Source organism: Acanthaster planci, linkage group LG09 (genome assembly GCF_054643075.1).
Source record: "Acanthaster planci isolate LZ-2023a linkage group LG09, COTS_SCS, whole genome shotgun sequence".
Classification (NCBI taxonomy): Eukaryota; Metazoa; Echinodermata; class Asteroidea; order Valvatida; family Acanthasteridae; genus Acanthaster; species Acanthaster planci.
Window position 1 is genome coordinate 14467863 of NC_141785.1, and position 72089 is coordinate 14539951.

Sequence of the window (72089 nt, forward strand, 5' to 3'; positions counted from 1 at the left end):
TTTTTTGTTTTTCATTTTTTTCTTGTTTGTCTCGTGTGTGTGTGTTTTTTTGTTTTTTTTGTTTTTTTTTTAGAGTCTGGCTATTGGCTCGGGCTGGTCTGGTTTGAATGTACTTTTTCAGGCTTGTCTTCTTTCTTTTCTGTCTATCCTTTCTTTCTGGTCTCCTTTTCCTCCTCTCTCCCTATCTCAACTAACCCACTAAAGGCACCTTTCCCTATGCACGTCAACACTTGCCCCAAGCATTGCATATCCGTCAGAATTGCTCCCGGGGCAATTTTTGCGGCCATATGCAATGCACAAGTGTGTTTTGTTAATTGAGTAGATTTTTGAGTCTTTGAATTTGAAATGCAAGAATACACTGTGTAAGCAATGCGCCCAAAAATGTACATAGGGAAAGGTGCCTTTACCCTGTTCTAACCCTACTAATCCTAACCCCACTAACCTTATTCTTTATCTTGGCTTCCTCTTCTATCTGCAGCTTTTTCTCTCTGGTTCTTAAGTCGGTCGGTCGTCTTGGCTAGATTTGTATTGGTTTGGTCTTTTGGTAAGGTCGTTTTGTAGCTTTTTAGGCTTTGTGTTTGTCATGCATCTGTGTTGTTCGTTTCAGTCTTGTCTTGGTTCATATGTCATGTTAGTCTTTGTTTTTCTGTCTGTTCTTTTTTGTGTTTTATTTCTTTGTTTTTTGTCTTGCGTTTGTGTTGTCTTGTTTTTATAATGTTTATTCATTTTTCTGTGTCTTTTTTGTATTTGTTTGTGTTTTGTTACTGTTTGTCTAATGTTTATTGACAGGGCCCATGTATTTGTTTTGTATGTCCTGTCTCATGTTTCTTTTGTATCTTTTTGTGTTTAATGTCTTTTTTGTGTGTGTATTTTCTTTGTTTGTCTTAGTTGTTTGTTACCTGTCACCTGTGCTATTGTTTGTTTCGTCTGAATTGTTTCGTGTATGTCTGCTTTTTGTTTGTATTTTTCTGTCCGGTATTTTGGAGCGTTTCTTTTTGTTTTCCTTCATGTTGGTCTTTGTTCCTTGTTGTTTGCCTTGTTGCTTCATGTTTGTGTTTGTATTTGTTTTTTTGTTTAATGTCTTGATCCTTTGTATTTTCATTGTCTCAGTTGTTTGTTACCTGCACCTGTTTTATCCTTCCTTCCTTCCTTTCGTCCTTTCTTTTGTCCTTTTGTCTTATCTTTCTTTCGTGCTTTCTTTTTTTCGTCCTTTTTTTCTTTCTTTCTCTTGTCCTTTCTTTCTTTCTTTCGTGCTTTTTTTCTTTCTTTCTCTTGTCCTTTCTTTCTTTCGTCCTTTCTTTCTTTATCTTGTCCTTTCTTCCTTCCTTTCTTCCTTTCTTCCTTTGTTCCTTTCTTTCTTTCTTCCTTTCTTCCTTTCTTCCTATCTTCCTTTCTTCCTTTCTTTCTTTCTTTCTTCCTTTCTTCCTTTCTTCCTTTCTTCCTTTCGTCCTTTTGTCCTTTCGTCCTTTCTTCCTTTCTTCCTTTCTTCCTTTCTTCCTTTCTTTCTTTCTTTCTTTCTTCCTTTCTTTCTTTCTTGCTTTCTTTCTTTCTTCCTATCTTCCTTTCTTCGTTTTTTTCTTCCTTTCTGTCTTCCTTTTGTCCTTTCTTCCTTTCTTTCTTTCCTCCTTTCTTCCTTTCTCCCTTTCTTCCTTTCTTCCTTTCTTCCTTTCTTCCTTTCTTCCTTTCTTCCTTTCTTTCTTTCTTCCTTTCTTCCTTTCTTCCTTTCTTCCTTTCTTCCTTTCTTCCTTTCTTCCTTTCTTCCTTTCTTCCTTTCTTCCTTTCTTCCTTTCTCCCTTTCTCCCTTTCTCCCTTTCTCCCTTTCTCCCTTTCTTCCTTTCTCCCTTTCTTCCTTTCTTCCTTTCTTCCTTTCTTCCTTTCTCCCTTTCTCCCTTTCTCCCTTTCTTCCTTTCTTCCTTTCTTCCTTTCTTCCTTTCTTCCTTTCTTCCTTTCTTCCTTTCTTCCTTTCTTCCTTTCTGCCTTTCTGCCTTTCTGCCTTTCTGCCTTTCTGCCTTTCTGCCTTTCGTCCTTTCTTTCTTCCTTTCTTCCTTTCTTTCTTTCTTCCTTTTTCCTTTCTTCCTTTCTTCCTTTCTTTCTTTCTTCCTTTCTTCCTTTCTTCCTTTCTTCCTTCCTTTCTTCCTTTCTTCCTTTCTTCCTTTCTTTCTTTCTTCCTTTTTCCTTTCTTCCTTTCTTCCTTTCTTCCTTTCTTTCTTTCGTCCTTTCGTCCTTTCGTCCTTTCGTCCTTTCTTCTTTTCGTCCTTTCGTCCTTTCGTCCTTTCGTCCTTTCGTCCTTTCGTCCTTTCGTCCTTTCGTCCCTTCGTCGTTCATCCTTTTTTCTTTCTTCGTCCTTTCTTTCTATCTTCGTCCTTTCTTTCGTCCTCTCTTTCTTTATTACTTTCTTTCTTTCTTCCTTTCCTTTCTTTCCTTCTTTCAACCTTTCTTTCTTTCTTTCTTTCATTCTTTCTTTCTTTAGTCCTTTCTTTCGTCCTTTCTTTCTTTTGTCCGTCTGTTTTTTGTTTGTATTTTTTCTGTCTGGTGTTTTCCAGTGTTTGTTTTTGTTTTCCTTCATGTTGGTCTTTGTTTCTTGTTGTTTGCCTTGTTGTTTCATGTTTGTTTTTGTATCTGTTTGTGTTTTTTTGTGTTTAATGTCTTTTTCCTTTGTAGTTTCTTTGTCTTAGTTGTTTGTTACCTGTCACCTGTGTTATTGTTTGTTTCTTTTGTCTGAATTGTTTCATGTATGTCTGTTTTTTGTTTGTATTTTTTCTGGAGTTGGAGTTTTTGTTTTTGGTTTCCTTCATGTTGGTCTTTGTTGCTTGTTGTTTGCCTTGTTGTTTCATGTTGTATCTGTTTGTGTTTTTGTGTTTAATGTCTCATTGCTTTTTTCTTTTTTTGTTCTTAGTTGTTTAGTCTTGTAGGGTGGGTAGCAGGGTAGTGCTTTCTTTAATACCCCAGGGGAGTGGTTGTCCCTGCCCGTGCGAGACCCAAGTCCTGTTTTTATGGGCTTGTTATAGGTAGGATTTACCTTTCTTGTCTGTCTTGTTCTCTCTGTATCACCCAGTTGTCTTGTAGGAATGGGTAGCAGGGTAGCAAGTTCTTTAGTACCCCAGGGGAGTGGTCATCCCTGCCCATGTGAGACCAATGTCTTGTCCTATGTTGTTTGTCTTTGTCCTGTTTTGTCGTAAGTCTTTTGTTTGTACTGTTATTGTCTTGTCTCCTTGTCCCCTTCGTCCTCGTCTTGTATTCGTGTGTTTTTGTCTTGTTCTGTATGTAGTCTCTTGTTTTGGACTGTTTCTTTGTCTTATCCTGTTTGTCCTGTCTTGTTCCCTTTATTCCCCTCTTGTCTCATGTTGTCTTGTGTCGTCTCTTGTCATTGTCTCTTTTGTTTATTTTGTCCTGCCTTTGTCCTTTTTGTCTCTTAGGTGTTTGTCTGGTCTTTTGTTTATCTTGTCCTGTCCTGTCATACTTTTGTCTTGTGTGAGTCTTGTCATGTCCTAGTTGCTAGCTTTTGGCTTTTTTTGTTTTTCATTTTTTTCTTGTTTGTCTCGTGTGTGTGTATTTTTTTTTTTTTTTTTTTAGAGTCTGGCTATTGGCTCGGGCTGGTCTGGTTTGAATGTACTTTTTCAGGCTTGTCTTCTTTCTTTTCTGTCTATCCTTTCTTTCTGGTCTCCTTTTCCTCCTCTCTCCCTGTCTCAACTAACCCACTAAAGGCACCTTTCCCTATGCACGTCAACACTTGCCCCAAGCATTGCATATCCGTCAGAATTGCTCCCGGGGCAATTTTTGCGGCCATATGCAATGCACAAGTGTGTTTTGTTAATTGAGTAGATTTTTGAGTCTTTGAATTTGAAATGCAAGAATACACTGTGTAAGCAATGCGCCCAAAAATGTACATAGGGAAAGGTGCCTTTACCCTGTTCTAACCCTACTAATCCTAACCCCACTAACCTTATTCTTTATCTTGGCTTCCTCTTCTATCTGCAGCTTTTTCTCTCTGGTTCTTAAGTCGGTCGGTCGTCTTGGCTAGATTTGTATTGGTTTGGTCTTTTGGTAAGGTCGTTTTGTAGCTTTTTAGGCTTTGTAATTGTCATGCGTCTGTGTTGTTTGTTTGAGTCTTGTCTTGGTTCATATGTCATGTTAGTCTTTGTTTTTCTGTCTGTTCTTTTTTGTGTGTTTATTTCTTTGTTTTTTGTCTTGCGTTTGTGTTGTCTTGTTTTTATAATGTTTATTCATTTTTCTGTGTCTTTTTTGTATTTGTTTGTGTTTTGTTACTGTTTGTCTAATGTTTATTGACAGGGCCCATGTATTTTTTTTTGGATGTCCTGTCTCATGGTTCTTTTGTTTCTTTTTGTGTTTTTTTTTTTTTTTGTGTGTGTTTTTTCTTTGTTTGTCTTAGTTGTTTGTTACCTGTCACCTGTGCTATTGTTTGTTTCGTCTGAATTGTTTCGTGTATGTCTGCTTTTTGTTTGTATTTTTCTGTCCGGTATTTTGGAGTGTTTCTTTTTGTTTTCCTTCATGTTGGTCTTTGTTCCTTGTTGTTTGCCTTGTTGCTTCATGTTTGTGTTTGTATTTGTTTTTTTGTTTAATGTCTTGATCCTTTGTATTTTCATTGTCTCAGTTGTTTGTTACCTGCACCTGTTTTATCCTTCCTTTCGTCCTTTCTTTTGTCCTTTTGTCTTATCTTTCTTTCGTGCTTTCTTTTTTCGTCCTTTTTTTCTTTCTTTCTCTTGTCCTTTCTTTCTTTCTTTCGTGCTTTTTTTCTTTCTTTCTCTTTTCCTTTCTTTCTTCCTTTCTTCCTTTCTTCCTTTCTTCCTTTCTTTCTTTCTTCCTTTCTTCCTTTCTTCCTTTCTTCCTTTCTTCCTTTCTTCCTTCCTTCCTTTTTTCCTTTCGTCCTTTCGTCCTTTCGTCCTTTCGTCCTTTCGTCCTTTCGTCCTTTCGTCCTTTCGTCCTTTCGTCCTTTCGTCCTTTCGTCCTTTCGTCCTTTCGTCCTTTCGTCCTTTCGTCCTTTCGTCCCTTCGTCGTTCATCCTTTTTTTCTTTCTTCGTCCTTTCTTTCCTCCTTTCTTTCTTTCTTTCTTTCTTTCTTTCCTTTCTTTCCTTTCTTTCATCCTTTCTTTCTTTCTTTCATATTTTCTTTCTCTCTTTCTTTCTTCCTTTCATTCTTTCTTTTTTTAGTCCTTTCTTTCGTCCTTTCTTTGTTTTGTCCGTCTGTTTTTTGTTTGTATTTTTTCTGTCTGGTGTTTTCCAGTGTTTGTTTTTGTTTTCCTTCATGTTGGTCTTTGTTTCTTGTTGTTTGCCTTGTTGTTTCATGTTTGTTTTTGTATCTGTTTGTGTTTTTTGTGTTTGATGTCTTTTTCCTTTGTAGTTTCTTTGTCTTAGTTGTTTGTTACCTGTCACCTGTGTTATTGTTTGTTTCTTTTGTCTGAATTGTTTCATGTATGTCTGTTTTTTGTTTGTATTTTTTCTGGAGTTGGAGTGTTTGTTTTTGGTTTCCTTCATGTTGGTCTTTGTTGCTTGTTGTTTGCCTTGTTGTTTCATGTTGTATCTGTTTGTGTTTTTGTGTTTAATGTCTCATTGCTTTTTTTTTTTTTTTGTTCTTAGTTGTTTAGTCTTGTAGGGTGGGTAGCAGGGTAGTGCTTTCTTTAATACCCCAGGGGAGTGGTTGTCCCTGCCCGTGCGAGACCCAAGTCCTGTTTTTATGGGCTTGTTATAGGTAGGATTTACCTTTCTTGTCTGTCTTGTTCTCTCTGTATCACCCAGTTGTCTTGTAGGGATGGGTAGCAGGGTAGCAAGTTCTTTAGTACCCCAGGGGAGTGGTCATCCCTGCCCATGTGAGACCAATGTCTTGTCCTATGTTGTTTGTCTTTGTCCTGTTTTGTCGTAAGTCTTTTGTTTGTACTGTTATTGTCTTGTCTCCTTGTCCCCTTCGTCCTCATCTTGTATTCGTGTGTTTTTGTCTTGTTCTGTATGTAGTCTCTTGTTTTGGACTGTTTCTTTGTCTTATCCTGTTTGTCCTGTCTTGTTCCCTTTATTCCCCTCTTGTCTCATGTTGTCTTGTGTCGTCTCTTGTCATTGTCTCTTTTGTTTATCTTGTCCTGTCTTTGTCCTTTTTGTCTCTTAGGTGTTTGTCTGGTCTTTTGTTTATCTTGTCCTGTCCTGTCATACTTTTGTCTTGTGTGAGTCTTGTCATGTCCTAGTTGCTAGCTTTTGGCTTTTTTTATTTTTCATTTTTTTCTTGTTTGTCTCGTGTGTGTGTATTTTTTTTTTTTTTTTTTTTTTAGAGTCTGGCTATTGGCTCGGGCTGGTCTGGTTTGAATGTACTTTTTCAGGCTTGTCTTCTTTCTTTTCTGTCTATCCTTTCTTTCTGGTCTCCTTTTCCTCCTCTCTCCCTGTCTCAACTAACCCACTAAAGGCACCTTTCCCTATGCACGTCAACACTTGCCCCAAGCATTGCATATCCGTCAGAATTGCTCCCGGGGCAATTTTTGCGGCCATATGCAATGCACAAGTGTGTTTTGTTAATTGAGTAGATTTTTGAGTCTTTGAATTTGAAATGCAAGAATACACTGTGTAAGCAATGCGCCCAAAAATGTACATAGGGAAAGGTGCCTTTACCCTGTTCTAACCCTACTAATCCTAACCCCACTAACCTTATTCTTTATCTTGGCTTCCTCTTCTATCTGCAGCTTTTTCTCTCTGGTTCTTAAGTCGGTCGGTCGTCTTGGCTAGATTTGTATTGGTTTGGTCTTTTGGTAAGGTCGTTTTGTAGCTTTTTAGGCTTTGTGTTTGTCATGCATCTGTGTTGTTCGTTTCAGTCTTGTCTTGGTTCATATGTCATGTTAGTCTTTGTTTTTCTGTCTGTTCTTTTTTGTGTTTTATTTCTTTGTTTTTTGTCTTGCGTTTGTGTTGTTTTGTTTTTATAATGTTTATTCATTTTTCTGTGTCTTTTTTGTATTTGTTTGTGTTTTGTTACTGTTTGTCTAATGTTTATTGCCAGGGCCCATGTATTTGTTTTGTATGTGCTGTCTCATGTTTCTTTTTGTATCTTTTTGTGTTTAATGTCTTGTTTCTTTGTGTGGTTTTCTTTCTGTTTGTCTTAGTTGTTTGTTTCCTCTCACCTGTGTTATTGTTTGTTTGTTTGTTTCCTCTGAATTGTTTTGTGTATGTCTGTTTTGTGTATGTCTACTTTTTTGTTTGTATTTTTTCTGTCCGGTGTTTTGGAGTGTTTGTTTTTTCCTTCATGTTGGTCTTTGTTGCTAGTTGTTTGCCATGTTGTGTCATGTTTGTTTTTTTATCTGTTTGTGTTTTTTGTGTTACTGTTTGTTTGTTTGTTTCATCTGATTTCTTTTGTGTATGTCCGTTTTTTTGTTTGTTTCGTCTGAATTGTTTTCTGTATGTCTGTTTTTTTGTTTGTATTTCTTTCTGTCCGGTGTTTTGGGGTGTTTGTTAGACCAATGTCCGTGTGCTGGGTGATGTTGGGTGATGCAGAATGAGTTAGGTCTTTTACTTTCTGCAGTCTAGTTTCTCTCCTACTTGCTCATGGTTGTCTTGTTAGTTTTTCTGTTGATTTTATCCCTCTAGTCTGTCAGGCTCTTGGTCTCTTCTCTTTATCTAGCCCCTGCTTTGCCATTTCCTTTTCCATTTCCTTTCACATCCCTTTCCCCACCTTGCTAACCCTAACATCGCTAAACTAATCCTCCCAAAGGGGTCATTCATTTATCTTACCATTTTCAAGAGTCTCGTATAGCTCTGTCCCCTTCCTAGCATGTGTACAAATAATGAAATTGAAAGCAATGGTTATTTTTCTGCTTGATATTGCCCAAATTTGCAATCCCTCCCAGCGCAAAAGTTTGATGCTCTTGATAATGGTAAAAAAATTGATGACTCTTTTACCCAGCCCCACTTACGACTTCAGTAGGCACAGGACATGTTTTCAGTGTTGATTCCATGGTGAAATGATGCTGAAATGACATCACAGTGTCATTTTGTCATTTAAACAATATTGGGACAATGTCCTGTGCCCGCTGGGCCAACCCCTCTTACTTGAAACCCTCCTAATCCTAACATACCTAACCTAATCCTCCCTAAGGGCCCTTCTATTTTTCTCACCATTTCCCTGAGTGTATATGGCTTCCATTCCCTCCTGCAGCGCATACAGTGTGAACAGATAAAAATTTACTTTGCACCAAATACTTTCCAAATTTTTGAAACTTCAAAGGATCGATATGGACATACATGTAGGTGCAGTGCGCAACCCTTTTAAAAAAAGATATTTTTGTTCCACAAATTGGTGAGATACTGTATATGAACGACTGCTTACCCAGTGGGCACAGGACATTTTTCCAATGTTGATTCAAAACTGAAATGGTTCTGGAATGACGTCACAGTGTCATTTCAGTACTGAAACAATGTTGGAACAACGTCGTGTACCTTCTTCTCTAGTCTGTCTCTTACGTCTTTTTTTCCCTTCTTTTCTTCTTTTCTTTCCCTCAACTCCTTACCCTGCTTATCCCAACACACTTATCAGAAGGGGCCATTCATTTTCCTTCCTTGGTTTAATTTCTTTATGTGTAAAGCGTCCCTCTCCTATCACTGCACGTACAGCTTGAAAAAGACAAGAAGTTACTCAGATACTTTCAAATCTTTGGAATGTGTGCCTGTACCTAGCCCCCAATCAAAGTAAAAGGTGTTTGCAATTTTGATTATGGAGAGGAAAAGGATGACTCCTCACCCATACCCCACTACCTCACCTGTGGGCACAGGACATTTTTTCAAAGTTGGACCAATGCTGAAATGATCCTGAAATGACGTCACAGTGTCATTTTGGCATTGAAACAATGTTGGAACAGTGTTGCATGCCTTCTTAACCAAAGCCCTTCTAACATGTTCTCCTCTTTGCCTCCTCGTAGGGCAACTCTTGCTTATGTCATGTCCTCTTGTCCATCTTTCATGTCTGGCTTTTTCTTGGTCATATTTCCTGTTTCATGGAGTATTTTGTGTCTGGATTTGGTCTGGTTTGATAGCATAATGTACGTTGCTGTGTGACACGATTACGCAAAATGAGTCATTTGTCATGATTGTTTTTTAGATATGCCCAAAATGAATAATCTAACACTAAGTGTCCATCTTTCCAAATGCTCAACCTTGATTTACATACTTGTAAATCACCAATTTCAATAGGATTTAAATCAAATGTAGTTTGATTGATTTCAGCGACATAGAATTTGAAAATGGTAAAGTTACTGGTATGTATTGCTGTTTCAACTGATTTATAATTTTGTTCTCTTTGTCAAGGGACAGAAATACACAACTCTTTATTATTAATGCACAAGACAGACAATACATATACATGTAAGATATACACAAGGCCAGCAGCAAATGCCGGGAGATGAAAAGTTGACTTAATAACTGACCTAAGAGCCTCGATTTCCTATGCTACTGACCATACAAAAACACATTTAAAATAAATATATCTAAATGTACATGTTAAAAAAGGTTTAATCATTCCAGTACATAAAGAAATAAAACAAATAATAAAATGAAGTAGCAGAAATAAAATGAATAAAGTAAAACCATCAAGACTAATGAAATTAGATAAAAATGAAACAGGATGAAATAATTATTTATAGGCTAAGATCAGAATAGAAAAAAGTGGAGAATTCTGAAGGAAGAATTAAGAAAAGAATTAGGTGGGTTATAAAAGGCATTAAGGCTGCAATAAAGCTTTTTGGAATCAATCGATATTATGATATAGGACTCTGCCGAGTCCTTAAATTTAAATATGAGTGCAAGTGTGTATGTAACAAGCAATTTAGGTTGACAGCTTTTTTGTTAAATTTCTGACACTTGCATTGCCTTGATTTTGTCTTTGGATTAAGTGTAGGAATTAAATGATTTTCACTCGTGATTTCATGTCACTTCGAAGTGTTTAATTCGGAAAGTAAAAAGCCTTGGTTAAATCAACTTTTTTCTCCATTTTATGTTCCTGAGAAATGTCAGTCGTTATATGCAGTGAACCAAAACCAGTATGAAATATTCTTTGAATTAATAATCTATTTATCACTAGGAGCTTGATCTTCAGCAAACCCAATACATGTTGCAGATTTTAAAACTTGGGTCTGGTTAAATATATGTACATGTATAGACCCGTTGAGGGTAAATAACCATAAGCATGCTTTATTAGTTGTTTATCTCGGGTTAACTTCTCTAGACCAAATTTTACTGATGAGACAGCTTCGTATAAAGAGAGCCTTGTTAAATACCAAATCCTGTGTTAGTAGAAAATCATTTTCTATTAATTAAAGCAGCGCCAAGAAAACGTACCTCATTGACAGAATTTAGACCATAACTATGAACGTGGTATTTTACCCTGGGCTGTAACTAGGCTACAGGTACTAAAAGCTATTAAAGTACTAGCTTAAATGGTAAATGTATGTGGGCTTAGTCATCGTGAAAAGCTTAAGATCATGGCTATTAATACGAGCATTTGGAAAGGGTCAACAGATTTTGTGCATTGTGGTGGCCAATGCGTTGCAAACTGGGCGGCACACTATTGTGAATCACCCCTATTGCTTGTGTGTGATTCCAATTACATAACTGAATTTAATCTTCTCAATTGAAATCAAATGTATTGAATTTGGTAACAAATGAAAGAAAAGCTTAAGGTCATGCACACATACAGCTAAATTGGCTTACTTTGTAATCGATAATCAGGCCAACTTACTTGTAAATGGAAAAAAAATCACCAAAAGTATATCCTGATCTTCACCAGGTCATAGTAACTACAGCTTTTAAATTGAAGTTGACGCTGCATAGTTTTCAAATGTATAAAAAAGTCAATAAATTGAGCAGTGTCAACAAGGAACTCATTTTGATTGATCGTGTCACACGTTTCTTATTTTTTTGTTTTTGTCAGATTCATATTAGATCGGCATGGAGAGAATCCTAATTTTAACAGCTTTGCTGCATTTACTGTGTGAAAATCGGCCTTGTCTGAATCCCCTTCACCATGGAGCAAGAGAGCAACATAGCATCAATTGATGTCAGTGTCTCCAGAAAGCAGAATGACACATTGTGGCTGGTGTACCATTCACCTGGGGGACATTATACGCTGCCCCTACAGCATCTGTGATGAAGAGCATCCCAAGAACTCCATAACCTGATCCTCACATCGAGGGACAAAGGATACAAGATTAGCCAAGTTGACTAAACATCCTAGACCCACAACCAGACCAGAGGGTCTCCTATACCCAAGGTCAGATTAGGGCCACTAGTTCTATCACCCTGCCCTATGGGTGCACTGAACCAATTCAAGCTCCATCGAAAATAGTGTAAAATCAACCAAAATTGGAGCCCCATGGCAGGCAACTGAAGTCCCTGAGGCCTCTCAAACAAAAAACAATGTGTTGCTTGGTCCTTCAGATTTCATTTGATTTTCAATTTTTAGTAGATTAACCAATGAATTTTTTAATTATTAGCCCAAAACAAACTCCCCCCCCAAAACGTGAATGTTGCCAAGCCCTCCCAACGGCCATTTTTCAAATGACATCCCTCACCTTCCTGGGGCTCTTCTGACTAATTTTCAATCCCATTTTTGTCTGCTTTGCCCCCAGATGGGTGCCCCTGAATCTACAGAGATGATCCTGGACCATACTGACACAATTTCACCACTTCTTGGCCCAAACAGACCCCTCTTTTCGAAACAATCTCTGGGGGTACTTTTTGTGCGGCTCGGCCTGGCGGAGAATTTTCCTTGAATTGGGACACTGCACCCCTATATAGCCTATGGGTCACCTTTACCCTTGGCAACCTACCTACCTCACCAGCATTGCCACCCAATCTGCACTTTGCCTGCAGAGTGACATCCTTCAAGCCTCCACACTGCATCACAGTCAGGATCAAGCAAAAGTCCTCCAGAGCTACGACAGGCTGTGCTGCCCAAAACATAATCAGGTTCTCTCCAGAACCTCACAAATTCACAAAAGAGATATGTATCTGCAGTGCTGTTACTGCAAACATTAGATATTGCCTGGCCCTGACCGTAATTAACAATTCAAATCCCCTAAGAGTGGGCCTGAAGCTTAAATTTCTCATATGTGGTCAGCAGATTGTTTATGTGGAAATCATTCCCATAAATCTTTTTTTTTTGCATTTGATATCTTATACTCCTTTCTTTATATATATATATTGATTGTGTGGGAAACATGTCATTTGTTGCAGTGTGCAAACTACAGAACGCACTCAACTCATTGCTTTTGCCCGAGTGTTGGTCACTTTGTAAAACAAAGATACAGGTTGACTTGAAGAGTTAATTAATGACATTTCACAGAAGTATTCTATCCTAAATTTTCCGCGATGAATTTACACAGAAATATGAAAAGTTAAAGTTCCAGCAAATTTGATGTGTAAGCATTGGGAACAACATACCTTGAGGGCCACTTTCACTTTTAATAAGATCACACAAATTACATCCCCCAAATATCCTTAATTTCAAGATAATTGGAGCATGGAAGGAAAGCAAAACAGCACAACTCGACCTGTATTGATGTTCCATTTTCCTCAATGGTTTGAGCAAATCTAGACAAACAATGGACAGTCGGTGTCTGACAATGAACTCCATGAAAATTATTTTTATCAGTGATGTTATGGGTATTGCTAAATCTAACAGGGAATTTCTCCAAATCAAAGAAAGTGGTAGGAATCATCACAGAATCATCTATGAAGGTGAAGAAACCATTTCCTGCTCCTGGGAGACATGATCTCAAAGTAACGATGGGTACAAAGTAGTTGCAGTGATCGTTCAGTGAAATTTAAGGTGGCAGTTTCAAGTTCGCAAGCATAACAGTTTGGTTTAATGTGAAAGTTAGTAGTTGGTGTAAGTTCTTCAATTCTTTATTTTTCTGTAGAAACGATGCAGTTGACATCAGCCGACATCATCAGATGAACGTACTGCATCACCTGAGTTGTGATGTAGATGAAGGAAATGAAGACTCAAGATTCCTAATGTAAGCCTATTCCTGGCAGTCTCTAGTGTTTGGTCAAGCACTTAAAAGGTACGTGTACGTTTACCTACATTCTGAAAACAGATTGAATATGCACATGTCTTTCGTCGTATATGGATTGCTAGGATTTGGGAATCATGACTCCCTCCCTACGGTAAGAATAAATGATAGAGATCTGAGATCTTTTAATGACAACAGCACTCATAATTATACATGGGGCCTACTTTACAATTTACCTGGTCAAGAACTTACTTAATGCTGGCGATAGAGAAGTATCCACATTGATCAATTCAGTGACTAGAATGAGAAGCCATTACCAGGAGCATCAAAAGCAAATAATCATCGACATCCATAGATCTGCAGCCCCACATCAGGTTGTAGAATATTAAATTACAAACAGTCAGTAAAACTTAGTTTTGTATTTACAATAAATGGTTTAAGACATTAAAAATACGTGAAATTTTGAGCAGCTTATGCATGCAAAATGATATACACGTTAAAAAAATGGAAATTATTTTTAAAAAATGCAGGGAAAAGGGCATATTATATGATTTATTTAGTAAATAAAAAAATATATATTAGAATGAAAATAAGAGTGGAAACAAAAAAAAAAGAATATATTAATGTCTAAATGAATCTGTTCATGGATGTGAGTGGTTGCATTTAATAACTCTTCAACCAACAGAGTGTTGGGACTTGCCTAAGTTTTAAAACCTTGCCCGAGTGTGGAACAAGTCAAATTTACTTTGCCTTGCCTCAAAAACCCAATAATTTCAATTCAATTGTTGCAAATGGGAATTGAACCATTTCATCCGTAGGGGTTTTTAGGTTTAGATGCACTGACAAAAGTAAAAGGGAATTTGGGAATGATCATTCCTTTAAGTCCCACTGAGCCTAGCAGACAGGGAAAACATTCCACTTGGGCATGTTACGGTCACAAAACAATTTACACATGTACCTAAATGTACTTTTCCATTTATGAGACCTCAAAGGCCACAAGGTAAAAATGAAATGGAATGGAGAGTTCACTGGTGGGTCACATTCAAATTGGAGTTTCCACATTTGTACATGATCAGTTGTCCGTCTGACGCAGCATGTTTATCCTGTTAATATTCATTTTGAAATAGTTTTCATGGAAAGTAAGCAATGAGCTGTAAAATGTAATAATGTGTGTGATCTCTGTTCACTTTGAATCTTTTCTGTTCCCTACAAATTACCCCAAAGACAGGGTTTTCCATGTGAACACGTCAACTGCCATATAGTGTGGCGGGACCACTGACACCTTTTTGAGGCGGACCAGCAGACTGGCCTGATCGGAGATAGGATTGACTTGGCCTAACCCCACAAATATATTTATTTAACCTTACGCAAGAATGAGCGGCTATCCAAACGCAAGAAGAAATAATATCCTGACATCGATCAAGTGACGTTTATATGAAATACCATTTTTTGTTACATAAATGAATTAACAAAATAAACTTTTGTTAGGGTAGATTGTTTTTCTCGATAACTTAGTTACTCTAGACTTAGCTTTACTCATTAACGGCCTGACTTTAGGTCTATAGCCTATGTAATATTTCTGTCTGTCCATGCACGATATCCCACAGAACGGAATGTAGATAACAAATTAATTACAATGTTTGATTCCTTAATAGTTTTCATAAGAGACGAACTGACTCAATATTTTTTTGAGGGCGGGTATACCTATGATGAAATCTGCTGTATACCCGAAATTAGACATGACTTGAGTTGCAGGTAGACTCACAGAAGTCTTTTAAACAGTAACGTTACTTGTTAGCCCCATAAATACTGCTGATATGCTGGACAACCTGTTCTCATCAGTCTGTCCACCGTGGCAACCACACCCACAAAAACCAACACGTCACACTTTCTGAAACTTAAACCAAGTGGTAATTTCCCCCTAACAATACATGTAATAAACAGTTTGTTATCCACAGCACTGTCTAGTATTTCTGTATTTCAAAGTGAAATTGAGAGGACAAAATGGAACATCTGTATCGCTTGGCAGATTTCTTTCTAGGATTTGATGAAAACAAGTTGGCACATTTGTAAAGTATGCAAATTAGAATTAGACTGTGGATAAGTTGGCCTGAACATTTTTGCTATGCTGAAAATGCTTTTCCCCAAAAAAACACTTGGTTGAATTCTCAGACAGGTGACATTTTCTTGTCAAGGGGCAGGGGTAGTCTAGCATTATTAGCATTAATTATGGGACTAGTATTGCAGGTGGGATTTGTACTTGCCTTATTGGGAAAAGATCCTTAGAAGCGAATGGAATCATCACATTGTCGTTTGTTAAACCCCGGCTTTTGCAGGTCCTGTTTGCGATGCACGACTAGCCCCATAAGGATTGGATCGGGAGTGAGAGTCCTTGCCACACTAGTGGGGCTAATGCACGACAGGCAACGCACGGCGGGTGACAGAAAATAGCATGTTTGGAACTGGTAAATGGCAGAATTGGGACACAACAAAAAGCAAAAGGCAGACGACAGGCGACGGCAGATATGGAACTCCATAGAGACATGTGCTTGAGTATGCAACGGCTGCGTGGGATTCTGGTTTTAGTAGAGCTAAAACCAGTATACCATCATTGGAAAGAATCCAACAGCAGGCTGCCAGATTTTGTACCAACAACAACAGTAGGGTCGAGAGCTCCGTAACCAGTACCCTAAATAAGCTGGGTTGGGAAACTTTCCGGTCAAGAAGGAGAAACCAGAGACTTTGTGTGCTCGACTAGATGAAATACGGATTGGTTGATGTTAACCTAGTTTATCCAGCCTAACACCAGGAGAACTAGGGGGAATGATCAAAAATTTCTACAAATTCGTCATAAGTCTAAAGCATTCCAGGACTCATTTTTTGTTTCCCCTATAAAAGACTGGAACAATCTACCTGTTGTAAATAGTTCTTCACAGGATGTATTCAAATCCAAGCTAAAGCAGCACCGTTAAAATGATTTGGTCTAGTCATTCTACACGCTGTGCACTTCTCAGAAGTTAGCGAGGATGTGGACAGCATGCAGCCAATCACAACGCTGCACGCGCTGTCCACATGACTCACTGGGGGACTCCCCTAAATTGACTAATCTTTTAAACTAAACTTCATCGTACTTTCACTACAGTATTTCACCTATATTTATGCATTAAAAATACCAGTGAAAATATGTGTATTAATATTATGCCAAATATATCAAATCTCTGAGAACAATTTGATTGCTTTTCCTTCGTTTTACTCATTGTTTTTTTACGTTGTTTAGGTTTTGTAGAAACATTTTCAATTAATCTCCCTCCTTATAAGTTTAATAGCTTATTGATTATTCTTCCATATTAGATCCATTCCATAGTCTGTCACAGCTCGTACTTCTGCTCTTTTGAAAGCCTTTAATGTCCGCGCCTGGGAGGCGTTAAAACTTATCCGAGTGGGGTATGACAACAAGTTTAACAACCTGTGGATGGAGTCCCTTCTCATAAACATATCCCAAGTAATTACATCAACTTATTTTCTTGGTAAGTTGCTTTACTCACAAGTACTGCCACTGGCTATTCAACTACGGCCCATGCGGGCGTGGCACCACTCGCTGGCAACAGGTCTACCAGGAACTTGCCCCGCACGGTGCACTTGCACTTTTATACCCAGACATCGATGACAATTCATTAAAGGTACTCTATCATATGTGCATTATGCTCAAATTGTGAAGACAGGTACCTAAGGCAAACTGCCAATGAGAATTTTTAAAAAATGCATCTTTAGAGGTGTCATTAGAAATGGCCTTCTTTCACTGCTATCTTCAAAACGATCACTTGCCAGAAAAAAAAAATTCAAAAGGAGTATTAATCAATCAGTCACTTTTTATGATGGACTGTATTTCTAAATATAATTGTGTTTGTCTGTTGAACTTGGGACAAGTCCATAAGTTATTCATTCATGATTTATTATTAAAATCTCAATAGCAGCCAAAGGCTGAATTGCAGAGATCTTTACATGCATACATTTGAAACGAAAGATTAAGTAAGAAATAAAATACAAAGAGGATGCAATAAAAAAACAAACCATAACAAAAGTATGGAATCGAGTTAAAAAAACAGGCAAAACATTGCCAATGACTTGTCGTCCAGCAACTGGATAAGATAGGACGTCACACTTTTCTTAAAAAGTTCTGTTCCACAGGACGGTACAGAAAATTGTACTGCTTTAGTAGTTGATATGTAGTCAAGACAGCAGAGATGAGACATTTATTCACTTCAGAAGTAGGTATAGACTTTGCAAGTGACTCGCACAGCTTTTGCCTTTATATCTGTAACATGTCTTACCCAAGTGTTTGGAGGGCATTATCACAGGAATCATATTCCAAGCCAAGGATAATCTTGCATGTTCTAGATTAACACACAGTGTATTAGTTATCTGTAATGATCTTGCTAGAAGTGAAATCATTGACAACAGCCAAAAGAAACTATAGGTATCAATAACAAAACAAGAAGACAAAGATGATCTTCTATTTTTACTCATTTATGTATGTAGGGCACTACATATGCAATGAATTCTGTGGGGAGATCTAAAGGCTGAGCTCTACACAAATGCAGATTTATTATTACTTAAATGGAGGTTTAATCTGAATACATCAGGGCATATTTGCAGATCTGGTGGCATTTAACAATCAATGCACACTCAGCTAGATGACTTGTTGTTGCCGTAAAATATATCATTGAGAAATGTTGATCTGAGTCATTATGCCTCCCTCTCAAAAAACGTGTCTACATGTAGGTGTAGTCACACCATCTTCAGTAGACCATACTTATAAATGGAAACAACTAGACAAACAATGGCTTGCCAACTCCTGACAAGTTGGTAAATGTGTCCTTGCTGTTGAGTACACTGCTTTAAGTTTGTATTTGCAAAGGTTTGACTCAAGAATCTCCATGGCACGTTTCGAAGGACAACTATATGTTGTGTGACCCTTTCCGGGTCCCTAAATCCAACTATAGTAGCTTAAGGCTGACAAATCAAACTGTTGGTGTGCTAGAATAGCTTTTGAATGATTTATGCAAGAGACCTATCAGAGGTAGTTACATCTAAAAATACTCCTTGGGCAGGGAAAAAATCCAAAATTCATTTACATCTCCCCGGTGCAATCTCATCTTTGAAATTAAATATTCCTGTTCATTAAAGTACAGGACAAGGGTAAACTTAAAATATATAGTTTAATATTGTTGTGAGTAAAGCGGTTCTTTCATTTCAAGGCTAGATTGAGTGTTCAGACTGAATGTCCATACTACCAAGGCAATAGTAAAACCCATCTGGCCGGGGAGGGTCCATCACGGAGCACAGGTGGATGGTATCTATGGGTTGTACACCAATAAATGCTTGTGAGAATTGTTGGTAATGATCAAGGCGTATGGGTGTGTTGTCAAACGCATCAGTTGCCCTCCAATCCACCTTTAGGAGAGTTATATGGGGGCTGAATTTGGGACGATTGCCCGCTAAATTGATTCCTGCCTCAGCCAACCCCACCTGTAGCATCTGGGAGAGTTTAGCCAGAGCCGGGGAATCCTCTGGAGCAGAGTACAGGATGCGGCCGTGAAATTGGTCCAACCCTTGAAACCTGAGCATGGTGACAAGGGAGAGGAGGCTGGAGATGTCTCCCTGGAGCACCTTGAGGACTTGGATGGCCTTGGACATATCCTCCTGGCCGTCCAGGCCCGTTGTGCACAGTGTGAGGTGGAGACGGGCAGTGTCAGTGCGCCAGTTCTCCAGACGTGGCTCCTCATCACAGACTGCATTCTGGATGCGTTAGACACACCTACGGATGACGGGATCGGTGATGCGGATAGCAAAGAAGTAATTGGGGCTGCGTGAAGGTCGCTGCTTCCTCTCTGTTTGTAGTGTAGCATGTTCTTGCTGTGATTCTTCTGTTACTTCCATTCGCTCCTCATTCTCCACTGCATCACATGCCTCCTTCTCCTCAGTGTTCTGGTTCTCTTTTTTGAACATCTCCACAGTGTCCAGAATTGATTTCTGGGCAGTGCTGTAGTTGAGCCAGACCTTCTGGTTGCACTTGCACCACACAGCAATAGTCTCCATCTTTTGGTAACTCCTCAACTTTAAATTCTCCCTCACCCACAAATATTGCACGGAGGGCCTCCAGTTCACTAGACAGATCCTCTGAGAAATGAGAATAAGGGTCCAGAGCCATGATCTGGGATTAATTGCAAGGAATGAAGACATATGCTGTAAAAATGACACTGTATTAATACTTGAATTTGTTAATAAATACTAGAAATCATGGGTGTATGCTGGAATGTCATCCAAGAGTGTTCCACATGTACCATCTGTGAGCTGCCTTGCCTTGTTTCTTGACAATTTTAATGTCATTACTTGCCAGCACTAGTCAGAAGCTGCATATTGTATTTTCATAATAAAAGAAAATTAATATTTATTAACATGTCATCACACAGATGTTCAGGAATTAATAGCTGAAAATTCAAACCAAAGTTTTCAATTAATTCAGCATTTCATTTCTCTGTAAAATAGCTCACATACATGTACTGCATCTGTTGGAAAGCTAGCTTTAGAAATCTTAGCTTGTGAATATAGTTCAATACATGTACATACATGTGCAATGCTCAGACTCAGTGCATTAAACTGACTGGACCAAAATTCCCACTCTCAAAAAAAAAAAATTATTATCATGTTTGCTGCTATCGCTGCCCATGTCCAAATGTTAAGAAGTGATGTCAAAGATGATGTTAAGAGAGTGTCAAAAGAATCCCATCGAAGTATCACAGACAGAGCATGTACTTTAACTTACATGTAGAATGAGTTCAAAGCGAAATCAAGTGTCAAAAGACACCACATGTACATTTAAAAACTTGATTTCATGCGTTTCATTTATTCTTTCATGTCCTTTGATCTAAAAGACTTGACAAGAGGGTGAAACTACCTGAAATTATACAAAGTTAAACGCGCCCTGCCCCCTCATCACTCCTAAGAGTAATAATGCCATGCTCAGCCGACAGTGGTCGGTACCCATTGCTCTGAACCCACCCTTTCCTGTTCACGTCACCGTACCACTGAATCTGATCACACTCCTGCACAGAAAACCTGACGACTTGGGCAAGCAACCCGTGTTTTGTGTTCTGATGAGTGACAACATGATTTCTGATCTTCTTTTATCATGTTTATACAGCCTCTAGCTTCGGAAGACAAAATTGCACCAAACATCGACAAACTTATTGCACAACATAATGAAAAGATGTTTACCGTTGGATACTGTATGTACATGAGTTGTGGTGGAAAGAAGTCCAGGATTCAACTGTTAAATTGATAGCTTTATGTGTAATAATAGTCTGGCGCCTCTACCTTCGCTACGTAACCGATCATTCAAGATGGCAGCCTCCATGACTGACAGTTCCGGTTCTGTTTCGCTTCCAATTCAAAAACACAAAAAAGACATTCTTCAGGCTGTTAAGGATTCACAGTCCCTTGTTATTGTTGGCGAAACCGGGAGTGAAAAGTCAACACAACTTCCGCAGTTCCTTTATGAAGCAGGTTTGTTGTTCTTGTTCTCATTTTTGATGTTTTTTCCTAGTAGTACGGTACTAGTACTAGCAGTATTAGGCCTACTACTAGTACTAGGCTTAACCTATCAGTATCAGTAAGCATGGTAAGGCCTGTGCCGCCGGCAAGGTAAGCCTGTAGGCTGGCAGTACAGTTCCAGCGAGGGAGTGATAGCATAAGTAAGGCAAGAGTTCCATACACGGACATCACTCCTTTTCCCTTGCGGTAGTTTATAACATTAGCATGATTAGCCATCTCAAGGTGATAACATACATCCTAAAAAGTCAATTTTAGCAGTGAAAATGTTGAAGCATTTCAAGATTTATTTCATTACAGCATAATAATCACACATAATAATAAAACTTTTAATAAATACATAAATATGATTGAATGATACTACAATACACTTTAGAAAGGATGCTGTAGAGGGGTACCCAATGAAAGCAATGCTTGTAGATTTGGGCCCCGTTTGTAACATTACTTATTAAATTACAAACACACACACACAAAACCACACAAAGACAGACAAAACAAGTAAACATGTAGTTGCAAGTTTGTGTAGCCTGAAACCAGTATGGTATGTTAAATTAAGATATCAGTATTAATTGCAAAAACGCAGAAATGTGTGTATGTGCGAATTACGAATATATATTTAACGAAGAGATCTTGTATATTCTTTTTAAAAGCTGACAGAGTATTTAAATTTCTAAGTGAATCTGATAATGAATTCCATAACTTAGGTCCCTCATATTTAACAGTTCTTTGGGCAAGGATAGTACAGGTTTGTAGGGGGTGAAAATGAAAGGCTAGATGAGTGAAATAAGTGTGTAGGTCAAGATTACGAATGAACATTGCCTGAACAAGAGAAGGTAAGGTATTTGTAGTAAACTGGTACATGAGAGACCAAAGTTAGTGGTAATATATATCCTTAATGTTAAGAGTCCTACACTGAGCAAATAGAGGGTCTGCATGAGCAAATTATGCGAAGAGCCCTTTTCTGTAGAAGTAATAGTCTGTTAAGACTATTTGATGAGGATTGTCCCCAGATAAGTGTACTATAATTCAGGTATGATAAAATCAATGTATACAAATGACCCCAATGTTTGTGGGTATTATGTTACACAAGTAATTAATATGATCCTTCCAAGTTAAACCAGCATCTATATAAACTCCAAGAAATTTAAGACAGCTTTCTAAAATTGAAGTATCATTAATTATAATATCCCCAGCAAATTCATGGGCAGAGTTGTTAAACAGCATATAATAAGTCTAAGTGATATTTAGTGATAATTTGTTAGCCTTAAACCAATTAGCAATAGATTTCAGCTCTAAATTAACATTTTCAGTAAGTGTATTTAAGTCATTTTGTGAGAGAAACAGGTTTGAGTCATCCGCAAATAAAATAAATGAAAAGACATCTGACGATTTAACAAAATCATTAATATAAATTAAAAACAGCAAGGGACCAAGGATTGAGCCTTGTGGAACTCCACAGCTTAATCTTTGTATACATGTATCTGAATTTGACTGTCCAATAGTTAAAAATACTGTCTTCGGTCCAAGAGATAACTTCTAAACCACTACTCCTTGCACGCCATAATAATTCAATTTATACAATAGAATGTCATGATCAATTGTATCAAGAAATATCCCCAGAGTGTGTTTGGAATCATCAATAGCACAAGAAACCTTGTCCAGAAAGTCAAAGATTGCATGAGTAGTAGTATGATTGGTACGGAAACCAAATGGACAGTCAGTTACCAGACTAAATTTATTTAAAAACTTAAGAATACGAATATATACGCATTTTTTGAATATTTTAGAAAAATAGGATAATATTGAAATGGGTCGGTATTGTTGATGCTATTAGGATCACTATTTTTATATACAGGAATTAATTTTGCAATCTTTAATTGTTTAGGAACGATACTACATGAAGTTGTGAAAGAAAGATTAATGATACTGGCCAAGGGTTTACCAATTGCTGAGGAGGAATATTTGATTAACGATGCACTAACTAGGTCATGCCCAACACTTTTTTGTCGTTTAGTTTTCTTATTATGTTAAGAACCTCCAGCTCATCAAGTGGTTTAAAGAAAAAGCTCCTTGTGGAACCTATGGAGATTATCAGGAGTAACATTCCGAGTTGCAGTACAAGTATGTTGAACATGAGAAAAAGCGTTGGATATACCACATTGCGTTAGTGTAAATACAGGTAGGTGATCAGATATATCACTTATTATTATACCTGATTTTGCTGAGGGTAAAACATTTGTTAAAACTTATCAAAAAGTGTGGCAGAAGTATCTGTTGATATAAGCAAGGGCTTGTAGAGAACAGCCTGTAGACAGACAATTGGACTAAGGACAAAAACACTGAAAACAGACAAGAAAAAATGCGACAGTCACTGAACATTCAAAACAGAAGTAAAGAGTTGAAGACAGTGTAAATGAGCAGTAACATGAATAGATACATTTGATGCTAAACTGCATGACCCTGTACCTGTGTACAGTATGTCATTTGGCTACATGGGCTAGCTAATTGCCTTATTTCTGAATACAAATATTAAATCAGCATTAGCCATGATTAGATGTAACTTGATCCCCTGTTCAGCTTTTTTTTAGCAAAGTGTCTTTCGCTGTGAACCAGCCTCACCCATTTTTATACAGCTGGCATTGCATCGGTACCATTCAAAGCATATGCCAATAATGCATCCCTCTTTTTTTCCTAAGTTAGGAAGAGGATAATGATTTGTCACAATTAAGTCCCCCAAACACAATACATGCTATGCACATACATGTACATGGTTGTTAAGCGCAATCTTTACTCTCGCACAAATTTATATTAAGTTGTATTGTTTTGCTTGAAACCTTTCCGTCTTAAAATGTACAGTCTACATTATGTCTCTGGCCTTTTAAGTCAAAATGTGTGAAAAATTTGTTAGTGTTACTGCTATTTCGGTGGAATTTTTTTTTTTCAGGTGTCAGTGATTTCTGATTGAACAGGAAATAGAAGAAAAAAACCTACTCCCAATACCACCATGACTCATGTCTGACAGTTGGAAGGTTTTTAAATCCCCTTACCACTGGAAGCAAGTGTTGTTGCTTCACTGCTTTCTTCATTTTAAAGTCAACTTTAATCAAGCATGATCATACAGAATCTTGTCACCTTGGACACGTTTGTCATATTTCTATTGGAACAGTTAACACTTGTGTATTTGCCGAGTAGACATATTGTGATATCAGTTTGATCTGACGGATTTTTTACGGTGATCATATTAATTTCCAGACACGGCTATCAAGTACATGACCGATGGCTGCCTGCTCAGGGAATTTCTTGAAGACAAGGAGCTAAGTCGATACAGTGTCATCGTTCTGGACGAGGCTCGTGAACGCAGCTTGGACACGGTATGAAACCAAGTTTTTCTACACCTTGCTTTTGTATCATTCAAGTTTTATAATCTGTCTAAACTCATGAAGATCATATCAAAGAAGGTTGCTGATTCTATTTTGTGTATTCAAAAGATAAAGAGTTAGAAACCTACAAACATTCAAACAAAAAAGAACAATGAAAGTATTTCCAAGGATGGATTGCGCCGGGAGGATGTTAACTAAGACATCTGCATTAGTTAGCAGGAAGTCATGGGTTCAAGTCCCATTCGAGTACGCTTGTGGTTTTTTTCACAAGCCTTCGGGGGCAAACACTGAGTATACAATGTTTTAATACACGTTGGGCAAGGGCAAAAATCCCAAATTAATTAACAATGAAAAGATTTTTATCATGGTCTGTCCACAGGACATCCTATTTGGCTTGGTCAAGCAACTCTTCCTAAATTCTCAATCCCCGTCCACCCAAAGAAGGCGAGGCTCCTTAAAGGTCATTGTCATGTCAGCGACCCTTGACCAGGGCAAATTCTCAGACTTCCTCGGGGGTTGCCCGGTCTTTGAAATCCCTGGTAGATTGCATGCGGTCAAGAATATCTACTGCAATCTGATTGAGGAGAGCGACATGCAGAGGGACTTAACAGTCAATTACGTAACCAAGGTAACCATTATCATACTTGATATTTGTTGGAATTAAGATGATACAGTAAAGGCAAATTGTATGGTATAGTTTATTTTCATATCATTCAGAAGATGCATGTGAACATATATCAGAATAATGGAAATTATATGAGAGTTCCAGCGTACAAGCAAATGTTTGTATAAGATCGGGAACTGGTACCCACAAATGAAATAAATGGGTTAATACGTATACAGTACAAGTCAAATTCTATCATTAAACGAAGTACATAAGCTATTTCAGTTTCGTGAAAAGATGATGGTACTTTCCCATTCAGTGACACTTTGTCTCTTGTCACTTGTAATAACTCCTGGTTGGAGTATGTAAACTCGTGCCTTTTTATGTCCAATATTATGGATTATGGACGGACATACATGTACTGTAAGAACGAGACCAATCATTGGGTTTTTTTGTCAATTGACTGGTGGTGCGAGTAGAGGACTGTTTTTTAAGTCCTCTTGATACCAAGAGCATGCTTTCGTCCTTTCGTATGGGACTCATCAGTTGCAATGTGGGTGATTCCGGGAGCGGAATCGTACAAACTCGCATGTAATTTATGGTTGATAGGCCAAGAATGGGTAACTACTTGTGTAGTAGTAGAGAATTAGAGCAGCCATTTTATTGCATTTTGGTTTGTTCGGCAAATAGGGAGAGCAGTATATTTAGTGTTTCGTCTTCTTCTGGTTGTTGGTAAAAGCCCGAGTCAGTTGGGATTGGATTGGGCTACGTTATATTAGACGGTAGTTTAGCTCTCACTAGTTTTTCTCTGATGTTTTGAGCTTTTTTGAAAGCAATGAATGGGGGTTCCGGAAAGATTTCCGAGAGTAGTCCATTGCTTTGAATGAGGTGCCAGTGTTTGTTTATAGCTCGGTGAAGATCACGGTGGTTAATGGCTGGGTTGTAGGTGGTAACGAAGACTTGTTTGTTTTGGTTCTTGTGCTTTGTTACATCCTTTGTATTGTTTATTAGCCTTGGTCGTTCGGCATGTGAGACTTTGGATGTTGCTTCGATTTCTGTCGGGGTGTATCCTCTGTTGAGTAGTTTGTCCGAAAAAGATTTGACCTTGAGTTTGAAATCCTCCTCGTTGGTAGTGTTCCTGGTGTAACGGAGGGTTTCGCCATATGTGAATGCCCGGAATGTGTGGGGTGGGTGGGGGGAAGTTTTATGGAGATTCTGGAATGTTTCCGTGGATTTTGTGTAGACCTTTGTGTCTAGAATACCCGTTTTACGGAAGCATTTTCCTTAGAAAGTAGTGAGGTCAAGGTAGTTTATTGTTGTTTCGGAGGCCTCGTATGTGAACTTCAGAGTTGGGTGAAGTTCGTTCATGTGAGCAACGAATTTTTGAAATTGGTTTACATTTCCGTTGTAGATGACTAGTATGTCGTCTCTATATCGCTTCCATGTGAGGATGTTGCGTGCTTCGAGGAGTATTTCGTTCTCAAATTTATGAAGGGTAATATCACAAATTTCTGGGCTGGCTGTAGAGCCCATGGCACATCCAATTTTCTGGAGAAAGAATTTGTTTCCGAAGCGGAAACACTTAAGGCCCAGGATGAGTTCCAGAAGTAATTGGACATATGTTGAGTTGGGTTTGTGATAGTGTAATTATAGTTGGATTTGTCCAGAGCATCACATACGCATTGGATTGCTTCTGCTTGACGGACATTTGTGTACATTGAAACAACATCAATGCTGGTTATTAGGACGTTTTGTGGAAAGGATGTTCCTTCCAATTTGCGCAATAAATCGGCTGTGTCGCGGACATACATGTATGTTGGTTGCACGGTTACTATGGGAAGGAGAAAGTAGTCTACATGTATGTATTCTGAGATTTTTGATGTTGGGCTTGCGCATCTGCTTATGATTGGGCGTCCAACAAAGGGTTCTCCCAGTGGCGGGGTTTTATGTATTTTAGGGAGAAAATACATGATTGGACATTGGCATTTCTGTGGAAGTGGATCTAAATATCTCAGAGTGGCATTGTCGATTTGGTTGTTGTTTCTCATTTCAATGAGCTTGTTGTGAACCAGGGTTGTGGTTTGCGGGTTTATGTCTTGGTCCAATTCAGTGTAAAGGTGGCACTCAAGATGGTGGTAACCCACTTCAAGGTAATCCTGGATATCCATAATGCATTTACCTCTGCCCTAGTCATAGGGTTTAATTACGATGTCCGGGTTGTTTTTAAGCCTTCTTAGAGCGGCGAGTTCAGATTTGGAAATGTTGTTTTGTCGATATCGTAGTCTGATGTGGGCAAGTTTGAATTTGGTGGCTTCCAAGTATTGTTCTCGTGTTGCACTAGGTGTGGATTTTGGATGCCAAGTTGATTGAAGTTTGAAAGGATGGTTGATGGATCGTTTGTTGTGCAATTCTGAGTTTTCAGTTGAAGGCATTTATGTCTTTTATAAGCGTGGTGCAGTTTGGTTTAGCGGGGGTGGGAACGAAGTTGAGACCTTTTCCTAAAGCGATCTTTTCCGTGTGTGTTAATGTTGCTTTGGATAGGTTGGTTCTGAACGTTTCAAATTGTTCCGCTAATCGATTTATGCGGTTGGATTTGGTGATTTTGGCTTTGGCTCGGTAAGTAGTGGAGAAACAGTTCTTTTTGATTTGACTGAGTGTTCTCTTCTTTTCTCTGTTTAGTTTTCTTTTGGCCATTGCTTTGATTGACTTGGTTAACTCAAGGAATCTCGTTTAAAGTATATGGTTGTATTCCTCAGTTCACTATGTGTGAAGTGAAAGTAAAGGGAATACTTGTGGGTTCAGATTATAATTCCTTTATTCAGATGGTGGTTATATATGACAGCATTGGCTGAAAAAATTCTCTTTTATAGAAGTGGTGGTCTTGAAAAAGACCGGTTGGCTAGAAGAGATTTTTCTTATTTTTGGTGTTTCCTCTTCACTCCTTTTGGTTGGGTTTTGGCCGAGTGAAGTACTCAAACAGGTTACAGGCTGTGGTGTGATCTTGGCCGTGGAGTTCTTCACCGATGGTTTGGAGGCCTCTCGTCTGGCAACGGTGAGTTGTTCCTCCATCTTGACCAGCTGCTGTTGGTATTCTTCAGCAGTGATCTTGGTGAAGAGTAGCGCCGTGCAGTTCTGTAGCTTCTCCCAGCGTTTGAATAAGGAATCCTGGAACTTCAATGTGTGGTGAGGCCGAGGTGGGCGCACCCTGACGTCAATGTAGCTTGGTGTTTTTTTTGCTTCAATGGCCTTCACCCGTTTAAATTGTGTGTCAGTTAAGTGGTGTGATTGTTGTGAGACTTGTTCTTTGCTGGTTGACGGTGGATCAGGAGACTGTATGTCCAGTGATAGGAGAAGTGAATCGTCCTCACTGGATGTATCTGGGGCCTGTTGTTGTCCCCAGGGGATGTCCAAGTCGGAGCTGAAGGTGGAACTCGGCAGTTGGCCTTGATCTTGTTCTTGCCCGAAGATTTGTTCAGCTTAGACATGTTGTCTGAATGGTTGTGAAGTGGCCAGATAGGTGTTTATAGATTGTTGGTTGTGTAATGTGGCAGAGGATGGGCTGAAGTGTAACAAAAGAACTGTGCGTTGTGATTGGTCAGTGCATTGTCCAAAAGGTGCGCTGATGTGCTAAGTAAGTGGAATCCCAGTGTTTTCGGCTGGTGTGTGTGTTTCTTTTTGGGTAACAAATTGCTTTTTTGAGGGTTGGGTTTGGGTAAGATGTGACCGGAAGTTGTGGATAAGGGAAACTGTTGTTTTAGTTTGGTTTGTTGGTTTTTTGGTGAAAATCATGCTCAAATCGTAGCCGATTTGCGGATTATGGTAGTTTTTCGCTGAAATGTTGGCGTTTCCCAGTGGTTTGTTAGTTTCATATTTATATCCGGTGTGAGGAGTTTGCTTATTGTAGGTTACCCGATTGCTGGTTTAGTTATGTGTACCCAAAATGTGGTCGGTTAGTGTGGGCGATTATATTTTCCGAATGCAGAAATAGGGTGGAATTCTAAAGATCTTGGGGTGCGAATGTGTTCGTGTTTGCAGCCGAGATCGATGGTTCAAGTCTGTGGTCGTACTCGGCGAACAGTTAACAGAGAGGGAAGTAACCTGAAGATACCTTGCTTGCTAAACAAGACGGTATTCTCGGGCACTTTGTGTGACCATCGACCCACAATAGCCTCTAAAGGGGCAAGGAGTAGGTCAATGAAGTGTGAAAAGATGATGGTACTTTCCCATTCAGTGATACTTCGTCTCTGGTGACTTGCAATAACTCCTGGTTGGAGCAAAATGTAATATTCATATTCATATAAACATCCGTGTTTTGCATAAATAATAATAAGGAATCAATGATTACAAGCCTTGTGCTTCAGTCGGTAATTCCAAAGTTTGGAGATTTGGAATGTATTCAACAGAAACTTTAGATTGACAAAGATATCAAAATTTATTTTATTTTCTGGTAATTTTAATCTCTTCTCTGCATTTAAAAAATGATTACTCGAACCGACCATGGTTGCATACTTCCCAGTTTGACATTCAGTGAAGAAAACTCAGTTCCCATCTTAAACTTGATCTCTTTGTTGTTTTTATAACTTGAATATTCAAAAGTGATCACTCGAAACTGTTGGTGTTGGCAGTGTCCTGATATTTGATTAGGCAAACTTTGTTAATCTGTTTAGGTTGTGGACACCGTTCTTGATATTCACTTGGAGCAAAAGCAAGGAGATATCCTGGTATTTCTGACTGGTCAGCCAGAGATTGAAAAAGCCTGTGACATTATCTTTAAGAAGTCAGAGCGGATTGATTACCGGCACGATATCAGAGACCCGACAGTAGAAGCCCTCATGGTCTTACCAGGCTATGGATCCATGGCAACTGGTGAGTGTTGACACATATTTGTGATGGTTTCAATTGCTGGCCTTGTGCAAAATTAGTAAATAAACAAGAAATTATATTGGGTTGTACCAGGTGTTTGAAAATTTGCTCTAGGAAAATTTGATGGGAATGGTTTTATTCTAGGACCTGTAACCATTGTAACCAACTTCTCTGCTTCCCAGGCCTCTTTATTTAGAACACCTCCAGCCCCAGTCAAGTCCACCCCTCCCTAAGCCAAGGCTAAAGGGAAAAACGCTATTTCATTTTCAATTCATTGAACGTTTCTGCTGAAACTGCCAACTCGTATATTTTTCCACAGACTTATAAATATGCTGTTTTTGATGGCCATCCACAGAATAGTTTTATCCCTTGCCATGTTGTTATAATGCTCTCTCTGAAACTGCATGAGAACATGGAAACATCCGGTTCGCACAGACCACTCCACTTCAATGTCAAATTGAAAACGCCTTACGCTAGTCACCTAGTCACTTGGTGGAGTATTGTCTTATTTCACCTTTCTAGATGCTCAAAGACGGATATTTCACCCAGCAGAGATGGCGTTAGGAAGTGCGTGGTTGCTACCAACATTGCAGGGACGTCATTGACAATAGACGGCATAAAGTAAGAAAAACTTCATTCATTTTATTGAACGACTGGAGTCTAATATTGAACATGATGTCTCGCTGCTACTTTGCTGCTTTTTCCAAGCTCCACTTTGTCTCATTTTTTTTAGATTCCTTTCGAGCCTTGCAATCAGTTTCAAATGTTAATGTTGGAAAAGCACAAAACTTAAGCCTCACATCAGATACATGTAGTTTGATGTGTCTGTTTCAGAAAATGTAGCTGCATTGGGCATAAGGGCCTTGACTGTGCAAACTTTACTTTGTAAAACCAAAGATGAAGAGGGAGACAGACCGGCATTGTAGTCAAGACCACTTAAGACTTTCAAAAGACCACACAAGACCAGCACAAGATCGACACAAGACCTCCAGTCTGTATAAGAAATGAGATCAAGGGGCACCCCCAACATGTTCAATCACTATACACACTCTAGAATATTGTTACCTAACGCATCCCCCCTAAGAGTCTGAAAAGAATTCCTTAGAATCCAGTGAAACAATGACCGACACAAAGTGGTGGGGGGCGGGTCCTCTCCGTTTCATATCTTGCTTCATATGCCAGTTTGAATTCAAGTCATAAGCTATTCAAATGAACTGCAACTAAGGCATTCCTTTGTCATTGTTCACATTTGTTACTCGTGACTGGTCTTGTGACTGGTCTTTTGTCTGTTCTTGTGGTGATCTCAACTGCAACACTCAGACAGACAAAATTTGGAAATCAGTCCAAGTCTGTTGAATGTTGATTGGCCGGTTGTGGAATGAAGCCTTGGGTTTTTTTCTTGTTTATAATTGTGTTACAAATTACTATTTTATGTCTGTTTGAATTTTGACAGATATGTTGTGGACAGTGGCTTTGTTAAGCAGTTATCTTTCAACCCTCAGACAGGACTGGATGCACTGCAGATAGTCCCTATCTCAAGGTGATCTTGATACTATTGTTACTGAGTGGGGGGAGAAAAGTCGCTGCTTCGTGAGAAAGGCTCGATTAGAAAAAAAATCTAGTTTAAAGTGACGTCAAACAAAATGCTCTGTGCTGTGTTTGTATCCAGATCCGAAGCTGTATAAAGATCGGGGAGAGCTGGTAGAACAGCGCCGGGGAAGTGCTACAGAATATACACCAAGTAAGAGTTGTTGCTGTGCGCCTCCATCTCAAAGCCTGCTTTATCCTGGCAAATCAGCTGGGAATAAACTTCTCCCTTGCTAGTTAGTAGTTTTTACCTACTCATGGTTAGCAAAAGAATAATTCACTAAGTCTTACAAAAATCTCACTCAGCTTTCAAAACACAACATAATAAAAACTGCTAAATACTAAAATGAAAATACCGCCCTCTTTATTACAAATGGGTTATGAGTACAGTTTCAAGCAAACCAGTTGCCAATCTAGAGTGAACTTTCCACCAACCTTGGTTGCCCGTACAGTTGCTAATCAACAAAGAGTGTGTGCTTTTCCACAAGCCTGGGAATCATGGAGTTATGATTAAGTGGCGACTGCAAGGTGATGAAAGTCTCCCCATATCACCAAATATGGTTATAACTTTTTCCAACGGGCCAATTTGGCAAAGATTCCATGTAGTCCTCACCCCAGGCATACACCACAAGCCTGTAGACTCCCATTGGTTAGACCCCAACCACTGCAGAGTAAGGAGTGTTGAAAGATCAGTAACCCCTAAGGGCCCATGTGGTCACTCTCAGCATAGAGCTACAAACCCAACTGGAGCTCATTATTTACAGACATGTGCTGATAGGTCACAGCTGTTTGGGGTGTGACTGGTCTTACTGTACTTCCACAGCAGCATAATGAAATGTAGTAAGAGAGGGGACCTGAGGGATGTGTCAGCTGCCATGAAACAGTGGTACAGGTTCAGGCATAACCCGGAAACTGACCTGGAGACCCAAATCGCCACATGGAGTAACGGTGTTAGTTTGTGGGAGTGGCTCGTGGGAAAACAGAATATAATTGTATTCAACCTTTTTTGACAGGAGATGCCGAGAAACAGAAAGAAGCGGCCAATTAAGGCTCACGCAACACTTGCCAAGATGGCTGGAAGCAACAATGACTTTGCCACACTCCTTGCCGTGTACAGACGTTATGCTGACAGGTTGGTGTGGGTTGCATGCTGCCATTAAGTCTTTGCAAGTGCCTTGCCGTTAACTGAAGTGGGTGTTTCAAGCAATCAGCCCCCAACCTTGAGGTTGGCTTGTTAATCAGCAATGCTTTGTGTTAAACACAGTTTAGAGCAAAAGTAGGATTGATATGAAAATCATTTCCTGTTGTACTCTTTTCTTGCTTTCTTTCCTAAAACAGTGAGAAGTGCAGCAACTGAATTTGAGTTCCTTTTTTTCAGTTTTTAACCATTTTCCCTCTTTATTCTTTCATATTGCTTGAACAGGACAACATCAGTGTCAATGTTTCTATTCAGGGAAAACCTGCCCTAACCTCACAGATCATCACATTGAGACATTTATGTGATTTTATTCTTTCCCAGTGAGTCTCCCTCGTCATGGTGCCGAAGGAACTACATACACTTGAGAGCAGTCAAGACAGCATCCAGCATCCACAAACAGCTGGAAAACATCTTGAACGGGCAACTGAAGGTACAATGCTACCAAATAATGATGCAAGATTGTCACTGTGAAGTTTTTAGTGAAGCCCCTAGTAAATAGAGCCTTTTTCCAAGTACCCGAGTAAATTTCAGTAGACTTGAAGCTGTGAGTGGCTGATGAAACGTCTAGTAACAATATGGTTATGTCCCAAATACTGATTAAACACTGTGAATACTTGAACACTTATACCTGACACTTAAACACGTACATCGGAACACGACTATGGAAATTTCTTACGTGACATAACATAAAGGGCGAAGGCATTACAGGAAGTGTACCCTATGTGTTGTTGTGGTTTTTTTAATCTGTGTATTTGCATCGGCAGTTTCAGAATGTTGAGAGAGTTTGAAGGCGAGCGTTTCCACGCACATCCGTGTCAACTGAACACTGACCGTCAAAAGTAATGTGACTGAAAATCCTCTTTAACAAGGTCCTTGGGAATTAAACAGTTTTTCTTGTTACAACAAGTACATGTCTGTGTACCTTTGTTATCAATAAGGCAAAACAAAGATTGGGGACCTTAAACTTGTCCCTGTTATAAACAAGACTTTATACGAACAATGCTCTTCTTATCAGAGTTCAAATGTACCATACTTTCTTGCTTTTCATTAATACCACCTTGAGTGTCAATATTCTTGGCAGACTGAATAAAAAACTTCATTCCCGTTCTGGTTTGTTGGTTTGAGGTTTAAAGGGTGTATCTGTACAGTTGAGTCGGCAAATAAATATCCATTAGGACACATCCCACCAGCCTGCGCATTGTGTGGATTGTCCAAACATGTCATTGTTAACCCATCTTTGAATATCTCTCGTGAAGTGCAAATAATGATGTTTGCAGGTAACGCCTTCCAATCCTTAACAGATGATGGGGGGAAAACTACTTCCAAAGGCTTGAGTAGAGGATCAGATTTGACGAAACTGTTTATGGTGTTTCCTTGAGTGGTATTTCTGCCATGTTATTTTCCATCTTGTAAATCAGGCTGAGTTTCTTATTTTCCCTCTCGTTTCCAAGGACTCCCAGCCAATAATCTTGAGCGTTTTAGTGGCTGTTCCTGGTGTATTTTTGTAATTGCCTTTTGCGAAAACGTGCTGCTTGTCTCTGTATAGCTTCGTGATGTTTTTCTTTTGATATACTCTAGGACAGGCTGTATCTGTTATCTGTATATTTTCCCCTCTCGCCCCTCCGCAGAGCTAGATAATTTCCAATCTTATCCATCTGAATCAAACAAAGGCTGCTTTTGTATTGACCCTGCATTAACACAAGATTTTTTTCCTTTTTTGTCAGTTGTAGTCGTCTGCTTTCCCCGAAGAGAAGGTGTCATCGAGCTCCACCCACGGTGATTTGTTGAGTCGGTCCCTATGTGCAGGGTTCTTCTGTAATGTTGCCAGGAAGGCACCATCAGGACAAGGCTTCTGAACCATGGAAGGACACGGCACAACACTTTTTATCCATCCGTCATCACAAGTAATATACCTAATTCAATGCAACCAATACAGATTAACTTTGTGAACAAAAGTTTCTATATATTTTCTTGTTGAATGTTCATTTTCTGTCACAGTTGCCAGTTTAATAATAGACCGCCAGGAACTGTGCATTTATTGAGAAAACCCATCATGTCAGTGTTTTCAAATACTGCCATTGGTGATACACACCCAGCAAAACCATAAGCTAATTTCAAAACTTGTTTTAGACAAAGTTAATGACTCAAGTTTCCCACTGTCATGGCGTTCGTCTGATTTCCTAGTTATTTGGCCGAGAGGACCTAGACTGGATCATACACCATGAGGTTGTCTGGACGTCCAAAGTCTACATGAGAACTGTCTGCTCGGTATGTACAACATCCTTTACAAAATTTGGGGCAAACCCCCTTCTTGGACTAACCAAATGCTTCTGCACATTTATTTCCTTGCATTATTACGTGATTCCCTTTGAGTGTGTGGCTGTTTGAGTAAATGACCAGGCAATTAGGTTTAGTAGGACCTTTGGATAGTTAGGTTTTATTGTTCTCTGTCAAATCCAGTTTTTGTCCATATGCATACTACCAAAACCTTTTTTTGTAAGGAAGCATAGTCGAACACATATTTATAACAAGGAGTATCGTAGGTTCCAAGTCTTTGTTTTTCTTTGTGTTCGGGTTCTGATAAGTCTTAGTCTTAACCCTAACCCCCGAGGGTATATGTAGAGTTATATGGAAATCGGAGGATTGGAGACTCTTAGGAAAAAGGACCTTGTAACAGTGTTCTAATGTATGTAAGTGAGTAGTCATTGCCTGAGAAAGGTGTACAATGTATTCCCACTACCTCCCTCCCCTTGTCAAACCAGCCTGTGGCTCCTGTGTTAACTCAAGTCTCAAGATCAGTCTCTGTGTGATGACTCCCAGGGAACACGGGCGTGGTGACTCGCAAAACTGGGGGAAAATGAACAAACTAAACTTATATTAAAAAAGATCCATTTTGTGGCTCTTGTGAATTTTGAACTTTTTTCTCAAATGTGAAATGGAAACCTGCTGCAAACTGCTTGCTGACTGCAGTGACCAACATCAACAAGACAAATCAACAAGCAGAATCTTTCTTAAGTGCTTGTCTGTTTCATTGAATGATCAGGCAAAGTATGAGTGGATTAAGGAGCTGTTGCCACGGTTACACCAACTTGATGTGTACGCCTTGAGTGGATGTCTTGCACCCAAGATTTCTGATGAAACTGACATTGTCGAAGCGGAGTTCTCTGACAGAACTGCTATTGAACAGCCCAAATGTGAGATCCTTTCTACAAAATTATAAAGTTTATAGATTAATGATAGAATGTGCTTTTCAATTTGAAACACTAAACTCCTGTACTCTTTTTTTTCTCACACAGCTGAGAAGTCAGGAGAGACGCGGGTTCAGATCAGCATAAGAAATAGCGAGGACTCTGTGGCAGAGGCAAGGAAGCGCTATTTAGAGTGCAAAAAAGCCAAACTTCATAGATGATCAGATGACTTTGCCCTGGCTGGCTCTGTATTGAGGAGACACTTTGAGACCAACTTGTGGGATAAAATTTTGCCCCACATGGAATTGAACACATCATGAAACGAAAGGCCTAGGAGAGTTGATTTCCTTTGTAAAAAATGTGTTCAGTATTCATTGCAAAAACAGTGCACTGTACATGTACTTGTCCAAATGTTGATTTGGAACCTATTTCGTTAAAAAAACAATTACAGTATTTCTCTGATTCGACCCTCATAGTTTTGGGGAAAGGCTTAATGATCAGTTTGGGAGATGTATTCATTTACATATACAGAGTATTATGAAAGCGTTATTTTTGTAAATGCTGGTTTTGTATACTGGTTGGCTCATTGCATTTTTATAATTAATTTATATTATGGAAACGGTGATATTGAAATACATATAATTGTGTGCTTTGATACATGTACTTGAAAAGTATGGCTGCTATGGCCTAGAAAGTATTGACATGTATTACATGTAGTTGTAAGCCCAAGTTGCTTACAACTAAGCTTAGATTTATACATGTACACTCAACTCTCTGAACACTGTCATGCTTGCATATGTACCAAATTACATATACTGTACTGTTAAGAATTTTTCAAATCCCCAGTTTTCTTGAATTTTTTCCCCGGAAGGAATTAAACATTTTGGAAAAAGAGGGAAAGGCAATTTCTGGTGTATTTCATTTCGAAAAGTATCAAAATGTAACGACCCTCTGAACAGCCAGACAGGTTCATGCTCCCTTGTCTTCTTTAGGCATTTTATTTAATTTTCTACCATCCACACAGCTGTACCGCCTTCCCCATTACTATTACCATTTTAAAATTGGCGGGCAGCGAGGAAAAGGAAAGTAGAATAAAATAGATAAATCCTAGAGAGGGCGCTGTTATGAAAACATGCTTACGGTTCAGAAGATGTTGGGTCTCTCAACCACCGACAGCGCACTTTGCATTGTAGACTCTTGCAAAGTAAACAACGCTACCTTCACGTTCAGCTCAGGAACAGGTGAAGTCTAGTGCCTATGTTTACACTCAAATGCGAGGGCGGGAAATACAGGCATGACAGGGGTGCAAATTTCTTTCGTTACTTTTGAAGTGGCTCTCACAAATTGCGCGCGTTTCTGCAGGGCATATTGCAACAACGAAAGATAGAGTTGTTAAAATGTGTCGGATGATTCACCGAGACCATAATAGATTTTTACGTTCTCATGTAGGCCTAAATATGGTATTTTCTTTTATTCACTCCTATATATGCGCAAGTTTCCGTTTTTATTTACTATGCCATGATGATAAGTGAATAGCTGGTTGAACACAAGTCAAAACTTCACAGACGAGTGATAATTAAGTTGCTGCGAATTGGTTTAATGTCATGAACTAAAACAAGGAATAGGAAAATAGCCAATATTCTGGAATATTTTGGGTACAGAAAAAGCTGCAGAACTGAGAGTCCCTGCCCGGATGATTTCACACTGTTGCTTATCACAAAAGTGAACAAGTGCCAAACTGCCCTTAAATATCATGACAAACGTTGGAAATTGGGTCAATGGGACACAAAGGAGCATTTACAAGAAAGAACTGCATTTAAAAAGCTGCATGAGGCCCTTTAAGCGCAGGATGTATGCAAATTACCTACAATTTGAGCCAAGATTTCTCCAAAAAACGACTGCATACCAACACATTTTTGTGCAGTACTCACCAAAGTCATGCAGATTGATAAGTCCAAACAGAGACATGGAAGGGATACTGGATTTGTAGGACCGAATGTCCTTGTTGCCTAGCAACAACAGCTTCTTGCTTGTGGTGTATTGTGGGTATTTTTCCAGACCAAGTTCTTCCATGAGCCAGAGGAGGTGATGCTGAGTGCTAAATCAAATAAAAACCGATATTGATATCCAAAGATATTTGACCAACCAATGCCACAAATCATCATGGAAGAGTAAAAGGCTAAGATTAAATCTGAACAAGCTGAATACGCTAAACTAAATACACTTTGCAATTATTGCCTATCAGACGCATCACTGTAGACTTGCATGAAATGGACGACTGTACATGAACTACCTGCACTGAATATCACTGGCATAGCACTACCATGCCAGTTTGTACAAACGCATAAATTTAGACATGCTGAAAACAATGCCATAAAATTACACTCCTTGCAGGTACTTACTTCCCAACCCACTGACCTCCCAAGTCCCATACATCTTTCCCATGAGCCCCTTGCAATTTGGTCGACAACATCCAACCTCCAACTTTGTCTAGAACAAAGAATTACAATATAAATACCTGAAAATCAGCTCCTGAATCCGGTTATACCCCTCTTTAAAGTCCACTAACGGGCTTTTGAAGATCTAACAGGATTGAGGCAACCCCCTTGCGGCCACTGTTATAATGCAAGGAATGTGCCATTGGCTTTCTGTACAGTAAAGGATTTCAAGCCTAAGAGACCAACCCCAACTTCTTTGGGGTGCCAGTTCTTTGTTTTCTTAGGGGCCAACTTTGGAAAGTTGTTCATGTAAGTTGTAACATTTCTGGCCTTTCTGATGGAGGCTATACTTTAGGGATTTTTTAGATGCTTTTTGAAGGAAAGAAAAAGAAGCAGACAGAAAATTTAGCCTTTCTCGCATCATTTTGCCAATAAAAAATTTTTAAGGGGGGGTCATTTCTGGGGGGGAAAGAAAGCCCCCATTGCCTCCACTGCTGCCCCAGATTCTCCCTTGAGTTGAATTGATTTTGAATGAAAACTGTGGGAGGGTAAAAAAAGTAAATCTCTAGACCAACTGTACCTGGCTTGCATCCTTACACACAGCTTCAGACTGTATGGGTCGATATGGGCCAGCAGCTCAAACTGCCAACCTAATTTTGATGCAGCTAATGTAAGTTTAATCTTGAATGAGGAAAACTTCCATATTTAACCATTACAAGTTTTGCGTCGCACAAACATCACCAGGTTTATAAGGGGGAATCTCTTGGGCTAAGGGAGATTTTAGAGATGTGGGGCTCTGTATGTATGGGGAAACAAGCTTGAGAAATCTTGTGTGTATTTATTTGAAACTTGTGACGGTCTGACAAGGAATTCTAGCCTATGACTGTATAATATCATGCCTGAAAATGTTTCTACCTTTGGCTTCAAGAACAAGCACTCTGCAGTCTGGTTTCTCTTGCAGAAGTCTGTAGGCAGTGGTCAATCCAGCTACCCCAGCTCCTATCACGAGCACATCCCAGTCTGCTGATGACTTGGAGCTCGGATTGAGTGAAAAGCTGGCCTCCATCTTCGAAACCTACATTTGACCCTGTTCTATAAAGTGAAAGAAACCCTGCTTTTAGGATGGCACAGCAAATTCACACATTTCTTCACTGCCATACTATGATGGCTGTATCTGAATTTGTTCTTGGGTTAGGTCTAGGTCTTGCATCAAAGTCTAAAAACTAATGTTACTATGCCAACAAATACAAAAGCCCATTAGCACCGACCCCTAAAATAAATATTAAAAGCTGGGCAATCTGTATTATGGATTTTATTCACAATCCACTGTTCAAGGATTCAGATTTCATTATATATAATGGATTCAAAATCCATTCTTACAGATTGCCAATCCGTTACTATGGATTTCCCATCCCTTATTTTTGATTCACCAGCGTAAATCCATTATTATGGATTAGCAATCTGTTATTAAGGATTCAAAACGCATTAATAATGAATTCACAATCTGTAACTAGTATAATTCCAATCCATTAGTACATGTTGGCAATTCATACTGATAGTACTGATTCGAAAACCATTATTACAATTTCGCAATTATTTATTACGGATTCAAAATCTGATAAAATTGATAACCGGTGAGTGACTTGAATAGAATGAGGAAATGTAAAGAACTCACATTTGGGGTTTTAAACTAGTAAGTATGACGTGTATGATCACAATCAGATACATGTAGATGTTGCTATGGCAAGCAGGCAAACTCCAGCGAAAACTCCCTGTAATGTACAAGTTCGTTTTGGCAGATTTTGAAACTACAATATTGCCAAACGTTATTTGAGTTTTGATTTTGTTTCGATAATGATTTTGATAACAGGCTTTCGTAAAAAAATTATGTTCAGATTTCAAATATTCAAAGTATTAAATCGGTGCCTGGCAGTCGGCAATACCACAGCAGCTGCTACATGTATATGGCAAGGACACCTGATAACCAAAGCTTAACGCTATCGATCCAACTCATCTAAACATGCCTGAACTGCTGGGCCACACACACAAGTATATGTAGGTCTGGGCCTAAAATCATTCCAGTGTTTCCCACCACAGGCAAATCTCACCTTAACACGTCGAACTTCCGCTTCAACTTCTAGGGAAATGAAATCGGAAGAAATTCAGAGCCAGCTTGGCTTCAACTAGCCTAACTTGGACCTTGGATTCGGTACCGCCCAAGTGAAATGCACGGCGCGAGCACTAGTTTGCTGGACCCAACAGGCCCAGCATGCAGCGTACCTACCGGCCGATCTCCCGCTCGCGCCGTTGTGTCGTATGTAAAAATAATGAACTCACATTGTGTTTTTACCTAACCTCACCTCTGGACACATGCACCTGACCTTACCCCCAGGCCCTCACACCCACATCGATTTTTCCAGCTGTTGTTTTGACAAAAATCTTATCTCATAAACAGTTTCAATCCCTTTGTCCTGTCTTTTGTCCAAGAAACAATTATTAGTTATAAGAACTTTGAAATACTTTCCCAGAGCAAATGGCCACCTCAAAATCTCTAATCTATCTATGCACTGCACCAACAGTAATCGTATTAGAGTGAAGCATGGGTATCAGTGGCATATCCACTTTTTAGTCCTGGGAATGTGGCATGAAAACTTGGGAACAATTGCCCAATTTTTTCCCTATCTAAGTAAGATCCCTCCCTCTCAAAATGGAGGTGCTAGTTCTGTTTCTGAAGTGTTGGCAATTTCAATTCCTAGGAAAAAAATGGGCAAGATGTCCAGGGGAGGGGGGAGGGGGAGGAACAAATGACCTCCCCTGATGGATATTCTACTGCATGGTATGCAATGGCAATTGGAACAGATGATCATTTAATGAAATGCTGGATAACAATCACCAAAATCCATGTGGTCCTTCCATCTTGATGCCGGAAGCTGTTACACTCCTAGTCCAAGGAAAGCATATGAATCGTCCCATTGCAGCATCAGTCATACCAAAGTCTTCTGACCACCAATGCTGCCAAGGCAGCCACCCCTATCATGCCCCCGAGTGATGCCCACCCCCACGTCTCCTTGACCTCTTCCTCCTTGTAGTGCCGCCAGCCATCCAGCGCAGCCAGGATTTCGTCCCGGATGTGTTGAGGGTCCAAACGGCGCAGTACCTCGTTGGCGGCACACATTCCGGACTGCACCGCTCCGCTCAGGTAGCCACAGTGATGGGTGGCTGACTTGGTGCCGGCCCAGTGCACCCTGGGAAGGGGACAAGATATTGGAGAATGAGCTGGTTCATTTTTCAAGCAAACGTGGAAGCAACATGAATTCGACATCATGAAAAATTTCCCAAGAAATTCCTTTGAGTTGAAATGTATTCGATTTTGCAAATTCCCAACACAAATATTTGACTCGAGGTCACAATTTCGTATTTGTGTTCTTTTTTGTATGAAGCAGCTATTAGGCCTCAATCAAATAAATTTGGCTATGGCCAGAAGCAAGGCATGCCTAAGGGTAGCTGTTGACTGCCAACTAACTCCATAACCCACAACCAACTGGAGTAGCTAAGAAATTTAGAGGCAGCCTTACTTTATCTACCACAATTTTCCAGAAGTGTTGCCTGTTGGTTGGCCTTAGGCAATGCACTCCCTTTAGATCTACAGGTGTGGATGGCAACACCTGTCCCACCGCTGCATCACCGCTGCATCACCGATTACTAATAGCCTTGTTTTGTAATTCAGTACTGAGGGAACCAATGACATAAAATTATTTGTGCAGCGTGGCACAGTCCATAAACGTGGTGCGATGCAACAATAGCAAAATGAAGTGATGATGGGGCTTCACAGCAGTAGTTACTACGGGTTTTTCTAGCAAGCTTGCACATTGATAAGAAGCTGATCAGTTGTGAAACAAATGTTTATATTTAAGCTTGCCCCTATAGGCTTCAAGCTGGACCAAAAGAGGGTGCTATTTCCTAAGCAACAGAGGCTCCTTTAGTACTAAGAGTGCAATACTGGTTCATGAATGACTAGGAAACGTAAGCATTCCAGTCGCATCGCTATCAACAAAAAGAATGCTCCCAACCAATGAGGCTCTTTGAACTGATGAGGGGTGCTTCTGCCCGAAGCAGATAAAGTGATTACATACTTGATGAGATATTTTACCTGTCAAATGGCATTCGGAGGCCTCCATGGAAGTAAGTCATTGCTCCTGGTGTCATGATATTGACAGGACAGCCGCCATTGAAAGGTTCTAGAGCCCAGTCCTTACAAAGGGAATTCAGAAAGAAAAGGAATTGTTAAATTTGGAGATATTGGGCTGTTCACTGGGACAACAACATCTTAAAATATGAAATCCAAAAGCATGTATGTTGATCAAAGGAAATTCAGGGATGTAGTACTATGGAATTGCAGATATTGGCAAATTAAGTTACATGTGTTTATGCGTCTCAGATGTAAAGAGTAAAATGGCACATGCCTGATTTTAATATTAACAAGAACCAAAACTGCTGCACCAAGACCTACAAACATTAAGGAGTTGGTTACAAAAACTGGCAGAACATTGTTGAGAAAACAAGTCTGTTCTATGTAGGCGATTTGAGGCTGTGTACAAAAGTTATGGCTGTGGCTGACAGTATATCATACCTCTATCAGAAATGGCTGTAGCTGCTAGTCTCAGGCTTCTCTAAGTACAGCCAGAACATTAAGATGCACCTTAGCATAGGTAACCAAGTATTAATAGAATGGGCCAGATTGGAATCCATCAGCCTTCATGAACTGCCAGTGAAGCTCACCTTTTCCTTGTAGTCTAGTGGCTCCTTGGCTTTGGGTCCCAAGAACTCAGCTAAGGCATCTAGTATGGCAGCTTTTCTGACCTCTGGCTGATACACAGAAAAATGACATGCAATCTTTTTTCAAAGAAGCCCATTCAAATTCTTTCACATTTCAACTCTGAAGATCAAGGCATACAAATCAGGGAAAAAAAAACAACCGGAAAACCTGAATTTCCAAACTTCAACACTGCCAACAAAATGGAACCATCACACTTTTCAAAGCACCTGCATTATTTCTCAGCCTGCTCGCTCAAATCTTGCTTTTTTACTTAATCTTAATTTCTTACTTAATCTTGCTATTAAAACTTACCTCGATGTTGCTCCACTCTCTGCCGTTGGCATAAAATCCCACAAGGGCTGGACTGCCTTTGGGCGACGTAGCGTCAAACGTCAACTGGAGAGAACCTGAGCTGAGACCTTCAATAGTCGGCTTACCCCCATTGCTGACAATCTCTCCTGATAAACCATCCTCCCTCCAAAATGCCTACAAACGGAAACAAGGTGTGATCTGTCATTGCGAAAGCAAACACTAAGACTTATAGAGTACCCAAGTGTGACGTCATATTGTGGAGAATACAGACATCTATATAATCTATTTCTGAAGCAAGAGTGTTACTGCTTGAAGTATCAGCACACTCCAGACGTATGTACAGTGCATGTAGCCATGTACATGTACTGTACATATAGACTGTGCATGAGTAATGATTTAGTGAGATTTTAGGGCAACCAACTGGGCTTGCATGTGCACTAAGTCAACTGAACTTAAGTACGGTAGTGGCTTTAATTAATGGGCATATGGATGATACTGCAAAAAAAATACGATGACCGAGGTAGATGGCAAGGCAAAAACTGGTCGTTATTAATTTCAAGCTCTGTCAAATGCAATTCTGTACGTGCTGATTCGTAATACTTTATTGATATCACAAGTGTCATCAACTGTTTTGGACACAGGAAATAATGAGCCCACGAAGAAAATGGGGGAGACGTGGGAGTCGAAGACCATTAACAAAGACCAGGCAAAAGAATTTAGGGCCAAGAAACCAAAACCAACTTACTGTTTTATAGGTGACAAGGAACTTGAAAAGAAAGATGAGCCATGGGCGAGTGGCTGGCTATGCTAATCCTCTCAAGGGGGAGAACAGGGGTGTATCCAATGTCGGCTGTAAACAAGTGTTTAGAACAAAATCTTATTGTGTCTCAGTATTCAAGCCTTTTCAATTATCGAGGAACATAACCTTTTACACATTCTTCATCTTTAAATTCGACAGTGATGCAGTGTTCTTCACGAGGGGTTTTAGCAGGACAAGCCCCCTGCCAAAAGTTTAGCTTACCCCCAACAGTTTTGCCGCCCCACCAAAATTCTCACCGCCCAGCTTTTTTTCTACTGGATTTTCCCCATTCGAATGCCTTCTCCACTGTCTTTACAGTTTCTCTGCATGTAAGTGTAAAGGAGTTTACTACACTTTGTAGAACAAACATGATGACTTTTCCAACATCAATATTCATCACAACGGCATTGCATTTGGCAGCGGTTTTTATTAAATCCAGATGCAGTACGTGAGCTAAAAATTCTCGGCTGGTTCCAATCTGCCTAGTCATAGCATTTTCATTTTGTCACAACAAGAACCAATTAACCTTGAGGGTGTTTTTCTCGGAAAATACAGCCAATTTCCTAGTTCCAGATTTTTCCTAGTTCTGGGTCGCTTATAAAACCCTACCTCTTTTGTGTTGTTGTTTAGTTCTACATTCTCTGACAAGTTCAGTTGTTTTCAGGAAAGTTCAAGAAAAGGATTTTTTTTGCCAGATTTCCAATTGGCCAAAAACTGCACACATTTTTTTCTAGTTTTGGATCATGCATCAAGTGCATGCATAATATTGCAAACTCAACGACCACTCACAATAATTCAAGGCTGTGGAGAACACTTGTGATGGATTAAATCATTCAAGTTCATGAATAATGCCCCCTCTCCTTGCCCACACTAAGACCTCAGAAAATTCATTTTGAGTTAAAAGCTGATTACAGATCATAGTCGGTCACTTTAAAAAAAAAGGAGAGGCACGCATAAGCAAAATCTGATTACTCAAATCAACTTACTGGAACAATGCAGGGGAGTTGCGACAATAACATAGCGAGAGGTGAACTGTTTCCCGGCTGCAGTTATTACAGTGACCTTGTCAGCCTCCAGCCTCTGCTGGTCGATGTGATCTACAGGCTGGCCTAATAACACAATCTCCTGGCCTATTCGTTCGGCTAAAATGGTGGACATTTGCTGTGCACCACCCTAGAAACACAAAGGGAAATGACAAATCAGTCATCTGTTCTCAAGTTCAATGCTTTGCCGATGATCATCCAATACGGACACAACACTGTCAGGGCAGAAATTTGTTCTTGAAAGGGCAAGGCAAGATCTCATTTGCAAAGGGCACTTGTATTAGAAAATCAACTTGTCTATGGGGACATTTCAATGGGCATGGAGGCAAAGACCAGAGGTATCAAGGCGGTTGCCTCCAATGCCTCCCTGAAGTTCCTGCCCTACACAGTGGAGCATTTTGATCATCTTTGAAGCAACACTGAGGCAGGAGTAATGAAAACGTACCTGTACAAACTCATCCCAAAATACTATTAATCCATCTCACAGCAATTCCCCCCCCCAGAACTTGGCAGTAACATGCTCGATTGCTATGAAACTTAGCATGCATAAAAAGACACACATTTTCAGTAAACTGTAAAGTTTCCATTCAATAGGGTTTCGATGTTATGCTGCTGTGAAATTCCTGGCCTCGTGCCTTTGTACCCGTCTGCACTGAGCGCATCAGTGGATACAATTTGGATTATTGTGGACCTGTCTCATAAAAATGTGCATTGCAAGAGAACAGCATATCTGATTTTCAATAAAAATGATGTAAAAAGGAACGAAGGATGTCACTGAAAAAAGCTCTTCAAGTCTCAGCGCATGAAAAAGTGCACTGCAGCAGAACTGTAGGAATGTCAAGGAGAGCAGATTCTCTCCCCCCACTCTTGTAGGGTGAAAATATCTTTTTTGGTTAAACACAACACTACTTCTGACTACAATTTTCCCTTTCTGTTCAGGAAACCTACATGTAACTTCAAGGATCCTTCTACATTTGCTCTCCTCAGGTCTCATCACTGTGAACGCCATTAACCACAATGTTGTGAAGATAATTGTCAGCATAAATTACATTTAGACTAGATTAGATTAGACTCCTAATCCTAATGCTACTAATGTCCTAGCCGCAGTGGGCATTATCACCTCTCAGCAAGCATTATCAAATGTTAATACATGGTCAAGTTGTACGTTGTTGAATAGGGAGACTGTCTGAGGTATTTATGAATTGTTGTAAAGGCGAATATTGCATTTACATTGATGTATAAGAATACACAACTCACATATTTCATGTGAAGTTCTAAAGACAGCAGTAACCAATTTTTTTTTCAGAACTGGACTTAATTGATATAAAACGATCAAAATCATACAAAACAATATGAATGCAGATCCACAGTAGCCCTAGTAATCAGCTTTTGCTCAAAAATGCATTGGCAAAGGTCAAAGGACAAAGGTCACAGGTTACCTTTATTTTGAATTCCTGAGCATCTCCTTGTGTCCCCCATTTAACGTTCTCATATTGCCAGCAGAACCGACATAATGAAAGAAGAACAAAGCGGACAATGTGCGAGGTGGGGCGCCAAGTATTTGGTTGACTGCTATGTCAATAGCATCACGAGCCTCTACAGTGTTAAAGAAAAGGAAAGAAGAAACAATGTCATTTGGAACTGTTCAAATGTCTCCTGATACTTTTCTCCTATTTGCACTTTTTTTTTGTCCGGTTTGGCCTTCATGATGTATTCAAGCAATTTGGATGATTGAAATCCCTTCCCGCCAAATCAACAAATGCATCCTATCTGTGAGGACAAAGCATGGCCAAAAGGTCGATAAATTTCCTGCTGCAGTTCATTACCAATCTGGTTCATGGACAAACAAAACAACACTACGAAATCCCAAACAATGCTCACTCAAACCACATTTTCATATTCTAATTGCGAACCACATGTGTTCATAAGTATTCCCAGTCGATTTAACTGCCAACGAAACTTAATCAGGGCTTACATGTCTTCTGTAGAACTGCGAACAGTTTTCAGAAATAAAGTTAAATATAACCTTAATTTGCCATCAGCCTTTCACTTCAGCTCAAACACATCAGGATTGCAAACCTTCAGGATTCCTATAACTTACCCGATGTCCACATTGTTTGCCGTACAATAGTGTCTAGCGTCATACTGTCTAAGACATCGGCATCTGGTCCATTCATTGGATTGCCCTCAGGAATGCTGGCAGCAATTTTGTCAGTCTGTACAAAAGGTCATCAACTTTCTTATTAGTCACAGATTGGAGAAATCGAGAACTTCAATAAAATAGAGTCTTTTGAGAAACAGAGATAGTTTGTGGTGATAGCCAAAACCATATATTTTCGTCATTGGAAAGCGTTAGCTTAACTTAAGTGCTTAAGAAAAGAAATCCACTTCTTGGAAAGCTAAATCCAGGGCTGAGAAGAGAATCAACGGAAACCGATCGTTGTTTCAAGCCAGGGAGTCAGACTATAAGACTGTTCGCTCGTCTTAAAACTGTAAGTTGAGTATTTTGTTGTAGAAAGCTATTTTGTATAATTTTCAGTCATTTTGCTTTAATCATTGTATGCAAGATAAATTCGAAATGTCAAGATTACCTTTTATAAGAAATAGTCCGTGTTTGTGTGGAAATCCCGTGCACACTGCTTGAATTCATGTTTGCACAACGGCAACGCCCATGCGGCTTGCATTATTCATAGTGACTATTGTGTACACATGCATAGCCCAACCTTTGTAGATTTAACGCGACACGGTGTTGTGTAGAAAAAATCATCGATTTTGGGTATTATCTCTGCATATTTTGGAGTTTTATTGTAAATACGGTATTAGCCTTATACGTTGTAGTTACAAATTCCACAGGACTCCCTTTAGTGGAGTTTCAGTCATAGAATCTTCCTCTTTGGGGGAGAGGCTGCCCCGTTACCCTGAAGAGAACCAGGAGGGAACAGAGGACCTAGAAAGGGGGACTTGCAACCACATTACCTCGTCAAATCGGCGGAGATCCCCAGAGCATTCAGCTGGTGGAGCGACGACACACTGGAGGACATGCATGAGTACCCGTGAGGGGGGGTAGTAATATAATGAATTTGTAATGATGTGATAAATGTATTTTTAGTTTGGGGTAAACTCTTGAAAAACTCACAAGCTCTATCAAGGATTTTGTGGAATTGTAAATAATAATACATTTCTTTTTTACTTTCTTGTTGTACAGATTACTACCAGTTCCTGAAAGTTTCTTTTTTTTGTGGCTTTGTTGTCAGTGAGTGGAGATAAGGAAAAAGTGATCAATCTATATATTTCGGACCCGGTTTGTGCAAAGAGGTTTACCGCAGTTTGTGGATAGAGTTTGAGTTTACCGACGACGCTTATGATGTACTGACAATGGTGATCGTTGGCTGCCTACCGTTATGCATAGTCAGCCTCGTGTCCCGAAAAACCATCGCATATGTTTTGTACATGTACATGTACATGTACACGTACATTGCATTGCACAAGCGTGTACATGTACACGCAGTGCATGTGACTGGTACCTGCGGCGCAACATTGTTTTGCGGAGTGTGCGTGGGTGCCAGTGGAAGGACTGTGCCACGCCTGAGCGGCCCCCATGCTCTGCTCCAATGGAGGGGTTGCTTCATTTTTATGACGCGAGCTGGAAATTGTAAACTTATCTTTGCCTGAACATATTTCTTTTGTCCTTTTTTATTCAAGGGCGCATTTTGACGCTTGTTTTTACTCTGCCTTTTCAAAGTCAACTGATCATGCTCGGCTCATCTCAAGCATGTCTCAAGTCACTAACATGAGGTTCTGCTAAAAATGCTCCGGAAACTAAAATAATTTCGTCATCAAATCTTTCGATGAAGAAATTCCTCCTGAAGAATATCCTAGCCAATATTTCACGCTGTAAATGCAATCAGATTTGGGGCCAAATTACAGACGAAAGTGGACTGGAAATTGCCCCAGAATGCATCACAGAGCGTCTAGAATCCAAAATTTTCTGGGGCTCTTAAGCTTAAGCCCAGACCCCACGCCGTAAGGGCTTCGCACTCGCAATTTTGTCTACCGCCCTGCCAAAATTTTCGGCTGTGGAGAACACTGACTAATGCTTGAAGTGAATAATCTTTGTGGCCAAGCGAGGCTGGAATTCTTGGAGTCGGCTTTCGGAAAAAAAATTCCTGTTGTCCAGGCTTTAAGCTAATTCTGTGCTTTAACATTAATAACAGCTCCATGAAATTGGCCCGAGCTCAGGTCAATTGGTGAATCCAGCAATTTTTACATTGGGTAGATATTAATTTATATTGGTGATGCACGCATGTGCTTGTGATAAAATTGAAGAGGTGACTTAGATCAGACTCCCACCCACAACCTCCTGCTTACTGATGCAGGTGTCTAAACACTCAGCTGCCAAGCTTACCAGGGTCTGCTGGCCCATCTTTGTTGCAGTGTCTCTTGGGAGTTGGAGCTAACACACGTTAACACACTCTAATTTTCATCTGAGAGTGTACAAAACTGTACGGTCTTTGCATGCACACAATGCACAGGGCAGCAATGGCACTTATCTGCCTGTGTGACCTTTCTTTTTTTCACTAGCAAGGACTTACATGTATGCAAGCAGCCCAAAGAGCAATAATACTGCCATTTATACCCAGCAAGAAATGAGACCGAGGGGTACCCCCAACATGTCCAATCCCTATACACATTCCAGACTATTGTTACTTAACACATCCCCCCAAGATGTCCTGCGAGACAGTGACCAGCACAAAGCAGGGGGGGGCTTCTCTCCGTCTCATACCTTGCTGCATATGTAGCCATTACATTGAGGCCACCATGCATTTCAGTGGACATGGACCCAATCTCATAGCACACCTGCATGTAAGCCTAAATTAAACCTACCAATAAAAATGCAGCACTATTACTCTGTATGATGTCAGGCATTCCCAGTAGTGGCTGAGAAAGAGATTGAACAAAAGATTCAATACAAACCTTTAGCCTCTACAACCAGAACTTTGCACCCTGGCTTTTGTTGCTGGAGTCGGTAGGCAGCAGTCAGGCCAGCACTACCAGCCCCTACGATGATGACGTCCCACTCTGGTGGTGATGTCGAGACGGATCCGTCCGCGATATTGCCAGTTCCTTGAATACCACTTCAAGTTGTCTTACTGATGAAAATAAGACAGAAGATGAAACAATGTCAAAAAATGTGACTCTGGTGGTGATGTCGAGACGGATCCGTCCGCCATATTGCCAGTTCCTTGAATACCACTTCAAGTTGTCTTACTGATGAAAATAAGACAGAAGATGAAACAATGTCAAAAGATGTGACTCTGGTGGTGATGTCGAGACGGATCCGTCCGCCATATTGCCAGTTCCTTGAATACCACTTCAAGTTGTCTTACTGATGAAAATAAGACAGAAGATGAAACAATGTCAAAAGATGTGACTCTGGTGGTGATGTCGAGACGGATCCGTCCGCCATATTGCCAGTTCCTTGAATACCACTTCAAGTTGTCTTACTGATGAAAATAAGACAGAAGATGAAACAATGTCAAAAGATGTGACTCTGGTGGTGATGTCGAGACGGATCCGTCCGCCATATTGCCAGTTCCTTGAATACCACTTCAAGTTGTCTTACTGATGAAAATAAGACGGAAGATGAAACAATGTCAAAAGATGTGACTCTGGTGGTGATGTCGAGACGGATCCGTCCGCCATATTGCCAGTTCCTTGAATACCACTTCAAGTTGTCTTACTGATGAAAATAAGACAGAAGATGAAACAATGTCAAAAGATGTGACTCTGGTGGTAATGTCAAGACGGATCCGTCCGCCATATTGCCAGTTCCTTGAATACCACTTCAAGTTGTCTTACTGATGAAAATAAGACAGAAGATGAAACAATGTCAAAAGATGTCACAGCATAACTTACTAAAAGTAGGTAAAATTTCTAAGGGCAATGAGGGGACACCCTTGTCTGAGTATCAGCCATTGTTTAACAGAATTCTAAACTACAAAACAACTCTGCAAAAAGTGTACAGGTTAGACAGGGGGTACCCAGAGGAGTGCACACATTTTTTCAAGGATGCACTGAAAGCAAATACCGGTTTACATTCATGGCATTTCAAAGTTTTCAAATTGGGAGATCCTGTAGGGTAAGGTCGTGGACTTTCTCTTGGGGGCATGTGAACCTGTGGCCCCCTCCCTGTTATGCCACTGTCTATCAGACACCAATACCAACATCTCTTCAATGAGCCTTTTGCGAGTTAAATATGAATAAAATCTGGAGTTAAATCTGATTGCAAGTGAACATAATTTGAATTTCCCAGACAAAAGACTCTAGTTCTTAGTTTTGCTCAGTTCATTTATTTTCCACATAATGTTACTCTACAAAACAGTTTCACAAAGTGTCTACATGTGGATGGGGGCCCCAAGAAGCAGTGTTTGTCGTGTGGGGGCCCCAAGAAGCAGTGCTTGTCGTGTGGGGGCCCCAATTACAAATAAACATAGTTCCACAAAGACAATAACACAGGAACACTTTGCAAATAACACAACAAATATTAAATACGGCACATGTACATGATCATGAGGCCTTTGCCTGCTGCAGCCCTGTGAGGAAGAAATTAATCATTACTCAAATAGTTAATTACATGTAGTAATTTAATTTTGTATTTGTGTATGAATGCTGAGAGACTAGATGCACATTTTAGGGAAAAATCGATGGAACTCCATAACTTGGGACCTATGTTTCACAGTAGATGTAGCGAGCTTAGTACTTGCAAACGAGCGATGAAATGCATCACTTTGCCTTGTAAAGTGGTAATGAAAATCTTCGTTTCTTCAAAACATTGAGCAAATTGATTGCGGTAGCTGGAAGTTATTAAGTTGATACATGAAAGAGCCCAACTGGAAAGAATAGATGTCAGTGATTTTAGGGTATTACAGTTGTAAAAAAGAGGATGACTACACTCACGAAAGTGAACATTATTAATTATGCACCAATGCCTTTTTAAAAATCAAAGGAGTCGTCACCTGCGACCCCACCACAGCAACTGTGAAGTTTTACCTGTTTACCCCGTACTTCTGTTTCTTCCTCAAGTCCTCCTGTCAATGCCACGGTTCATCAAAGCTAAATTTGGATGTAGGCCTATTTCTGATGATATAACTGCAGGGAAGTGAGCCTGTTTTTTGGGGTTTTTTTTAAATAGAGAGAGGCGCTGCATTCTACTACAATGTGAGTACTGCAGCACAGGAGCCCGTCCTACTTATTGCGATCTCCATCCAGAGGGCGGTGTTTACAGGACACTTGATCGAGGGGGCGGGGCAAAGATGCGTCGGAACAAAATGTTTACAGCGAAGCAATGTCACTGTTCAGTCAACTTCCCAAAAATTGTTTTCATTGTTTGTATTAGTGTTAAATCCCTTTGCACTTGTCTTTTGTAGATTATCTGTTTGATTGAGGAGAAGTTTCTCTCAGTTCAACCTTTCACATCAAACATTTTCAGGCCATCAGAGCTTTTCCACTTTTAGCACTGTGCACTACGTTTTGTTTATTTTCACGATTTAAGTTTCCCCATTTGAAATTGGCTGCACCCCTTGTATATAGAAGTTTTACCACAACAAACTCAACCAGACAAACATAAACAATACATAATGTTTGATAAGAAAAGTTCTTAACTTTATAAGCAATTTTATTGACCATTCCATTCAACTGGGGTCAGTGTTTCTGAATTGAGATGTACATTAAACTTTTTAGCAATACTAGAAAGGATATTCCAGATTTGTACTACAAACAGGAAAATGTTGATCTTACTAAAACTTATTTGAAGAAAAAAATGGGGTAGGGGAGTGAAATTTTCAGGACGAATTGAAAGTACAGGCTAATTATGGAAGATAGTGATTTATTGCAGGAAAGAAAACCTAAAAGTGATTTGGAAGTGATACTCAAAATTATGTTGCATCAATCTGTTCAAAATGCTGTCTATGTAATAAATTACAAATTTACTTTGTGTTACAAAAGAAATTGAACCCCCCCACATCACAATAAAGATGGATCACCTGACATGCTTTTGGAACAATCAAAATAGCCGTGGATTCAGTGCCCAATTAAAAAAGTTTAGAATCCCATGTGGGAAGATATGGATCTCTTTTCGATAGTACTAGGGCAGATGTTTTAATTTGGCACTGCGATGGAATGATTTTCAAAGTGGGGGGGGCAGTTGTTAGACCATCTGCCATCAGTCATTAATAGCTTGATCCACTGAGCCCTATCCAATCATAGGACCTGCAAAAAGTGCGGAGGAGGGGGCAAGCCTCAGTCCACAAAGGGGGGGGGGCCAAAATACTAAAACAATAATAATAATTTATTGGATTTATATTGCGTTCCCTCCAGAATCAACCTGTTCAAAAGCAAATTACAAACAAATTTTTAAAATCCAGACAAGTTTGCATTAGTAAAATTAATATAGCACCTAAAAAACAGCAGCAAACCAACAAAAAATTCATTGAGATATTGAATAAAAATAATAATTACTCGTAACATACATTTCACATAGCATGCCCCTTGCAAGACCCAGACTATCACCAGTACTCATGAAACAGGAAGGGCGCACACTGCCAGGCAACACAAGCAATAAAACCCGGCAAACAAGGGGAATATCATCTATACAGAAGACAGTTACAATAAACTAAACAGATCTTTAAAAACCACACTACATTACACGTCACCAAATGCTTGCTGAAAAAGAAAGCATTTGAGTTTTGTTTTAAAAGACTCATTAGCCATTCATAGCCTGATTCATTAAGACCAATCCTACCATAGGACTTGCCAAAAGTGGAGGGCCATGTTTTTAGTGGAATAAGTGAGAGGATCAATCTCATTCATTGTCCCCAGAAATTTCTATGAGGTAAAAGCTGTTACTGTTTTATGCAGAAACTTCAGGCTCAGGAGTGTTAACAGTAACATACTAGAAGTGTCCGTCTGGACCATCCCAACTACAGATGGGACAGATACCTTGTTGGGATGTAACAAATTCAAGTTCTTTTCCATCATGTTGCCACTTGTTAAATCCTAGAGTCCATGTTGTAGTTGAGGACCAACGATGAAACGCTCACTCAGCAGTCATTTAGAAAACCCCTTCTGGAATTTGGACTCGTCCTGAAGCTGTCAAGTTCATGATTATTCTAAATACAATAGTGTCAAAAACATTTGGAGTTAAAGTACTCTTAGAAATAAGAACTTAATCTTGTGGGCCAACATTGTCCGTCTTTATACAGATTAGGATGGTAGAGAAATTCTCTGACATCAAAATGACTTTTTGTGGATAACCATTATTTGGTGGGGGTAGAAATGAGAGTTTTAACATTTGGAAATGCAACTTGAACTTTGACAAAAAACAATGCAATCTCTACAAGACTTTGTGCAGTGTTTTTCAATTGTCATTGACATGAATGTACAATGAAAAACAAGGAATGAGGCTGATCTCCACAAAGTTACATGCCTGAATATTTCCTTGTACAGGTTTGCAAGATAAAATTAATCACCACTTTATACTGGGCAATTGAGCATTCCACTTTTCATCAGTGATAGTTGACATCCCCATGCCCAGCTTTTACACAGGAAGGTTAAATTCTCACCAATTTATGCCTGACCATGATCAAAATTATCATAACTGAAGATAAGGGTATTTCTTCCAAAACTATTGACCAGGGGTTCCTGGTAATGCATTGATTTCATGAAAGAGTATTCTGAGGTTCAAAGATTTACTTCACCTTGAGAATTGTGCAAACCCTTACCATAGAGTTGCTTTCTAATTAGCATTGGTAGAAACTGCCTGGTGTTATTCATACGTTACAGTGTCGTTGGCTGTTTTGGTGTACGGCACGGACTGAAGCTGACAGTACATTCTGCTGAATGAAAACCACCGAGAGCTTATTTGGCAGCTTTAACGTCCTCAAGGTATCTAAGGTCATGTCCGAAACAGGCTTCCAGAGTTACGGCTAGGTCTATTGTCTACGCGTTTCCACCATTTCCAATAGAGTGAAGACCTAGATGTAGCCCTGGACAACAGATTTGGATGCAGCCTAAAGCAGGCAGACCAACCAAATACTTGTCTCTAGAATGCTAGAGGATAGATGCTTTTGCAAAATGTACTTCAGTACATGTAAACAACTCCGATGAAATCTTTGTTTTAAAAGTGACCAGTTGAAGGAGTGATTTTTTGGAAGTTTTAGTTTGGTGCTGTAAAGTGAAATTTGTCTCATGAAAAGTGACAAAATGCCATGTAGCAACTGGTACTTTACAAACTGCAAACAAGTATTCAGTGTAAAACAGCCATCAGTAGGCCTATCTAATGTTCACCTTCGTGGGTCATCGGAGTTCATGGACTTCAGCTCGAGGCTGTGAAAATTTCTAGAAAGAAAAAAAAGAAGTTATTTCCAAGGAACCTTCCGGCTCATAAGAATGCCACTTTTTTCACCAGCAACAACATTAGGACATCAGCAGTCTCAACCATGGTTTGCAGTAACAAATTGAATGAAAACATCAACTTAGGCTCGAGGTTATTAGGCATATTAAATTTTGATACGAAACTTTGTCTTCACTTTGTGTTTGGACAGATTTTCTTTTTTTAATTACACTTCCAAACAGGTTAAATCCACTTACTTTAGATATAAGCAAACAAAACCAAACCTAAGTTGCTGAGAGCATGTTTTGGGAAAGTAAGAGTGGGCCAAACTGCAGTATGAGATATCTCGGAGCAAACAAATCAAGAAATCTTGGTTTCTCTTAAGACAGCATCACGTTGCCAACCCAATCAAAGAAAATGTGTCGGAACTTGCCACAGCATGCAATTTTTGACCGATTGATTTCTTTCAAATTGTCTCAATAATAAAATTGGAACACTTGAATGAAAACAGTGAGTTGAGTTTGCTCAAGAGTGACATGTTACCCACTTGATCAATATGATATCTCGATTGCTGATGAACACAAAGGCAGAAATGTACAAAAATGAAAGAAATTCATAGGAAATGATGTCTGTGTAAACAAACTTGACAATTTATGAAAAATCTAGGCTTCAGGTCTAGGGGATTTGAAGACATAATAACAGAATGGCGGATGCAATATCTGATGTTTGCAGTAACAGTACATGCAGATACAAATCTCGTTTGTGAATTTGTGAGGTTCTGGAGAGAACCTGATTATATTTTGAGCAGCACTGTCTGTCGTAGCTCGGCAGGACTACTGCTTGATCCTGAAGATTGCCGCTGTGGAGGCTTGAAGGACGTAGTCTGCAGGCAAAGATGCAGATAGGGTGGCAATGCTGGTGAGGTAGGTAGGTTGCCAAGGGTAAAGGTGACCCATAGGCTATAAGCTAGAGAGGCAACTTGGGCAGGCTAGGGAAGTTGTCCTTGGGTATAGGTGACCCTTTGGACTGTCTGGAGAGGGTCCGGGAGGGGCCAGATGCTGCTGATAGTGAAACAGATGTCTTGGTCCCTCCGTGCTTGGAGATCTTGATGGCTTCATAGTGATCAAGGAACCAGTGTTGGATACTAGTGATGAACATAACCAGGTGTTAGTTGATCTTGTAATTTTAGTGCTTCTGGGCTTGCTGAATATCATGTGAGGTACTGCCTAAGGGAGGGTGATAGAACTAGTGGCCCTAATCTGACCTTGGGTATAGGAGACCCTCTGGTCTGGTTGTGGGTCTAGGGTCTTTAGTCTTGACTTGGATATCTTGTATCCTTTGTCCCTTTATGTGAGCGTCAGGTTATGGAGTTCTTGGGATGCTCTTCATCACAGATATGCTGTAGGGGCATGTGTAGTGTCCCCAGGTGAACGGTACACCAGCCACCATGTGTCGTTCTGCTTTCTGGAGACCTCAACATTAAGTGATGCTATGTTGCCAATTTTCACACAGCTGTCAAGAGATTCTCTCCATGCCGATCTGGTATGAATCTGACAAAGACAAGAAAACAAGACATGTGTGACATGATCAAGCAAAATGAGTTCCTTGTTGACACTGCTCAATTTATTAAACTTTTTAAACATTTGAAAAGTATGCAGTGTCAACTTCAATTTAAAAGCCCTAGTTACTATGACCTGGTCAAGATCGGGAAATATTTCTTGTAATTTGTTTTCATTAACTTGGCCTGATTATCCGTTCCAAAGTAAGCTAATTTAGCTGTATGTGTAAATAAGCTGAAGTTTTTCTTTCATTTGTTACACAATTAAATACATTTGATTTAAATTGAGAAATTAAAATTCAGTAATGTAATTGAAATCACACACAAGCCATGCGGGTGATTCACAATAGCGCACCTCCAAGAGTTTGCAACGCGTTGGCCACCACAATGCACGAAATCTGTTGACCCTTTCCAAATGTGCATTGGGTTGCCAGATTTTGTGCACTGTGATTCGCCAATGCCTTGCAAATTATTGGAGGCGCACTATTGTGAAACGCTTGTTTTAATAACCATCCAGCTTTTCACAATGACTAAAGCCCACATACACTTACGAGTAAATAAGCTAGTACTTAAATACCTTAAAGTACTTTAAATACCTAAGCTAGTACTTTAAATACCTGTAACCTAGTTACAGTCCAGGGTAAAATACCAGGTTCTTAGCTATGGTCTAAATTCTGTCAATGAGGTAGACGTTTTCATGGCACTGCTTTAATTAATAGAAAATGATTTTCTACTAACACAGGATTTGGTATTTAACAAGGCTCTCTTTTTACGAAGCTGTCTCATCAGTAAAATTTGGTCGGGAGAAGTTGACGCGAGATAAACAACTAATAAAGCATGCTTATGGTTATTTACCCTCAACAGGTCTATACACGTACATATATTTAACAAGACCCAAGTTTTAATGACCTGCAACATGTATTAGGCTTGCTCAAGATCAAGCTCCTAGTGATAAATAGATTATTAATTCAAAGAATATTTCACTACTGGTTTTGGTTCACTGCATCTAATGACTAACATTTCTCAGGAACATAAAATGGAGAAAAAAGTTGATTTAACCAAGGCTTTTTTACTTTCCGAATTAAACACTTCAAAGTGAAATGAAATCACAAGTGGAAATCATTTAATTCCTACACTTAATCCAAAGACAAAATCAAGGCAATACAAGTGTTAGAAATTTAACAAAAAAGCTGTCAACCTAAATTGCTTGTTACATACACACTTGCACTCATATTTAAATTTAAGGACTTGGCAGAGTCCTATATTGTAATATTGATTGATTCCAAAAAGCTTTATTGCAGCCTTAATGCCTTTTAAAACCCACTTTTAATTTTACCTAATTCTTTTCTTAATTCTTCCTTCAGAATTCCCTATTTTTTCTATTCTGATCTTAGCCTATAAATAATTATTCATCCTGTTTCATTTTTATCTAATTTCATTAGTCTTGATGGTTTTACTTTATTCATTTTATTTCTGCTACTTCATTTTATTATTTGTTTTAGTTCTTTATGTACTGGAATGATTAAACCTTTTTTACATGTACATTAGATATATTTATTTTAAATGTGTTTTTGTATGGTCAGTAGCATTGGAAACCGAGGCTCTTAGGTCAGTTATTAAGTCAACTTTGTCATCTCCTGGCATTTGCTGCTGGCCTTGTGTATATCTTACATGTATATGTATTGTCTGTCTTGTGCATTAAAAATAAAGAGTTGTGTATTCTGTCCCGTGACAAAGAGAACAAAATTATAAATCAGTTGAAACAGCAACACAAACCAGTAACTTTACCATTTTCAAATTCTATGTTGCCCGAAATCAATTAAACTACATTTGATTTAAATCCTATTGAAATGGTGATTTACAAGTATGTAATCAAGGTTGAGCATTTGGAAAGATGGACACTTAGTGTTAGATTATTCATTTTGGGCATATCTAAAAAACAATCATGACAAATGACTCACTTTGCGTAATCATGTCACACAGCAACATGCATTATGCAATCAAACCAGACCAAACCAGACACAAAATAGCCCATGAAACAGGAAATATGACCAAGAAAATGCCAGACATGAAAGATGGACAAGAGGACATGACATAAGCAAGATTTGCCCTACGAGGAGGCAAAGAGGAGAACATGTTAGAAGGGCTTTGGTTAAGAAGGCACGCAACACTGTTCCAACATTGTTTCAATGCCAAAATGACACTGTGACGTCATTTCAGGATCATTTCAGCATTGGTCCAACTTTGAAAAAATGTCCTGTGCCCACAGGTGAGGTAGTGGGGTATGGGTGAGGAGTCATCCTTTTCCTCTCCATAATCAAATTGCAAACACCTTTTACTTTGATTGGGTACTAGGTACAGGCACACATTCCAAAGATTTGAAAGTATCTGAGTAACTTCTTGTCTTTTTCAAGCTGTACGTGCAGTGATAGGAGAGGGACGCTTTACACATAAGAAATTAAACCAAGGAAGGAAAATGAATGGCCCCTTCTGATAAGGTTAGTGTGTTGGGATAGCAGGGTAAGGAGTTGAGGGAAGGAGAAAGAAAAGAAGAAAAGAAGGGGAAAAAAGACATGAGAGACAGACTAGAGAAGAAAGTACACGACGTTGTTCCAACATTGTTTCAGTACTGAAATGACACTGTGACGTCATTCCAGAACCATTTCAGTTTTGAATCAGCATTGGAAAATGTCCTGTGCCCACTGGGTAAGCCGTCATCCACATTTCTCACCAATTTGTGGAACAAAATATCTTTTTTTAAAGGGGTTGCGCACTGCATCTATGTCCATATCGATCCTTTAAAGTTTCAAAAATTTGGAAAGTATTTGGTGCAAAGTAAACTTTTATCTGTTCACGTTGTATGCGCTACAGGAGGGGATGGAAGCCATATACACTCAGGGAAATGGTGAGAAAAATAGAAGGGCCCTTACGGAGGATTAGGTTAGTGACGTTAGGATTAGGAGGGTTTGGAGTAAGAGGGTTGGCCCAGCGGGCACAGGACATTGTTCCAATATTGTTTCAATGACAAAATGACACTATGACGTCATTTCAGCATCATTTCACCATCGAATCAACACTGAAAACATGTCCTGTGCCTACTGAAGTCGTTAGTGGGGCTGGGTAAGAGAGTCATCAATTTTTTTACCATTATCAAGAGCATCAAACTTTTGCGCTGGGAGGGATTGCAAATTTGGACAATATCAAGCAGAATAATAACTACTGCTTTCAATTTCATTATTTGTACACGTGCTAGGAAGGGGACAGTGCTATAAGACTCTTGAAAATGGTAAGATAAAATGGATGACCCCTTTGGGAGGATTAGTTTAGCGATGTTAGGGTTAGCAAGGTGGGGAAAGGGATGTGAAAGGAAATGGAAAAGGAAATGGCAAAGCAGGGGCTAGATAAAGAGAAGAGACCAAGAGCCTGACAGACTAGAGAGATAAAATCAACAGAAAAACTAACAAGACAACCATGAGCAAGTAGGAGAGAAACTAGACTGCAGAAAGTAAAAGACCTAACTCATTCTGCATCACCCAACATCACCCAGCACACGGACATTGGTCTAACAAACACCCCAAAACACCGGACAGAAAGAAATACAAACAAAAAAACAGACATACAGAAAACAATTCAGACAAAACAAACAAAAAAACGGAATACACAAAAGAAATCAGATGAAACAAACAAACAAACAGTAACACACAAAAACACAACAGATAAAAAAACAAACATGAAACAACATGGCAAACAACTAGCAACAAAGACCAACATGAAGGAAAAAACAAACACTCCAAAACACCGGACAGAAAAAATACAAACAAAAAAGTAGACATACACAAAACAGACATACACAAAACAATTCAGAGGAAACAAACAAACAAACAATAACACAGGTGACAGGAAACAAACAACTAAGACAAACATAAAGAAAACCACACAAAGAAACAAGACATTAAACACAAAAAGATACAAAAAGAAACATGAGACAGAACATACAAAACAAATACATGGGCCCTGGCAATAAACATTATACAAACAGAAACAGAAACACAAACAAATACAAAAAAGACACAGAAAAATGAATAAACATAAATAAAAACGAGACAACACAAATGCAAGACAAAAAAAAAAAATAAAAACACAAAAAAGGAACAGACAGAAAAACAAAAACTAACATGACATATGAACCAAGACAAGACTGAAACAAACAACACAGACGCATGACAAACACAAAGCCTAAAAAGCTACAAAACGACCTTACCAAAAGACCAAACCAATACAAATCTAGGCAAGACAAACGACCCGACTTAAGAACCAGAGAGAAAAAGCTGCAGATAGAAGAGGAAGCCAAGATAAAGAATAAGGTTAGTGGGGTTAGGATTAGTAGGGTTAGAACAGGGTAAAGGCACCTTTCCCTATGTACATTTTTGGGCGCATTGCTTACACAGTGTATTCTTGCATTTCAAATTCAAAGACTCAAAAATCTACTCAATTAACAAAACACACTTGTGCATTGCATATGGCCGCAAAAATTGCCCCGGGGAGCAATTCTGACGGATATGCAATGCTTGGGGCAAGTGTTGACGTGCATAGGGAAAGGTGCCTTTAGTGGGTTAGTTGAGATAGGGAGAGAGGAGGAAAAGGAGACCAGAAAGAAAGGATAGACAGAAAAGAAAGAAGACAAGCCTGAAAAAGTACATTCAAACCCAGACCAGCCCGAGCCAATAGCCAGACTCTAAAAAAAAAAACCAAAAAAAACAAAAAAACACACACACACCACGAAACAAACAAGAAAAAAATGAAAAACAAAAAAAGCCAAAAGCTAGCAACTAGGACATGACAAGACTCACACAAGACAAAAGTATGACAGGGACAGGACAAGATAAACAAAAGAGACAATGACAAGAGGACGACACAAGACAACATGAGACAAGAGGGGAATAAAGGGAACAAGGACAGGACAAACAGGATAAGACAAAGAAACAGTCCAAAACAAGAGACTACATACAGAACAAGACAAAAAACACCACGAATACAAGAAGAGGACGAAGGGGACAAGGAGACAAGACAATAACAGTACAAACAAAAGACTTACGACAAAACAGGACAAAGACAAACAACATAGGACAAGACATTGGTCTCACATGGGGCAGGGATGACCACTCCCCCTGGGGTACTAAAGAACTTGCTACCCCTGCTACCCATCCCTGACAAGGACAAGACACTGGTGATACAGAGAGAACAAGACAGACAAGAAAGGTAAAATCCTACCTATAACAAGCCATAAAAACAGGGACTTGGGTCTCGCACGGGCAGGGACAACCACTCCCCTGGGGTATTAAAGAAAAGCACTACCCTGCTACCCACCCTACAAGACTAAACAACTAAGAACAACAAAAAAAAAAAAGCAATGAGACATTAAACACAAAAACACAAACAGATACAACATGAAACAACAAGGCAAACAACAAGCAACAAAGACCAACATGAAGGAAACCAAAAACAAACACTTCCAACTCCAGAAAAAATACAAACAAAAAACAGACATACATGAAACATTTCAGACAAAAGAAACAAACAACAACACAGGTGACAGGTAACAAACAACTAAGACAAAGAAACTACAAAGGAAAAAGACATTAAACACAAAAAAACACAAACAGATACAAAAACAAACATGAAACAACAAGGCAAACAACAAGAAACAAAGACCAACATGAAGGAAAACAAAAAAAAACACTGGAAAAACACCAGACAGAAAAAATACAAACAAAAAACAGACGGACAAAAGAAAGAAAGGACGAAAGAAAGGACTAAAGAAAGAAAGGATGAAAGAAAGAAAGAAAGGTTGAAAGAAGGAAAGAAAGGAAAGGGAGAAAGAAAGAAAGTAAGAAAGAAAGAGAGGACGAAAGAAAGGACGAAGATAGAAAGAAAGGACGAAGAAAGAAAAAAAGGATGAACGACGAAGGGACGAAAGGACGAAAGGACGAAAGGAAGGAAGGAAGAAAGGAAGAAAGGAAAAAAAGGAAGGACGAAAGGAAGAAAGGAAGGACGAAAGGAAGAGAAGGAAGAAAGAAAGGAAGAAAGGAAGAAAGAAAGGAAGAAAGAAAGAAGAAAGAAAGGAAGAAAGAAAGGAAGAAAGGAAGGAAGGCAGAAAGGCAGAAAGGCAGAAAGGAAGAAAGGATGAAAGGATGAAAGGAAGAAAGGAAGAAAGGAAGAAAGGAAGAAAGGAAGAAAGGAAGAAAGGAAGAAAGGCAGAAAGGCAGAAAGGAAGAAAGGGATGAAAGGATGAAAGGAAGAAAGGAAGAAAGGAAGAAAGGAAGAAAGGAAGAAAGGAAGAAAGGAAGAAAGGAAGAAAGGAAGAAAGGAAGAAAAGAAGAAGGAAAAGAAAGGAAGAAAGAAAGAAAGGACGAAAGAAAGGAAGGAAGAAAGGAAGAAAGGAAAAAAGGAAGGACGAAAGGAAGAAAGGGAAGGACGAAAGGAAGAAAGGAAGAAAGAAAGGAAGAAAGGAAGAAAGAAAGGAAGAAAGAAAGGAAGAAAAAAAAAGAAGAAAGAAGAAGAAAGAAAGGAAGAAAGAAAGAAAGGAGAAAAGGAAGAAAGGAAGGAAGGAAGAAAGGAAGAAAGGAAGAAAGGAAGAAAAGAAAAGAAAGGAAGAAAGGAAGAAAGGAAGAAAGGAAGAAAGGAAGAAGGAAGAAAGGAAGAAAAGAAGAAGGAAAGAAAGGAAGAAAGAAAGAAAGGACGAAAGAAAGGAAGGAAGAAAGGAAGAAAGGAAAAAAAGGAAGGACGAAAGGAAGAAAGGAAGGACGAAAGGAAGAAAGGAAGAAAGAAAGGAAGAAAGGAAGAAAGAAAGGAAGAAAGAAAGGAAGAAAAAAAGGAAGAAAGAAAGGAAGAAAGAAAGGAAGAAAGAAAGGAAAGAAAGAAAGAAGGAAGAAAGGAAGAAAGGAAGGAAGGGAAGAAAGGAAGAAAGGAAGAAAGGAAAAAAAGGAAAAAAAAGGAAAGGAAGAAAGGAAGAAAGGAAGAAAGGAAGAAAGGAAGAAAGGAAGAAGGAAGAAAGGATGAAAGGAAGAAAGGAAGAAAGGAAGAAAGGAAGAAAGGAAGAAAGAGAAGAAAGGGAAGAAAGGAAAGAAAGGAAGAAATGGAAGAAAGGAAGAAAGGAAGAATGGATAGAATGAAGAAGGTAATTGGAAGAATGGAAGAATGAGATGAAGAATGGATGAATGGAAGAATGGAAGAATGGAAGAAAGGAAGAAAGGAAGAAAGGGAAGAAAGGAAGAAAGGAAGAAAGGAACCGGACAGAAAAATACAAACAAAAAGCAGACATACACGAAACAATTCAGACGAAACAAACAATAGCACAGGTGACAGGTAACAAATAACTAAGACAAACAAAGAAAATACACAAAAAAAAAAAGACATTAAACACAAAAAGATACAAAAGAAACATGAGACAGGACATACAAAACAAATACATGGGCCCTGTCAATAAACATTAGACAAACCAGTAACAAAACACAAACAAATACAAAAAAGACACAGAAAAATGAATAAACATTATAAAAACATGACAACACAAACGCAAGACAAAAAACAAAGAAATAAAAACACAAAAAAGAACAGACAGAAAAACAAAGACTAACATGACATATGAACCAAGACAAGACTGAAACAAACAACACAGACGCATGACAAACACAAAGCCTAAAAAGCTACAAAACGACCTTACCAAAAGACCAAACCAATACAAATCTAGCCAAGACGACCGACCGACTTAAGAACCAGAGAGAAAAAGCTGCAGATAGAAGAGGAAGCCAAGATAAAGAATAAGGTTAGTGGGGTTAGGATTAGTAGGGTTAGAACAGGGTAAAGGCACCTTTCCCTATGTAACATTTTTGGGCGCATTGCTTACACAGTGTATTCTTGCATTTCAAATTCAAAGACTCAAAAAATCTACTCAATTAACAAAACACACTTGTGCATTGCATATGGCCGCAAAAATTGCCCCGGGAGCAATTCTGACGGATATGCAATGCTTGGGGCAAGTGTTGACGTGCATAGGGAAAGGTGCCTTTAGTGGGTTAGTTGAGATAGGGAGAGAGGAGGAAAAGGAGACCAGAAAGAAAGGATAGACAGAAAAGAAAGAAGACAAGCCTGAAAAAGTACATTCAAACCAGACCAGCCCGAGCCAATAGCCAGACTCTAAAAAAAAACAAAAAAAAACAAAAAAACACACACACACGAAACAAACAAGAAAAAAATGAAAAACAAAAAAAGCCAAAAGCTAGCAACCTAGGGACATGACAAGACTCACACCAAGACAAAAGTATGACAGGACAGGACAAGATAAACAAAAGAGGACAATGGACAAGAGACGACACAAGACAACATGAGACAAGAGGGGGAATAAAGGGAACAAGACAGGACAAACAGGATAAGACAAAGAAACAGTCCAAAACAAGAGACTACATCAGAACAAGACAAAAACACACGAATACAAGAAGAGGACGAAGGGGACAAGGAGACAAGACAATAACAGTACAAACCAAAAGACTTACGACAAAACAGGACAAAGACAAACAACATAGGACAAGACTTGGTCTCACATGGGCCAGGGATGACCACTCCCCTGGGGTACTAAAGAACTTGCTACCCTGCTACCCATCCCTACAAGACAACTGGGTGATACAGAGAGAACAAGACAGACAAGAAAGGTAAATCCTACCTATAACAAGACCATAAAAACAGGCCTTGGGTCTCGCACGGGCAGGGACACCCACTCCCCTGGGGTATTAAAGAAAGCACTACCCCTGCTACCCCACCCTACAAGGACTAAACAACTAAGAACAACAAAAAAAAAAAAAGCAATGAGACATTAAAACACAAAAACACAAACAGATACAACATGAAACAACAAGGCAAACAACAAGCAACAAAGACCAACATGAAGGAAACCCAAAAAACCAAAACACTCCAACTCCAGAAAAAATACAAACAAAAAACAGACATACATGAAACATTTCAGACAAAAGAAACAAACAACAACACAGGTGACAGGTAACAAACAACTAAGACAAAGGAAACTACAAAGGAAAAAGACATTAAAACACAAAAAAAAACACAAACAGATACAAAAACAAACATGAAACAACAAGGCAAACAACAAGAAAAACAAAGACCAACATGAAGGAAAACAAAAACAAACACTGGAAAACACCAGACAGAAAAAATACAAACAAAAAACACAGACGGACAAAAGAAAGAAAGGACGAGAAGAAAGGACTAAAGAAAGAAAGGAATGAAAGAAAGAAAGAAAGGTTGAAAGAAGGAAAGAAAGGAAAGGGAGAAAAGAAAGAAAGTAAGAAAGAAAGAGAGGACGAAAGAAAGGACGAAGATAAGAAAGAAAGGACGAAAGAAAGAAAAAAAGGATGAACGACGAAGGGGACGAAAGGACGGAAAGGACGAAAGGAAGGAAGGAAGAAAGGAAGAAAGAGGAAAAAAAAGGAAGGACGAAAGGAAGAAAGGAAGGACGAAAGGAAGAAAGGAAGAAAGCAAAGGAAGAAAGGAAGAAAGAAAGGAAAGAAAGAAAGGAAGAAAGAAAGGAAGAAAGAAAGGAAGAAAGAAAGGAAGAAAGAAAGGAAGAAAGGAAGGAAGGAAGAAAGGAAGGAAGGAAAGGAAGGAAGGGAGAAGGAAGGAAGGAAGGAAGGAAGGAAGGAAGGAAGGAAGGAAGGAAGGAAGGAAGGAAGGAAGGAAGGAAGGAAGGAAGGAAGGAAGGAAGGAAGGAAGGAAGGAAGAAGGAAGGAAGGAAGGAAGGAAGGAAGGAAGGAAGAAGGAAGGAAGGAAGGAAGAAAGGAAGAAAGGAAGAAAGGAAGAAAGGAAGAAAGGAAGAAAGGAAGAAAGGAAGAAAGGAAGAAAGGAAGAAAGGAAGAAAGGAAAGGAAGAAAGGAAGAAAGGAAGAAAGGAAGAAAGGAAGAAAGGAAGAAAGGAGAAGGAAGAAAGGAAGAAGAAGAAGGAAGAAAGGAAGAAAGGAAAGAAAGGAAGAAAGGAAGAAAGGAAGAAAGGAAGAAAAGGAAGAAAGGAAGAAAGGAAGAAGGAAGAAAGGAAGAAAGGAAGAAAGGGAAGAAAGGAAGAAAGGAAGAAAGGAAGAAAGGAAGAAAGGAAGAAGGAAGACAGGAAGAGACAGGAAGACAGGAAGACAGGAAGACAGGAGAAGGAGAAAGGAAAGGAGAAAGGAAGAAAGGAAGAAAGGAAGAAAGGAAGAATGGAAGAATGGAAGAATGGAAGAATGGAAGAATCGAAGAATGGAAGAATGGAAGAATGGAAGAATGGAAGAATGGAAGAATGGAAGAAAGGAAGAAAGGAAGAAAGGAAGAAAGGAAGAAAGGAACCGGACAGAAAAATACAAACAAAAAGCAGACATACACGAAACAATTCAGACGAAACAAACAATAGCACAGGTGACAGGTAACAAATAACTAAGACAAACAAAGAAAATATACACACAAAAAAGACCATTAAACACAAAAAGATACAAAAGAAACATGAGACAGGACATACAAAACAAATACATGGGCCCTGTCAATAAACATAGACAAACAGTAACAAAACACAAACAAATACAAAAAAAACACAAAAAAATAAATAAACATTATAAAAACAAGACAACACACAACGCAAGACAAAAAACAAAGAAATAAAACACAAAAAGAACAGACACAAACAACACAGACGCATGACAAACACAAAGCCTAAAAAGCTACAAAACGACCTTACCAAAAGACCAAACCAATACAAATCTAGCCAAGACGACCGACCGACTTAAGAACCAGAGAGAAAAAGCTGCAGATAGAAGAGGAAGCCAAGATAAAGAATAAGGTTAGTGGGGTTAGGATTAGTAGGGTTAGAACAGGGTAAAGGCACCTTTCCCTATGTACATTTTTGGGCGCATTGCTTACACAGTGTATTCTTGCATTTCAAATTCAAAGACTCAAAAATCTACTCAATTAACAAAACACACTTGTGCATTGCATATGGCCGCAAAAATTGCCCCGGGAGCAATTCTGACGGATATGCAATGCTTGGGGCAAGTGTTGACGTGCATAGGGAAAGGTGCCTTTAGTGGGTTAGTTGAGATAGGGAGAGAGGAGGAAAAGGAGACCAGAAAGAAAGGATAGACAGAAAAGAAAGAAGACAAGCCTGAAAAAGTACATTCAAACCAGACCAGCCCGAGCCAATAGCCAGACTCTAAAAAAAAAAAAAAAAAAAAACAAAAAAACACACACACACGAGACAAACAAGAAAAAAATGAAAAACAAAAAAAGCCAAAAGCTAGCAACTAGGACATGACAAGACTCACACAAGACAAAAGTATGACAGGACAGGACAAGATAAACAAAAGACCAGACAAACACCTAAGAGACAAAAAGGACAAAGACAGGACAAGATAAACAAAAGAGACAATGACAAGAGACGACACAAGACAACATGAGACAAGAGGGGAATAAAGGGAACAAGACAGGACAAACAGGATAAGACAAAGAAACAGTCCAAAACAAGAGACTACATACAGAACAAGACAAAAACACACGAATACAAGAAGAGGACGAAGGGGACAAGGAGACAAGACAATAACAGTACAAACAAAAGACTTACGACAAAACAGGACAAAGACAAACAACATAGGACAAGACATTGGTCTCACATGGGCAGGGATGACCACTCCCCTGGGGTACTAAAGAACTTGCTACCCTGCTACCCATCCCTACAAGACAACTGGGTGATACAGAGAGAACAAGACAGACAAGAAAGGTAAATCCTACCTATAACAAGCCCATAAAAACAGGACTTGGGTCTCGCACGGGCAGGGACAACCACTCCCCTGGGGTATTAAAGAAAGCACTACCCTGCTACCCACCCTACAAGACTAAACAACTAAGAACAAAAAAAAAAAAAAAGCAATGAGACATTAAACACAAAAACACAAACAGATACAACATGAAACAACAAGGCAAACAACAAGCAACAAAGACCAACATGAAGGAAACCAAAAACAAACACTCCAACTCCAGAAAAAATACAAACAAAAAACAGACATACATGAAACATTTCAGACAAAAGAAACAAACAACAACACAGGTGACAGGTAACAAACAACTAAGACAAAGAATCTACAAAGGAAAAAGACATTAAACACAAAAAAACACAAACAGATACAAAAACAAACATGAAACAACAAGGCAAACAACAAGAAACAAAGACCAACATGAAGGAAAACAAAAACAAACACTGGAAAACACCAGACAGAAAAAATACAAACAAAAAACAGACGAACAAAAGAAAGAAAGAAAGGACGAAAGAAAGGACTAAAGACAGAAAGGATGAAAGAAAGAAAGAAAGGTTGAAAGAAGGAAAGAAAGGAAAGGGAGAAAGAAATAAAGTAAGAAAGAAAGAGAGGACGAAAGAAAGGACGAAGATAGAAAGAAAGGACGAAGAAAGAAAAAAAGGATGAACGACGAAGGGACGAACGGACGAACGGACGAAAGGACGAAAGGACGAAAGGACGAAAGGACGAAAGGAAGAAAGGAAGAAAGGAAGAAAGGACGAAAGGACGAAAGAAAGAAAGGAAGAAAGGAAGAAAGGAAGAAAGGAAGAAAGGGAGAAAGGAAGAAAGGAAGAAAGAAAGAAAGGAAGAAAGGAAGAAAGGAAGAAAGGAAGAAAGGAAAAAAGGAAGAAAGGAAGAAAGAAAGATAGAAAGAAAGGACAAAAGGAAGAAAGGAAGAAAAAAAGAAAGAAAGAAAGAAAGAAAGAAAGAAAGGAAGAAAGGAAGAAAGGAAGAAAGGAAGAAAGGAAGAAAGGAAGAAAGGAAGAAAGGAAGAAAGGAAGAAAGGAAGAAAGGTAGAAAGGAAGAAAGGAAGAAAGAAAGAAAGGGAGAAAGGAAGAAAGGAGGAAAGAAAGAAAGGAAGAAAGGACAAAAGGAAGACAGAAAGGAAGAAAAAAACGAAGAAAGGAAGATAGGAAGAAAGAAAGAAAGGAAGAAAGAAAGGAAGAAAGAAAGAAAGAAAGGAAGAAAGGAAGAAAGGAAGAAAGGAAGAAAGGAAGAAAGGAAGAAAGGAAGAAAGGAAGAAAGGAAGAAAGGAAGAAAGGAAGAAAGGAAGAAAGGAAGAAAGGAAGAAAGGAAGAAAGGAAGAAAGGAAGAAAGGAAGAAAGAAAAAAACAGGAAGGAAGAAAGGAAGAAAGGAAGAAAGGAAGAAAGGAAGAAAGGAAGAAAGGAAGAAAGGAAAAAAAGGAAGGAAGAAAGGAAGAAAGGAAGAAAGGAAGAAAGGAAAAAAGGAAGAAAGGAAGAAAGGAAGAAAGGAAGAAAGGAAGAAAGGAAAAAAAGGAAGGAAGAAAGGAAGAAAGGAAAAAAAGGAAGGAAGAAAGGAAGAAAGGAAAAAAAGGAAGGAAGAAAGGAAGAAAGGAAGAAAGGAAGAAAGGAAGAAAGGAAGAAAGGAAGAAAGGAAGAAAGGAAGAAAGGAAGAAAGGAAGGAAGAAAGGACGAAAGGAAGAAAGGAAGAAAGGAAGAAAGGAAGAAAGGACGAAAGGAAGAAAGGAAGAAAGGAAAAAAAGGAAGGAAGAAAGGAAAAAAAGGAAGGAAGAAAGGAAGAAAGGAAGAAAGGAAGAAAGGAAGAAAGGAAGAAAGGAAGAAAGGAAGAAAGGAAGAAAGGAAGAAAGGAAGAAAGGAAGAAAGGAAGAAAGGAAGAAAGGAAGGAAGAAAGGAAGAAAGGAAGGAAGAAAGGAAGAAAGGAAGAAAGGAAAAAAAGGAAGGAAGAAAGGAAGAAAGGAAGAAAGGAAGAAAGGAAGAAAGGAAGAAAGGAAGAAAGGAAGAAAGGAAGAAAGGAAGAAAGGAAAAAAAGGAAGAAAGAAAGGAAGAAAGGAAGAAAGGACGAAAGGAAGAAAGGAAGAAAGGAAGAAAGAAAGAAAGGAACAAAGGAAGAAAGGAACAAAGGAAGGAAGAAAGGACAAGATAAAGAAAGAAAGGACGAAAGAAAGAAAGAAAGAAAGGACAAGAGAAAGAAAGAAAAAAAGCACGAAAGAAAGAGAGAAAGGACAAGAGAAAGAAAGAAAAAAAGGACGAAAAAAAGAAAGCAAAAGAAAGATAAGACAAAAGGACAAAAGAAAGGACGAAAGGAAGGAAGGGAGGATAAAACAGGTGCAGGGAACAAACAACTGAGACAATGAAAACACAAAGGATCAAGACATTAAACAAAAAAACAAATACAAACACAAACATGAAGCAACAAGGCAAACAACAAGGAACAAAGACCAACATGAAGGAAAACAAAAAGAAACGCTCCAAAATACCGGACAGAAAAATACAAACAAAAAGCAGACATACAGGAAACAATTCAGACGAAACAAACAATAGCACAGGTGACAGGTAACAAATAACTAAGACAAACAAAGAAAATATACACACAAAAAGACATTAAACACAAAAAGATACAAAAGAAACATGAGACAGGACATACAAAACAAAAACATGGGCCCTGTCAATAAACATTAGACAAACAGAAACAAAACACAAACAAAAACAAAAAAAACAAAGAAAAATGAATAAACATTATAAAAACAAGACAACACAAACGCAAGACAAAAAACAAAGAAATAAAACACAAAAAAGAACAGACAGAAAAACAAAGACTAACATGACATATGAACCAAGACAAGACTGAAACAAACAACACAGACGCATGACAAACACAAAGCCTAAAAAGCTACAAAACGACCTTACCAAAAGACCAAACCAATACAAATCTAGCCAAGACGACCGACCGACTTAAGAACCAGAGAGAAAAAGCTGCAGATAGAAGAGGAAGCCAAGATAAAGAATAAGGTTAGTGGGGTTAGGATTAGTAGGGTTAGAACAGGGTAAAGGCACCTTTCCCTATGTACATTTTTGGGCGCATTGCTTACACAGTGTATTCTTGCATTTCAAATTCAAAGACTCAAAAATCTACTCAATTAACAAAACACACTTGTGCATTGCATATGGCCGCAAAAATTGCCCCGGGAGCAATTCTGACGGATATGCAATGCTTGGGGCAAGTGTTGACGTGCATAGGGAAAGGTGCCTTTAGTGGGTTAGTTGAGATAGGGAGAGAGGAGGAAAAGGAGACCAGAAAGAAAGGATAGACAGAAAAGAAAGAAGACAAGCCTGAAAAAGTACATTCACACCAGACCAGCCCGAGCCAATAGCCAGACTCAAAAAAAAAAAACAAAAAAAACAAAAAAACACACACACACGAGACAAACAAGAAAAAAATGAAAAACAAAAA

The 72089-nt window shown here is 39.1% G+C and overlaps 1 protein-coding gene, 2 long non-coding RNA genes and 2 pseudogenes across 5 annotated transcripts; 2 read left to right on the forward strand and 3 right to left on the reverse strand.

Annotated features, from left to right (window-relative positions):
- The first annotated feature begins 8159 nt into the window (after positions 1–8159).
- On the forward strand, positions 8160–16816 carry LOC110981896 (uncharacterized). Its single transcript, XR_015426432.1, has 4 exons — positions 8160–11247; positions 11606–11945; positions 12899–13045; positions 15331–16816. It is a non-coding gene; the product is annotated as an uncharacterized LOC110981896 (long non-coding RNA).
- Positions 16817–18253: 1437 nt separating this feature from the next.
- Positions 18254–19003, reverse strand: LOC147798183 (uncharacterized). The gene is made up of 2 exons (XM_087141204.1): positions 18929–19003; positions 18254–18793 (listed from the first exon to the last, which is right to left on the reverse strand). The coding sequence occupies exons 1-2, from the start codon at positions 19001–19003 to the stop codon at positions 18254–18256; spliced, it is 615 nt and encodes a 204-aa protein (XP_086997330.1).
- Positions 19004–20291: 1288 nt separating this feature from the next.
- Positions 20292–36319, forward strand: LOC147798184 (putative ATP-dependent RNA helicase DHX40; annotated as a pseudogene). The gene is made up of 13 exons (XR_015426426.1): positions 20292–20560; positions 23858–23976; positions 24365–24613; positions 29257–29455; positions 29975–30073; positions 30906–30992; positions 31122–31193; positions 32053–32171; positions 32559–33076; positions 33962–34141; positions 34422–34505; positions 35281–35431; positions 35534–36319. The product of XR_015426426.1 is annotated as a putative ATP-dependent RNA helicase DHX40 (transcript).
- Positions 36320–37001: 682 nt separating this feature from the next.
- On the reverse strand, positions 37002–47878 carry LOC147798185 (putative flavin-containing monoamine oxidase A; annotated as a pseudogene). Its single transcript, XR_015426440.1, has 12 exons — positions 47810–47878; positions 46935–47049; positions 46273–46429; positions 44777–44963; positions 43737–43841; positions 42992–43165; positions 42643–42729; positions 42014–42114; positions 40757–41108; positions 38779–38955; positions 37944–38040; positions 37002–37523 (listed from the first exon to the last, which is right to left on the reverse strand). The product of XR_015426440.1 is annotated as a putative flavin-containing monoamine oxidase A (transcript).
- A 4609-nt stretch (positions 47879–52487) lies between these two features.
- LOC147798186 (uncharacterized) lies at positions 52488–56302 on the reverse strand. The gene is made up of 4 exons (XR_015426431.1): positions 56013–56302; positions 55178–55228; positions 54613–54723; positions 52488–54000 (listed from the first exon to the last, which is right to left on the reverse strand). It is a non-coding gene; the product is annotated as an uncharacterized LOC147798186 (long non-coding RNA).
- Positions 56303–72089: the final 15787 nt, after the last annotated feature.

Excerpts from the sequence above, each read along its gene's own strand:
- LOC147798183 (XM_087141204.1), bottom strand. The coding sequence starts at position 19,003 with ATGTTCAAAAAAGAGAACCAGAACACTGAGGAGAAGGAGGCATGTGAT. Across the intron at positions 18,794-18,928 it reads AGAATGAGGAGCGAATGGAA|AATGCAGTCTGTGATGAGGA; the intron begins GTAACAGAAGAA and ends TAACGCATCCAG.